This window comes from Oncorhynchus clarkii, unplaced genomic scaffold (genome assembly GCF_045791955.1).
Source record: "Oncorhynchus clarkii lewisi isolate Uvic-CL-2024 unplaced genomic scaffold, UVic_Ocla_1.0 unplaced_contig_11072_pilon_pilon, whole genome shotgun sequence".
NCBI lineage: Eukaryota > Metazoa > Chordata > Actinopteri > Salmoniformes > Salmonidae > Oncorhynchus > Oncorhynchus clarkii.
Window position 1 is genome coordinate 284,980 of NW_027257930.1, and position 72,089 is coordinate 357,068.

Sequence of the window (72,089 nt, forward strand, 5' to 3'; positions counted from 1 at the left end):
TTCGGTTTTCGTTAAGTTTATTGTTTTGTAGTGTTTGTATTTAGATTCGTGTTTCAGTTTAATAAACATGGATCGCAATCTACAAGCCGCATTTTGGTCCGACTCTCCTTCACACCTAGAAAACCATTACAGAATCACCCACCACAAAAGGACCAAGTGGCGTGTCAACAGGCAGGAGCAGCAGGAGAAGCAACAGCGGCAGCAGGAGATACGAAATAAGGAATTCTGGACTTGGGAGGAGATCCTTGATGGAAGAGGACCCTGGGCTCAGCCAGGAGAATATCGCCGCCCCAAAGAAGAACTGGAGGCGGTGAAAGCGGAGAGGCGCTGGTATGAGGAGGCAGCACGGCGACGCGGATGGAAGCCCGAGAGTCAGCCCCAAAAAATTATTGGGAGGGGGGGGGACTCACAGGGAGGATGGCTACGCCAGGTAGGAGACCTGCGCAAACTCCCTGTGCTTACCGGGGGGCTAGAGAGACCGGGCAGGCACCGTGTTATGCTGTGGAGTGCACGGTGTCCCCAGTGCGGGTGCATAGCCCGGTGCGGTACATTCCAGCTCCGCGTATCGGCCGGGCTAGAGTGAGCATCAAGCCAAGTGCCATGAAGCCGGCTCTACGCAGCTGGTCTCCAGTGCGTCTCCTTGGGCCGGCTTACATGGCACCAGCCTTGCGCTCGGTGTCCCCGGTTCGCCTGCATAGCCCAGTGCGGGCTATTCCACCTCGCCGCACTGGCAGGGCGACCTGGAGCATTCAACCAGGTAAGGTTGGGCAGGCTCGGTGCTCAAGAGCTCCAGTGCGCCTGCACGGTCCGGTCTACCCAGTACCACCTCCACGCACCAGCCCTCCGGTGGCAGCTCCCCGCACCAGGCTTCCTGTGCGTGTTCTCGGCCCAGTACCACCAGTGCCAGCACCACGCATCAGGCCTACAGTGCGCCTCGCCTGTCCAGCGCTGCCAGAGCCTTCCTCCTCTCCAGCGCTGCCGGAGTCTCCCGCCTGTCTAGCGCTGTCAGAGCCTTGCTCCTCTACAGCGCTGCCAGAGTCTCCCGCCTGTTCAGCGCAGTTGGAGCCTTCCGTCTCTACAGCGCTGCCGGAGTCTGCATAGAGCTGCCAGTCTGCATAGAGCTGCCAGTCTGCAAGGAGCTGCCAGTCTGCAAGGAGCTGCCAGTCTGCAGGATGCCGCCAGAGCCTCCAGTCTGCAAGGAGCCGCCAGAGCTGCCGGTCTGCATGGAGCAGCCAGGGACACCAGTCAGCATGGAGCAGCCAGGGACGCCAGTCAGCATGGAGCAGCCAGGGACGCCAGTCAGCATGGAGCAGCCAGGGACGCCAGTCAGCATGGAGCAGCCAGGGACGCCAGTCAGCATGGAGCAGCCAGGGACGCCAGTCAGCATGGAGCAGCCAGGGCCGCCAGTCAGCATGGAGCAGCCAGGGCCGCCAGTCAGCATGGAGCAGCCAGGGCCGCCAGTCAGCATGGAGCAGCCAGAGCCGCCAGTCAGTAAGGAGCCGCCAGTCAGTAAGGAGCCGCCAGTCAGCAAGGAGCAGCCAGTCAGCATGGAGCAGCCAGACTCTTCCAGATCTGCCAGTCAGCCAGACTCTTCCAGATCTGCCAGTCAGCCAGACTCTTCCAGACCTGCCAGTCAGCCAGACTCTTCCAGACCTGCCAGTCAGCCAGACTCTTCCAGACCTGCCAGTCAGCCAGACTCTTCCAGATCTGCCAGTCAACCAGACTCTTCCAGATCTGCCAGTCAACCAGACTCTTCCAGATCTGCCAGTCAACCAGACTCTTCCAGATCTGCCAGTCAACCAGACTCTTCCAGATCTGCCAGTCAACCAGACTCTTCCAGATCAGCCAGGATCTGCCAGAACCACCAGCCAGCCAGGATCTGCCGGATCCAACTACCTGCCTGAGCTTCCTCTCAGTGCTGGGCTTCCTCTCAGTCCCGAGCTGCCCCTCAGTCCCGAGCTGCCCCTCAGTCCCGAGCTGCCCCTCAGTCCCGAGCTGCCCCTCAGTCCAGTGGGATTCTGGGTGAGGACTACTAGGCCATGGTCGGCGGCGAGGGTGGACTATCCTAGGACGCGAGGAGGAGGGACTAAGACATTGATAGACTGGGGTCCACGTCCCGCGCCGGAGCCGCCACCATGGACAGACGCCCGGACCCTCCCTATTGTTTTGATGTGCGTCCGGGAGTCCGCACCTTAGGGGGGGGGGGGGGGGGGGTTCTGTCACGCCCTGGTCGAAGTATTTTGTGTTTATCTTTTATTCATTTATTTGGTCAGGCCAGGGTGTGGCATGGGTTTTTGTATGTGGTGTGTTGGTATTGAGATTGTAGCTTAGTGGGGTGTTCTTGTTAAGTCTATGGCTGTCTGAAGTGGTTCTCAATCAGAGGCATGTGTTTATCGTTGTCTCTGATTGAGAACCATATTTAGGCAGCCATATTCTTTGAGTGTTTCGTGGGTGATTGTCCTTAGTGTCCTGATGTCCTTGTTCTATGTTTATGTGCACCAGTATTAGGCTGTTTCGGTTTTCGTTGCGTTTATTGTTTTGTAGTGTTTGTATTTAGATTCGTGTTTCAGTTTAATAAACATGGATCGCAATCTACACGCCGCATTTTGGTCCGACTCTCCTTCACACCTAGAAAACCGTTACTGTGTGTGTGTGTGTGTATGGGTGTCTGTGTGTGCGTGTGTTCTGTGTGTCCAGTGTGTGTGTGTTTGTGTTATTTCATTATTTAATTATTTTTAAAAGATTTTTTTTTTACCTGACACAGGGACACTGAGGAGTCATAATCAATCCTAAACCCTGGATAGAGGGGCTCAGTGAATGTGGAGGTGAATGTGATCAGGTGGGTCAGTGTGTCAGAGGAGGCTCTATAGAAGGACAGCGTGCCGGCTGGCCAGTCCAGATACACTCCTACTCTGTGGAAGCTGGAGGGGGGGACGTCTATGGTAGTGGGATTATTATTGTGCCAGGCAGAGTAACTGTTGTCAGAGCAGAACAGACTCCAGGACTTGTCATTGTATCCAAGCCAACAGTCCCTACCCCCTCTGCTGTTTCCTTTATATGTCATTCCTATAACAGCCCCACTCCCACTCCACTCTACCTCCCAGTAACAGCGCCCAGTCAGACCCTCTCTACACAGCACCTGTCTACAGCCCTCAAATCTCTCTGGGTGATCAGGATACGGCTGCTTCTCTCTCCTCCATGTCACCTTTCTGTTCTCCTCAGACAGAGAGAGGTGTCTGTCTACTGTGTTTGGGTCCAGTGTGAGATCACAGACATCTGATGGATGAAACCAGACACAATATTAGAAATCATCATCATTCACATTAGAATGTTCACTCACTTTTCACTAATTCATTTAATGTAGATGTTTCTAGGTATCAAAAGGAGAAGTTAAGGTAACTTGAGACTTGTTGAATGATCATATGTTATACAGTATGGTAATATAAAACTTACTAGTTCACATTAATTACACACACACACACACACACATACACACAGTCAAAGATACTCTTTGTAAACTTTGTTGTCCCTGATTTTTGCTTCTGTAGAACTACAGCTGATATTTAATATGACCAAGTCAGTAATGATGGTGGTCTTTGACTTTGACTTAACTTGAATTAAGACTTATTCTTAGTCATATTCTTCACAGCAGTCAACACTCACATTTTCTAAGCCCAGGTTTCATTCTGTTCTCTCCACCATGTTCCACACTGTAGCGGTAAGCAGAAGAACAGACAGTCATTGAGGGATACACCTGAACTCACTCACACACACACACAGTCAGCATATAACTTTGTCAAAGTGGTGGTAAGAATGTTTGTCTTAACTTGCCCGATAAGTGAAACATGTCTAATATGAACATTGACATAAACCCTCTACATACTTGAGTTTCTCCAGTCTGCAGTGTGAATCCTCCAGTCCAGCAGAGAGCAGTCTGACTCCTGAGTCTCCTGGGTGATTGTAGCTCAGGTCCAGCTCTCTCAGGTGTGAGGGGTTTGACCTCAAAGCTGAGACCAGAGAAGCACTGCCTTCCTCTGTGACTAGACAGCCTGGCAGCCTGCAAAGAGTCAAATCATATTAAAATCACACTGATATTCTTTGGAGGTGAAAATAGTGGCAGTATATTGTTTTCAACATTATATAATGTCACTTTTTATTTGAGGATATTTTAATACATATGTTTGTATGTTTCACCATTTAGAAAAATAAATGCACTATGTATCTAGTCCCCCCATTTGAAGTCATAAATATTCTGACCAATTCACTTATATTGTATTAAAGTAGTCAAAAGTTTAGTATTTGGTCCCATATTCTTTGAACACAATGACTGTCATGATTGAGGAAGATCATGAATGAATCATTAATAATAATGAGTGAGAGAGTTACAGAGGCTACAACAAAACATGCTAACCTCTCACCATTACCAATAACAGAGGCTACAACAAAACATGCTAACCTCTCACCATTACCAATAACAGAGGCTACAACAAAACATACTAACCTCTCACCATTACCAATAACAGAGACTACAACAAAAACATACTAACCTCTCACCATTACCAATAACAGAGGATACAACAAAACTTGCTAACCTCGCACCATTACCAATAACAGAGGCTACAACAAAACATGCTAACCTCTCACCATTACCAATAACAGAGGCTACAACAAAACATACTAACCTCTCACCATTACCAATAACAGAGGCTACAACAAAACATACTAACCTCTCACCATTACCAATAACAGAGGATACAACAAAACATGCTAACCTCGCACCATTACCAATAACAGAGGCTACAACAAAACATGCTAACCTCTCACCATTACCAATAACAGAGGCTACAACAAAACATGCTAACCTCTCACCATTACCAATAACACAGGCTACAACAAAACATACTAACCTCTCACCATTACCAATAACAGAGGCTACAACAAAACATACTAACCTCTCACCATTACCAATAACAGAGGCTACAACAAAACATGCTAACCTCTCACCATTACCAATAACAGAGGCTACAACAAAACATACTAACCTCTCACCATTGAAGTATGTGTGTCTCGTAAACACATGTGGCTCTGTTGAACAGTTATCACTTGTTGACCAACTATAGGAATACTGACCTCAGAGTCTCCAGTTTACAGTGGGGATTCCCCAGTCCAGCAGAGAGCAGCTTCACTCCTGAATCCTTCAGGTCATTGTTACTCAGATCCAGCTCTCTCAGGTGTGAGGGGTTTGACTCCAGAGCTGAGACTAGAGAAGCACAGCCTTCCTCTGTGACTCCACAGCCTGACAGCCTGACAAAGAGATCATCATGACTTCACAAACACACTGTTAATTTAACACCAGTAGTGTAGAAGGACAATGGCAGATGCATTTGGTTTATTCTCTCAAACAACATATAGATTCATCTTCCGTTTCCTAGAACTGTATGGTCATATTGTTATACTAATGTGAAAATCAATGCATTAATTCAGTATGTTATTCAATGTAATGATCAATGAACCCTTTTGTCAGTATGATATGATAAGATATGTGATAATGAACATAGAATATCCAGTTCATTAACTGTAACAACCCAGCTTCCTGAGGTGAAACTGAGCAAGTTGTTGGGCAACAGCTTTTATCCTGTGTGTGTGTGTGTGTGTGTGTGTGTGTGTGTGTGTCCAGCGTGTGTGTGTGTGTGTGTGTTTGTATGTCTTGCGTGTGTGTGTGTGTTTGTATGTGTGTGTGTGTGTGTGTCCAGCGTGTGTGTGTGTGTGTTTGTATGTCTTGCGTGTGTGTGTGTGTTTGTATGTGTTTGTATGTCCAGCGTGTGTGTGTGTGTGTGTGGGTGTATGTGTGTGTGTGTGTGTGTGTGTGTGTGTGTGTGTGTGTGTGTGTGTGTGTGTGTGTGTGTGTGTGTGTTTGTATGTCCAATGTGTGTGTGTGTGTCTGTTGTGTGTGTCCAGTCTGTTTTTGAGAGGACATACACACATATACTGGACACACACACTGGACACACTGGACACACACACATTGGACACACTGGACACACACACAGTCATCATATCTTTGTCCAAGAGGTGGTAAGAATGTTTGTCTTAACTTGCCTGATAAGTCAAACATGTCTGATATGAACATTGACATAAACCCTCTACATACTTGAGTTTCTCCAGTCTGCAGTGTGAATCCTCCAGTCCAGCAGAGAGCAGTTTGACTCCTGAGTCTCCTGGGTGATTGTAGCTCAGATCCAGCTCTCTCAGGTGTGAGGGGTTTGACCTCAGAGCTGAGACCAGAGAAGCACAACCTTCCTCTGTGACTAGACAGCCTGACAGCCTGCAAAGAGTCAAATCATATTAAAATCACACTGCTATTCTTTGGTTGTGAAAATATTGGCAGTATATTTTTTAAACATATTCAGATACATCAGTGTCCTGAAACCTGCCATATCTATTCATAAATTAAATATTGTATCATTATTAGAAATGACAAATGATCAAAGTATTGACTGCAGTTAGAAAAATGTATAGTACAAATATTTGAGTAGACTGACCAGAGCAGTTTAAAAAGCAGTATCAGTCAGAAGACAGACAGTGAGGTATCAGATTTAGATTGTATTGAGTATACAGTCCACATCATATCTATTTAGACAGTGAGGTATCAGATTTAGATTGTATTGAGTATACAGTCCACACCATATCTATTTAGACAGTGAGGTATCAGATTTAGATTGTATTGAGTATACGTCCACACCATATCTATTTAGACAGTGAGGTATCAGATTTAGATTGTATTGAGTATACAGTCCACACTATATCTATTTTGACAGTGAGGTATCAGATTTAGATTGTATTGAGTATACAGTCCACAACATATCTATTTAGACAGTGAAGCTAACATTTTAAATGTGGCTCTATACTCCAACATTTTGGATTTCAGATCAAATGTTTCATATGAGGTGACAGTATATAATGTCACCATTAATTTGAGGGTATTTTAGAAATGAAAACACTTTATGTATCTATTCCCCCCATACTTTGATAATTTGATGAAGTCGTAAATATTCTGATCAATTTACTTATAGTCTATTAAAGTAGTCAAAAGTTTAGTATTTGGTCCCAAACTCATTGGCTGCATTTGCAGTTTGTTTTGGGTTGTGTTTAGTAACTGAACTGTGGATGATGACTGGAGTAATTTCCTGTCTAAGGGAGTAGATAACACGTTTCTAAACAATACTAAATTAATCCTGATTATGCCTTGATTAATACAAATCATAAATAAATAATGAATAATAACACTAAGAGTTGGTTTAAACAGATCTGAATCAGGAAACTAAGAGTTGGTTTGAACAGATCTGAATCAGGAAACTAAGAGTTGGTTTAAACAGATCTGAATCAGGAAACTAAGAGTTGGTTTGAACAGATCTGAATCAGGAAACTAAGAGTTGGTTTGAACAGATCTGAATCAGGACACTAAGAGTTGGTTTGAACAGATCTGAATCAGGACACTAAGAGTTGGTTTGAACAGATCTGAATCAGGAAACTAAGAGTTGGTTTAAACAGATCTGAATCAGGAAACTAAGAGTTGGTTTAAACAGATCTGAATCAGGAAACTAAGAGTTGGTTTAAACAGATCTGAATCAGGACACTAAGAGTTGGTTTGAACAGATCTGAATCAGGAAACTAAGAGTTGATTTAAACAGATCTGAATCAGGAAACTAAGAGTTGGTTTGAACAGATCTGAATCAGGAAACTAAGAGTTGGTTTAAACAGATCTGAATCAGGAAACTAAGAGTTGGTTTAAACAGATCTGAATCAGGAAACTAAGAGTTGGTTTAAACAGATCTGAATCATGAAACTAAGAGTTGGTTTGAACAGATCTGAATCAGGAAACTAAGAGTTGGTTTAAACAGGTCTGAATCAGGACACTAAGAGTTGGTTTAAACAGAACTGCCAAAGGGGGTGGAGTTGCAATCTACTGTCACCTAATCGTCCCCAGTTTACAATTGGTACATTCATCCCCCTCCTCTCCCCTGTAACTATTCCCCAGGTCGTTGCTGCAAATGAGAATGTGTTCTCAGTCAACTTACCTGGTAAAATAACGGATAAATAAATAAAAATAAAAAATAGCCTGCAGAGTTCTGTCCTTCTGTCCAGGTCTGTAACCAAACAATTAGAGCTTCTACTTTTAAAAATCCACCTTTCCAGAAACAAGTCTCTCACTGTCGCAGCTATAGACCACCCTCTGCCCCCAGCTGTGCCCTGAACACCATATGTGAACTGATTGCCCCCATCTATCTTCAGAGCTAGTGCTGCTAGGTGACCTAAACTGTGTCATGACGTTGCCCTCTTTGAGTACAGCGAGCACCATCCCCCGCTCTCTGCTTCTACAACCAGATTGCTGTGGTCAGAGGTCGTAAGTTCCTGAGAAGACCTCATGGACACACCGTTATAGAGAGTGGTTTTTCATGGAGACAAGAACTTGAGGTACAAACAAATTTCATGTTCCAGAGAAAGTGTAAAAGATCGGTGAAGAATCCAGCTACGAACTGGTACGTTTGTCACAACTTGGGAAGCTCAAGAGAGACGGTGTGGCCACATTACCATAACGCTGTTTATATAATAGCCTCAGATATGAGGTTTACATCTAATTGTTGTATAAGATGAATGAGTGAGTATGATACTGTTTGTATAATTGTGGAATATGATTGTGGACTGTTTAATGAAGAAAAATACAATTCCCTTTTGATTTGAACTAAATCAGAGGACTGCCCCTGAGCCCAGTTAGGGTCAGACATCCTGGGACAGCCCTTTTCTGCCATTCCGAATAAAACCCAACTTAGGGGAGGACAAAGGTTGTAGAATCTTTTAACCATACCACATTGTTAAACTCTTAGACTATTGATACTGACAGAATAAGAACAAGTCTTTGATACTAATTACTAGGAATTCGGTATCATTGAACGCGAAGAACAACAACTGCCGAAACATCCATTCTATAATGAATGTCACTTTGAACTATCCCTCTAACCAAGACAGAGAGAGAGAGGGACAATTCTACAAAATAAAGACTTTTCACCAGTGATCAAGATGACACACTGAGCGTAAATATATATATTGATTGCAATTGTTCCCGAATGAGTGAGTGTTCATGTGTAAAGGATTAGCATTTTAATTGTTATAATTAACTCTGTAGTGACTTCTTGGTAAAACCCCCCACTCCCCTCTTGTCTAACAAGCTGCCATGCCGGTTCAGCCCACTAGAGCTCATTCTATCACCACATGTCGGTTCAGCCCACTAGGGCTCATTCTATCACCACATGTCGGTTCAGCCCACTAGGGCTCATTCTATCACCGCATGTCGGTTCAGCCCACTAGGGCTCATTCTATCACCAGATGTCGGTTCAGCCCACTAGGGCTCATTCTATCACCACATGTCGGTTCAGCCCACTAGGGCTCATTCTATCACCACATGTCGGTTCAGCCCACTAGAGCTCATTCTATCACCACATGTCGGTTCAGCCCACTAGAGCTCATTCTATCACCACATGTCGGTTCAGCCCACTAGGGCTCATTCTATCACCACATGTCGGTTCAGCCCACTAGGGCTCATTCTATCACCACATGTCGGTTCAGCCCACTAGGGCTCATTCTATCACCACATGTCGGTTCAGCCCACTAGGGCTCATTCTATCACCACATGTAACCACATTTACTGTTTGTTTATGCATTTCTGTGAATTACTTAGTTAGTAATAAATAAATGATTTAAGACAATTGATGTATGGATGACTCATAGTGAAGACTGGGTTCGTGCAGATAACCATTTACGACGTTTGGAATGAGACTAACGTGAGGTAAAATAAATCATTAATCAGAAGACTATTGATCAGATATGAAAATATCTGAAAGGTTATATTGGGAAATTATAACTTTGTAATCTGAATTCTTTCCTTGGCGCCCCAACTTCCTAGTTAATTACAGTTACATGATTATTCAGTTTAATCGAGTAACTAATTACATAGAATCTTTGATAAAAACGAAGTCTTCAGTTTAATGATAGTAAAGACACAACATTTATGACGCCCCGCTGTGAGGAATCTAATATAGAATTACTTTGCTGTTGAATTCTATATATCAACTGTGCAAAAATAACTGTACAAACAGACTGCTTTGCTACATTCAAATTGGTTGTGTGTTCCCATTCGAAGAGGCTCCAGAGCGCCTCCAGTAGTGGTTTTTAGCGTCAGAGCAATGAGTGATAAATTCCAGATTTAGTCCGTTAGGCCAAACGGTTGTCACGTTCTGACCTTAGTTCCTTTGTTTTGTCTTTGTTTTACCATACTTAGGCAACCTGTTTTCACCCTTGATTTGTGGGTGATTATTTTCTGTTCTGTGTTTTGTGTATTCACCGTACAGGACTGTTTCGTTTCGTTCGTTGTCGCTTTATTGTTTTGCTTCAGTGTTCGATTGTTCTATTAAATCAATATGGACACTTACCACACTGCGCATTGGTCCTCCTCTTCTTCCACCAACAACGGCCGTTACAACAGTACTATTTCTGTCGGTCAATATTAACTTCTAGAGCCAGAAAGGTTGGAAATTAGAGGATAGATCTTCGGAGTTGGAGCCAAAGTATTTTTGTCCGCACTACAACAGTGTTGACTGACTACAGGCATATCTGTATTATGTACCGTGTTGCTCTGGTCAACATAATGCTAGCAAAGTATGCCGAAAAGTTTAATGTGAGACGTCACTAGTAAACCCACCCTGATAACTATTATTAAGTGACTTTGCCAGAGGTAAGATCAACAAGGCTTCGGTTTGCGGCAGCTGTTTTTTAAAATGTTTTTTAAAATGATTATAGTATTTTAGCGGATGGCGAAAGGGACCCTATTTTGTGCTTAGAACGTGATATAGCTGGCACGAGAGGCTAAGCTAACAGGGGGAAAAATTTTCACTTCCTGTGTTCCATTTAAATTCCTCCACCTTGCGCGACGGAAGCCCCGCCCTTTGTACTTCCGTTTGATTTCAGCATTCAGCATCATGGTCGTGAAGAATCGCAAGTGTTGGAAATCCAAACGTGGATCACGTTAAAATAATCCAGCAATCTCGATTGCTTGGGTATTTTTGCACTCATTCAATTTATTTATTTAAATTGTCGGACATACCTTTCTAGGTTCTTCCAATTAAATGAGACACCTTAAACTTTGCAATAGTAACCTAGATGAAACAACTTCCCAGGTAAATGTAAAGTTTAATTCTCAGATAGCCTATACAGGTTTGATTATTCATTAAATTTGATCAATCAATAAAATCTGCTTCTGCAAAGCACAATCAATCAGTCCCGCCTCCAGCGGGAATCCCATATGGCTTTGGCCTGAGGGGAAAGTGTAACATAGTGGTAAATGTACCTAACATTACCTTTATGATAATCCAGCAATCTCAATTGCTTGGGTATTATTGGGTCTCATTCAATTTATTTTATTTAAATTGTCGAAGATACCTTTCTAGGTTCTTCCAGTTAAATGAGACACTTTAAACTTTGCAATAGTAACCTAGACGAACCAACTTCTCAGGTTAGTTTATAGTTTAATTCCCAGATAACCTATCAAGGTATGATTAATCATTATCATTGATTAATTCAATTTGCTTTTGCAAATTCATTCACGTCCAACTTCCACAGTACTGTCCAGTACTGATGGTTCATTAACGTCAATAAATATATTAAAATTGTCTTTGCAGCTCCCAATATATTCCAAAACCAAACTTTGGAAAATTAGGAAGAAAAATGTTCCGTTCATAATGTTCTAATGGCTGAAGCAGGAGATGGTAGACATAAAGGGACAGAGGGATGACAAATGCAGAAAAGAGAACAATTCTGCTAGCTATGGAACTGCGCTTGAAAACTGAACAATTAAATGTAATTGCAAAAACGTATGATGATGAACAAGCACAAGCTCTTCAACAATATTGTCTTCTACAGGAACAAAATCATATGCTACAGGAACAACTCGATTTAGCCAAAATTAAATACGATGATGTCCACGCCAAACTAGATAAATCTGAAGCGTTATCTACAAACAGGAGCGCTCAACTTGATAACATGCATGCAGTTTTGTTGAACGTTACTCAAAGTAACACGGTTCTACTCAAAACGCTGCAGACCAAAGACGAGGAACACAATGACAAAGTTAGAAGACAAATCAGCAGAACTCATTGAAGTCGCTGACCAAATGAATGATGAGAGAACTCAGGTGATGAATCTCCAATCAATGGAGATTGTATGGATTATCGTCTCATTGTAAGGGCGTTCGTCTGTAGGAGGAAGAGAAGCGGACCAAAGCGCAGCGTGGTGGTTATTCATGTTTTAATAAATCGCTACACATGAACAAACTAACAAAAACAAGAAATGTGAAAACGCAAAACAGTCCTATCCTGTGACACCACACACAGTGACAGGAACAATCACCCACCAACACACAGTGAAACCCAGGCTACCTAAGTATGATTCTCAATCAGAGACAACTAATGACACCTGCCTCTGATTGAGAACCATACTAGGCCGAAAACATAGAAATGCCCCAAAACATAGAAAAACAAACATAGACTGCCCACCCAACTCACGCCCTGACCATACTAAATAAATACAAAACAACAGAAATAGAGGTCAGAACGTGACAGTACCCCCCCCCAAAGGTGCGGACTCCGGCCGCAAAACCTTGACCTATAGGGGAGGGTCTGGGTGGGCGTCTGTCCGCGGTGGCGGCTCTGGCGCGGGACGCGGACCCCACTTCACCATTGTCTTAGTCCGCCTTATTGTCCGCCTCCCTGGCTTACTCACCATGACCACCCCTCTCAATGACCCCACTGGACAGAGGGGCTGCTCGGGACAGAGGGGCAGCTCGGGACAGAGGTGAAGCAGCTGCTCGGGACAGAGGGACAGCTGCTCGGGACAGAGGGGCGATAGCAGCTCGGGACAGAGGGGCGATAGCAGCTCGGGACAGAGGGGCGATAGCAGCTCGGGACAGAGGGGCGGCAGCTGCTCGGGACAGAGGGGCGGCAGCTGCTCGGGACAGAGGGGCGGCAGCAGCTCGGGACAGAGGGGCGACAGCTGCTCTGGACAGAGGGGCAGCTGCTCGGGCGGCCCCTGGCTGACTGACGGCACTGGCGGCCCCTGGCTTACTTGCGGCCCCTGGCTGACTGGCGGCACTGGCGGCCCCTGGCTTACTGGCGGCCCCTGGCTTACTGGCGGCTCTGGCGGCCCCTGGCTGACTGGCGGCACTGGCGGCCCCTGGCTGACTGGCGGCACTGGCGGCCCCTGGCTGACTGGCGGCACTGGCGGCCCCTGGCTGACTGGCGGCACTGGCGGTCCCTGGCTGACTGGCGGCACTGGCGGCCCCTGGCTGACTGGCGGCACTGGCGGCCCCTGGCTGACGGGCGGCACTGGCGGCCCCTGGCTGACGGGCGGCACTGGCGGCCCCTGGCTGACGGGCGGCACTGGCAGCCCCTGGCTGACGGGCGGCACTGGCGGCTCCTGGCAGACGGGCGGCACTGGCAGCTCCGGGCAGACGGACGGCGCTGGCGGCGCTGGGCAGACGGGCGGCGCTGGCGGCGCTGGGCAGACGGGCGGCGCTGGCGGCGCTGGGCAGACGGGAAGCTCAGCTGGCGCTGGGCAGACGGGAAGCTCAGCTGGCGCTGGGCAGACGGGAAGCTCAGCTGGCGCTGGGCAGACGGGAAGCTCCGGCAACGCTGGAGAAAAGGAAGGCCCTGGTAGCGCCGGAGAGGCGGGAGACTCCGGCAGCGGCGCCGGACAGGCGGGAGGCTCCGGCAGCGGCGCCGGACAGGCGGGAGGCTCCGGCAGCGGCGCCGGACAGGCGGGAGGCTCCGGCAGAGGCGCCGGACAGGCGGGAGGCTCCGGCAGCGGCGCCGGACAGGCGGGAGGCTCCGGCAGCGGCGCCGGACAGGCGGGAGGCTCCGGCAGAGGCGCCGGACAGGCGGGAGGCTCCGGCAGAGGCGCCGGACAGGCGGGAGGCTCCGGCAGCGGCGCCGGACAGGCGGGAGGCTCCGGCAGAGGCGCCGGACAGGCGGGAGGCTCCGGTCGCGCCGGACAGGCTGGAGGCTCTGTCAGCGGCGCCGGACAGGCGAGAGGTTCCGGCAGAGGCGCCGGACAGGTGGGAGGCTCCGGCAGCGCTGGAGAGGAGGAAGCCCCTGTAAGGATGGGCCGGAGAGACAGCCTGGTACGGGGGGCTGCCACCGGAGGGCTGGTGCGTGGAGGTGGTGACGGATAGACCGGACCGTGAAGGCGTACTGGAGATCTTGAGGGCAGGGCTGGCACCAACCGCCCTGGCTGGATCTTCACCCTAGCCCGGCAGATGTGGGGAGCTGGGATGTAGCGCACTGGGCTAAGCACGCGTACTGGGGACACCGTGCGCACAACTGCATAACACGGTGCCTGACCAGCACCACGCCCGCCACAGTTAGCACTGCTAGGAGCACTGTAGTGCTGAGATGGCACAGGACGTGCAAGGCTAGGGAGATGCACAGGAGGCCTGGTGCGTGAGGCTGGCACAGTCTTCACCAGACCCCTCGCACGCACCTCAGGATGAGTATGGAGAGCTGACCCCGTTGCCATTAAATCCCTGACACGCTCCGTCGGGCGAATGTCGTGCCTCATGCACCAAACCAGCAAGTCCCTCATATCACTCTCCTCCAATTTCCCCATTAACTCCTTCACAGTCTCTGCTTCGCTCACCTCCAACACCAGCTCTGGTTCTGAGCTCCTCCTTGGCTCCTCACGATAAACGGGGGGAGTTGGCTCAGGTCTGACTCCTGACTCTGCCACACTCCCCCTGTGCCCCCCCCCAAGAAATTTTTGGGGGTGACTCTCGGGCTTCCATCCGCTCTGCCGTGCTAGTTCCTCATAATGCCGCCTCTCTGCTTTTGCTGCCTCCAGCTCGGCCTTGGGGCGGCAATATTCTCCTGGCTCTGCCCAGGGTCCTTTCCCGTCTAGAATCTCCTCCCAAGTCCATCTCTCCAAGTAGTGCAGCCTCTCCCACTGCTGCTTCTGCTGCTGCTGCTGTTGCTCCTCCTGCTGCTGCCTTTGCTGCTGCTGCTGTTGCTCCTGCTGCACCAGTTTACCACGCCGCTTGGTCCTTGGGGGGTGGGTGATTCTGTAAGGGCGTTCGTCTGTAGGAGGAAGAGAAGCGGACCAAAGCGCAGCGTGGTGGTTATTCATGTTTTAATAAATCGCTACACATGAACAAACTAACAAAAACAAGAAATGTGAAAACGCAAAACAGTCCTATCCTGTGACACCACACACAGTGACAGGAACAATCACCCACCAACACACAGTGAAACCCAGGCTACCTAAGTATGATTCTCAATCAGAGACAACTAATGACACCTGCCTCTGATTGAGAACCATACTAGGCCGAAAACATAGAAATGCCCCAAAACATAGAAAAACAAACATAGACTGCCCACCCAACTCACGCCCTGACCATACTAAATAAATACAAAACAACAGAAATAGAGGTCAGAACGTGACACTCATTCAATTCAATAAGTTAATTTCTTGAACATAACTTAATGTTCTTCCAATCAAATGAGACACTTTTAAACTTCTCATATTAACCTAGATGAAGCAACTTCTCAGGTTAATTAAAGTTTAATACTCAGATAGCCTACCCGGGTAGGATTAATCATTGGCATTTATTAATTAATTACATTTGCTTTTGCAAATTCATTCACGTCCAACTTCCACATTACTGGTACAGTACTGATAGTTCGTCAACATCTATAAATAGATTCAACTTGTCTTTGCAGCTTCCAATGAATTCCAAACCCAAACTTGAAAAACATTAGGAACATCTTTTCTCTACATTTTTCTAATAATGTGAAAAGGAGGTGGTCGCCACTCCTCCGCTAATTAGTGAACCTGAACCCATAAAAGGATTGATCTCTGACCTCAGCAGCGATACCAACCCTAATTATGCCATTAGTGAAAAAACAGCCGAAATTACAAACGCTCTCCAAAATCAACCATCAAACGCTTTGTGACGGTTCTCCCCACTTTTGCACTGATGTATCACCATAAAAATGTGGCATCGGTGATGAGAGAACTCAGGTGATGTAGATGGAGATATTGATTTCTAAGCAAGCGGAGGAAATCTCATCACTGAATCTCTCGCTCCGTACTCAAGACCTCTATCTGCAAACCATGACAGATCATCGCTACAACTCCCGTACGGGCTCGGGAGAGACGAAGGTTGAAAGTCATGCGTCCTCCGATACACAACCCAACCAAGCCGCACTGCTTCTTAACACAGCGCACATCCAACCCGGAAGCCAGCCGCACCAATGCGCCGGAGGAAACACCGTGCACCTGGCCACCTTGGTTAGCGTACACTGCGCCCAGCCCGCCACAGGAGTCGCTGGTGCGCGATGAGACAAGGACACCCCTACCGACCAAGCCCTCCCTAACCCGGGCGACGCTAGGCCAATTGTGCGTCGCCCCACGGACGCGGCCGGTTACGACAGAGGGATTCGGGACTCTGATGGCACAGCTGGCGCTGCAGTACAGCGCCCTTAACCACTGCGCCACCCGGGAGGCCCCGTCTCAAACATTGTTTGATGATCTCAAAAGGGCTTTGAAGCCAACTAAACGTTGGTTAAATGTGGAACGATGCGACACTACACTTCGAGGGGTCACTCAGACTACCTCGTCTCTCACATTGAGAGTCATGCTGAAACTACACTTCAAGGACGTATCGCTCATTCACCCTGTGTATGTTACCAGCCTCAACACTGTAACCCTGCTACTTGGAGCAGACTTAATTAATCGGTTACTCCCATTGATGGATTGGAAAACCAACCAGGTATGGTCACAGGCCACAGTGCCTTCTCCACTGACCACACTGTCTCCCCCTAACGCTAGCTGCAACGCAGTCATTCACGAGGGGTATCTGTCAAAAGCACCCCTTGGGAAAGAGACGTTTAGAAACCTCTTGGGGCAGAATCCGATCCAAGGAGATATTACGATATCTCGACACATTCCATCAGCCAATCTGATTGACCATTTCTGTCAGGATTTCAAGCCAGCTGTCTCTGTGAATGAGCAACTTCCCTCCTTGCAGTTGTGTAATATGGTAATTGAGATGAACTCCTCTTGCCCTTCGGACACTTCTGCAAGCACTGCGGGCCGTCTCAGCAAGAAAAACATTGATGCGCAGAGCATACTCTGATTCCGATGATACACCTTCCACTTTGTTGGGGACTGTCAACCCTTACATTGTCACTTATGGCGTCAGTCCAGCAACTGACCCGATGACTCCCACTGGTGAAACACTTTGCGATATCACAGACCGATATCCTAGTCTCAGTTTGCAGGTACTGAAGAGGTTGCCACACGAGGATGCGGTGGTGACTGACATGCCTCTACAGCCACTGAGCGTTTTGAAGCACAAACCACAGGAGATTTGGTTGAAAGGTTACAGCCATTCTCATAACAACGTGTCCGCTGACAACTCGTACATAGGGTCCGAACTTTTCGTTTGCGCCTCAGACACCAACACCACCCGCTGGTAGGGGGGTCCCGAGACACAAAGGGGGGGAATAGTAGCCCAGACCCATGATGAGCCTCATCGAGGCCGGTGGGGGGATCGAGACTACGGACAACACTGTACGATGCCGCTAGAGCATAATCAAATTTAGTTGTAAACTCCCCTTTAAGAACAGTGAGGAGCAGACAGGCACCTAGACAGGGATAATCTTAGAACACATCTAAGATAGTACTGAGGTGTACCACACTGGTCGTAAAGGAAGTCCAGTGGACTTGTCCACCTCCAAAACAAATGGCAACAATAATCATTCCTTGCCATGTGTAGGTTCAACTACAATACAACTAGTAAAATGCTCCAATCAAGTGTTCCGGTAGTATAATATTTCAGAAAAAAAATCAGTAGGATAACTGGTCCCTTTGAGCACCAGTACCAATACCAGCGACAGTCAGTCTATCTACAATCAGTAAGAAGGTTAGAGACCTAACCAATCAAATTACCCTTGACAACAGCGACAGAGGAGTCACTCAGAGTGCAGCACGGGGAAGGGAATCTCCCATCTTCCATTGGTTAACACACGTCACTAATAAATAGAACCCTCCATTCAGGATGAAGATTATTAGAATCATTAACCACGATCACACCACGTACGACTGGTCCAATACTTAAAGAGTACTTCCGTCTTGAGGTTAGCTCCTCCGTTGATAACATAGCTATGAAAGAGACTTCATACCTATCGCCACACAATAGTGGAAGACATAGTGACTCATAGTAAGAACTACTACAGACTCCCTCGATACCAATTCTGACTGGCCTCCAGGCATTGACCTGAAAATTACTCATTCTGAACAAGTTGTAATCTGCCTGGATACTTGGTTTCCTTCCCTACGCACACGCTGTCATGTATGGTCATGTTGTGTCTTGTTTCTGTCCTTTCCTTTCACCCTGTCTCCCTCTGCTGGTCGTACTAGGTTACCGTTTCTGTCCCTCTTTCCCCCAGCTGTTCCTTGTCTTCTCTGACTACCTTATTCACCCCTTTTCCCACCTGTTCCCTTTTTCCCTCTGATTAGGTCCCTATATCTCTCTCTGTTTTTGTTCCTGTCCTTGTCGGATTCTTGTTTGTGTGTCTCATGCCTGAACCAGACTATCATCGTGTTTGCTGCAACCTTGTCCTGTCCTGTCGGAATCTACCTGTCCATCTGAGCCCACGTGTGTTCATCATTAAAGAAACTCTGTTTGTTAATTCGCTTTTGGGTCCTCATTCACGCACCTGACAGAAGAATCCGACCAAGAATGGACCCAGCGACTTCGGATCCTCTCCACTCAGCCGTCGAGATCCAGGGGGCGATGCTAGGCAGACACGAGCAGGAATTGTCTGCTGCTCGACATGCCGTTGAGACCCTGGCCACCCAAGTCTCCAACCTCACAGAACAGGTTCACCATCTCCGCCTCGATCCACCGGCCACTTCCAGGGCTTTCGAATCTCCGGAGCCCAGAATCAATAACCCGCCGTGTTACTCTGGGGAGCCCACTGAATGCCGCTCGTTCCTCACCCAGTGTGATATTGTGTTTTCTCTCCAGCCCAACACTTACGCCAGGAGCACTGCTCGTGTCGCCTACGTCATATCTCTCCTTACTGGACGGGCTCGTGAGTGGGGCACGGCAATCTGGGAGGCAAGGGCTGAGTGTACTAACCAGTATCAGGACTTTAAGGAGGAGATGATACGGGTTTTTGATCGATCTGTTTTTGGGGAGGAGGCTTCCAGGGCCCTGTCTTCCCTATGTCAAGGTAATCGATCCATAACAGACTACTCTATTGAGTTTCGCACTCTTGCTGCCTCCAGTGGCTGGAACGAGCCGGCTTTGCTCGCTCGTTTTCTGGAGGGTCTCCGCGCAGAGGTAAAGGATCAGATTCTCTCCCGGGAGGTTCCTTCCAGCGTGGATTCCTTGATTGAACTCGCTATTCGCATTGAGCGACGGGTTGATCTTCGTCACCGAGCTCGTGGAAAGGAGCTCGCGTTCTCCGTTGCCCCCCTCTCCGCATCACTACCATCTTCCTCTGCCGGCTCGGGAGCTGAGCCAATGCAGCTGGGAGGTATCCGCATCTCGACTAAGGAGAGGGAACGGAGAATCACCAACCGCCTCTGTCTCTATTGCGGTTCTGCTGGTCATTTTGTCACTTCATGTCCAGTAAAAGCCAGAGCTCATCAGTAAGCGGAGGGCTACTGGTGAGCGCTACTACTCCTGTCTCTCCTTCAAGATCCTGCACTACCTTGTCGGTCCATCTACGCTGGACTGGTTCGTCAGCTTCCTGCAGTGCCTTAATAGACTCTGGGGCGGAGGGCTGTTTTATGGACGAGACCTGGGCTCGGGAACATGACATTCCTCTCAGACAGTTAAGGGAGTCCACGGCCTTGTTCGCCCTGGATGGTAGTCCTCTCCCCAGGATTCAGCGTGAGACGCTACCTTTAACCCTCACTGTTTCTGGTAATCATAGCGAAACCATTTCTTTTTTAATTTTTCGTTCACCTTTTACACCTGTTGTTTTGGGCCATCCCTGGCTAGTTTGTCATAATCCTTCCATTAATTGGTCTAGTAATTCTATCCTCTCCTGGAACGTCTCTTGTCATGTGAAATGTTTAATGTCTGCTATCCCTCCTGTTTCCTCTGTCTCTTCTTCACAGGAGGAGCCTGGTGATTTGACAGGGGTGCCGGAGGAATATCACGATCTGCGCACGGTGTTCAGTCGGTCCAGGGCCACCTCTCTTCCTCCACACCGGTCGTATGATTGTAGTATTGATCTCCTTCCGGGAACCACTCCCCCCCGGGGTAGACTATACTCTCTGTCGGCTCCCGAACGTAAGGCTCTCGAAGATTATTTGTCTGTAGCTCTTGCCGCCGGTACCATAGTCCCCTCCTCCTCTCCCGCCGGAGCGGGGTTCTTTTTTGTTAAGAAGAAGGACGGGTCCCTGCGCCCCTGCATAGATTATCGAGGGCTGAATGACATAACAGTGAAGAATCGTTATCCGCTTCCTCTTATGTCTTCAGCCTTCGAGATCCTGCAGGGAGCCAGGTTTTTCACTAAGTTGGACCTTCGTAACGCTTACCATCTCGTGCGCATCAGGGAGGGGGACGAGTGGAAGACGGCGTTTAACACTCCGTTAGGGCACTTTGAATACCGGGTTCTTCCTTTCGGCCTCGCTAACGCTCCAGCTGTCTTTCAGGCATTAGTCAATGATGTCCTGAGAGACATGCTGAACATCTTTGTTTTCGTTTACCTTGACGACATCCTGATTTTTTCACCGTCACTCCAGATTCATGTTCAGCACGTTCGACGTGTCCTCCAGCGCCTTTTAGAGAATTGTCTTTTTGTGAAGGCTGAGAAGTGCTCTTTTCATGCCTCCTCCGTCACATTTCTCGGTTCTGTTATTTCCGCTGAAGGCATTAAGATGGATCCCGCTAAGGTCGAAGCTGTCATTGATTGGCCCGCCCCTAAGTCACGCGTCGAGCTGCAGCGCTTTCTCGGCTTCGCGAACTTCTATCGTCGTTTCATCCGTAATTTCGGTCAGGTGGCAGCTCCTCTCACAGCCCTTACTTCTGTCAAGACGTGCTTTAAGTGGTCCGTTTCCGCCCAGGGAGCTTTTGATCTCCTCAAGAATCGTTTTACATCCGCTCCTATCCTTGTTACACCTGACGTCTCTAGACAGTTCGTTGTCGAGGTTGACGCGTCAGAGGTGGGCGTGGGAGCCATTCTTTCTCAGCGCTCCCTCTCTGACGACAAGGTCCACCCATGCGCGTATTTTTCTCATCGCCTGTCGCCGTCGGAACGTAACTATGATGTGGGAAACCGCGAACTGCTGGCCATCCGGTTAGCCCTAGGCGAATGGCGACAGTGGTTGGAGGGGGCGACCGTTCCTTTTGTCGTTTGGACTGACCATAGGAACCTTGAGTACATCCGTTCTGCCAAACGACTTAATGCGCGTCAGGCGCGTTGGGCGCTGTTTTTCGCTCGTTTCGAGTTTGTGATTTCTTATCGTCCGGGTTCTAAGAACACCAAGCCTGATGCTTTATCTCGTCTCTTCAGTTCTTCAGTAGCCTCCACTGACCCCGAGGGGATTCTCCCTGAGGGGCGTGTTGTCGGGTTGACTGTCTGGGGAATTGAGAGGCAGGTAAAGCAAGCGCTCACTCACACTCCGTCGCCGCGCGCTTGTCCTAGGAACCTTCTTTTCGTTCCCGTTCCTACTCGTCTGGCCGTTCTTCAGTGGGCTCACTCTGCCAAGTTAGCCGGCCACCCTGGCGTTCGGGGTACGCTTGCTTCCATTCGCCAGCGTTTTTGGTGGCCCACCCGGGAGCATGACACGCGTCGTTTCGTGGCTGCTTGTTCGGTCTGCGCGCAGACTAAGTCCGGTAACTCCCCTCCTGCCGGCCGTCTCAGGCCGCTTCCCATTCCCTCTCGACCGTGGTCTCACATCGCCTTAGATTTTGTCACCGGACTGCCTTCGTCAGCGGGGAAGACTGTTATTCTTACGGTTGTCGATAGGTTCTCTAAGGCGGCTCATTTCATTCCCCTTGCTAAGCTTCCTTCTGCTAAAGAGACGGCACAAATCATCATCGAGAATGTTTTCAGAATTCATGGCCTTCCGTCAGACGTCGTTTCGGACAGAGGTCCGCAATTCACGTCTCAATTTTGGAGGGAGTTTTGCCGTTTGATTGGGGCTTCCGTCAGTCTCTCTTCCGGCTTTCACCCCCAGTCTAACGGTCAAGCAGAACGGGCCAATCAGACTATTGGTCGCATCTTACGCGGTCTTTCTTTTCGCAACCCTGCGTCTTGGTCAGAACAGCTCCCCTGGGCAGAGTACGCCCACAACTCGCTTCCTTCGTCTGCGACCGGGCTATCTCCTTTTCAGAGTAGCCTCGGGTACCAGCCTCCGCTGTTCTCATCTCAGTTCGCCGAGTCCAGCGTCCCCTCCGCTCAGGCTTTTGTCCAACGTTGCGAGCGCACCTGGAAGAGGGTCAGGTCTGCACTTTGCCGTTATAGGACGCAGACTGTGAGGGCTGCTAATAAGCGTAGAACTAAGAGTCCTAGATATTGTCGCGGTCAGAGAGTTTGGCTCTCCACTCAGAACCTTCCCCTTAAGACGGCTTCTCGCAAGTTGACCCCGCGGTTCATTGGTCCGTTCCGTATTTCTCGGGTCATTAATCCTGTCGCAGTTCGACTTCTTCTTCCGCGATACCTTCGTCGCGTCCACCCGGTCTTCCATGTCTCCTGTATCAAGCCCGTTCTTCGCGCCCCCGCTCGTCTTCCCCCCCCCCCCCTTCCATCCTTGTCGAGGGCGCACCCATCTACAGGGTCCGTAGGATTTTGGACATGCGTCCTCGGGGCCGTGGTCACCAGTACCTCGTAGATTGGGAGGGGTACGGTCCTGAGGAGAGGAGTTGGGTTGTTGGCTGGACCGTGCGCTGATCGAGGATTTCCTCCGTTGCCGCCAGGTTTCCTCCTCGAGTGCGCCAGGAGGCGCTCGGTGAGTGGGGGGGTACTGTCATGTATGGTCATGTTGTGTCTTGTTTCTGTCCTTTCCTTTCACCCTGTCTCCCTCTGCTGGTCGTACTAGGTTACCGTTTCTGTCCCTCTTTCCCCCAGCTGTTCCTTGTCTTCTCTGACTACCTTATTCACCCCTTTTCCCACCTGTTCCCTTTTTCCCTCTGATTAGGTCCCTATATCTCTCTCTGTTTTTGTTCCTGTCCTTGTCGGATTCTTGTTTGTGTGTCTCATGCCTGAACCAGACTATCATCGTGTTTGCTGCAACCTTGTCCTGTCCTGTCGGAATCTACCTGTCCATCTGAGCCCACGTGTGTTCATCATTAAAGAAACTCTGTTTGTTAATTCGCTTTTGGGTCCTCATTCACGCACCTGACACACGCACAACGGAACATCCAATTAGGATTTATGCTCGGATCACTTAAGGGTCCAAGCAAAATACCAGCCTTAGTGAAGTTGAACATTTACTTCTAGGCCTTTGACTCTACAGCACTCACCAGTTTTCTTCCCAGAAGTCCATAGGTCATCCCTGTAGACTGCCCAAAACTAGTGCCTTACAGCTGTAAACTTATCATATAGTTTTCAACTTAGGATAGTGCCTAAGCAAACACACCGAGTAGGAAAACCCTAGATATGGCATTAGAGACAATGCCATGATAGTCATTTTGCCAGAACATTGTACGTATATAGAATACAGTTCAATTAGATGATTTTTGTGTGAGAACTATGTTTTGTATATATTTTGTTTATACTTTCATTCCTTTTCGGTTCAGTTCCTTTGACACTTAGGAAGTGATAGAGCCAGATATAGCCCTTGGTTCTCTTCAGACCTGACTGCCCTTGACCAGCACAAAAACATCCTGTGGCATTGCATTAGCATTGAATAGCCCCCGTGATATGCAACTTTTCAAGGAAGTCAGGAAAAAAATATATACACAGATCACTGCACATGTCCACAGCCCATCTGTAAATAGCCCATCTATCTACCTCATCCCCATACTGTATTTATTTATTTATTTATCTTGCTCCTTTGCACCCCAGTATCTCTACTTGCACATTCATATTCTGTACATCTACCATTCCAGTGTTTAATTGCTATAATGTAATTACTTCGCCACCATGGCCTATATATTGCCTTAACTCCCCTACCTCATTTGCACTCACTGTATATAGACTTTTTGTTTTCTTTTGTTCTACTGACTCTGTTTTGTTTATTCCATGTGTAACTCTGTGTTGTTGTATGTGTCGAATTGCTATTCTTTATCTTGGCCAGGTCGCAGTTGCAAATGAGAACTTGTTCTCAACTAGCCTACCTGGTTAAATAAAGGTGAAATAAAAAAATAAAAAAATACAATGATTGAGAAAGTTAGAGGCTACAACAAAACATGCTAACCTCTCACCATTACCAATAACAGAGGCTACAACAAAACATGCTAACCTCTCACAATTACCAATAACAGAGGCTACAACAAAACATGCTAACCTCTCACCATTACCAATAACAGAGGCTACAACAAAACATGCAAACCTCTCACCATTACCATTAACAGAGGCTACAACAAAACATACTAACCTCTCACCATTACCAATATCAGAGGATACAACAAAATATACTAACCTCTCACCATTACCAATAACAGAGACTACAACAAAACATGCTAACCTCTCACCATTACCAATAACAGAGGCTACAACAAAACATGCTAACCTCTCATCATTACCAATAACAGAGGCTACAACAAAACATACTAACCTCTCATCATTACCAATATCAGAGGATACAACAAAACATACTAACCTCTCACCATTACCAATAACAGAGGATACAACAAAACATACTAACCTCTCACCATTACCAATAACAGAGGATACAACAAAACATGCTAACCTCTCACCATTACCAATAACAGAGGATACAACAAAACATGCTAACCTCTCACCATTACCAATAACAGAGGATACAATAAAACATGCTAACCTCTCACCATTACCAATAACAGAGGATACAACAAAACATGCTAACCTCTCACCATTACCAATAACAGAGGATACAATAAAACATGCTAACCTCTCACCATTACTAATAACAGAGGCTACAACAAAACATGCTAACCTCTCACCATTACCAATAACAGAGACTACAGCAAAACATGCTAACCTCTCACCATTACCAATAACAGAGGCTACAACAAAACATGCTAACCTCTCACCATTACCAATAACAGAGGCTACAACAAAACATGATAACCTCTCACCATTACCAATAACAGAGGATACAACAAAACATGCTAACCTCTCACCATTAGCAATAACAGAGGCTACAACAAAACATACTAACCTCTCACCATTACCAATAACAGAGGCTACAACAAAACATGCTAACCTCTCACCATTACCAATAACAGAGGGGGTCTGATCTTTGTGTTTGTTTCGTTTGTTCGCCAAAAGGCATGTGGGAGACTCCCAAAGCATATGGAAGAAAGTACTCTGGTCAGATGAAACTAAAATTGAGCTTTATGGCCATCAAGGAAAACGCTATGTCTGGCGCAAACCCAACACCTCTCATCACCCCAAGAATATCATCCCCACAGTGAAGCATTTTCATCGGCAAGGACTGGGAAACTGGTTAGAAATGAAGGAATGATGGATGGCGCTACATACAGGGAAATTCTTCAGGGAAACCTGTTTCAGTCTTCCAGAGATTTTGAGACTGCTAAAGCAACACCCGAGTGAATTAAGGGGAAAAATGTAAATGTCTTGGAATGGTCAACCTCAATCCAATTCAGAATCTGTGGAATGACTTACAGATTGTGGTACACCAGCGGAGCTCATCCAACTTGAAGGAGCTGGAGCATTTCTGCCTTGAAAAATGGTCAAACATCCCTGTGGCTAAATGTGCCAAGCTTATAGAGACATACCCCAAGAGACATGCAGCTGTAATTGCTGCAAAAGGTGGATCTACAAAGTATTGACTTTGGGGGGTGAATAGTTATGCAACAGGTGGATCTACAAAGTATTGACTTTGGGGGGTGAATAGTTATGCACACTCAAGTTTTCTTTTCCTTTTTTATTTATTGGTTGTTTAACAATTAAAATATTTGACATCTTCAAAGAGGTAGTTGTAACTCAACTGATACTAACCCCCAAAATATCTATTTTAATTATAGGTTTTTAGGAAACAAAATAGGAAAAATGCCAAGGGGGGTGAAAACTTTTACAAGACACTGTACATACATAAATATGTATGTGAGAGGTGACATTCTGTACTGTCATCTAATACGAAACATTCTATCTCAAATCCAAAATGCTGGAGCATAGCACCAAATGTAAAACTGTAAGCTTCACTGTCCAAACACATATGGTGGGGACTATGTGTGTCTGGTAAACACATGTGGATCTGGTGAACAGTTATCACTGGTGACCAACTACAGGAATACTGACCTCAGAGTCTCCAGTTTACAGTGGGGATTCCCCAGTCCAGCAGAAAGCAGCTTCACTCCTGAATCATTCAGGTCATTGTTACTCAGATCCAGCTCTCTCAGGTGTGAGGGGTTTGACTCCAGAGCTGAGACCAGAGAAGCACAGCCTTTCTCTGTGACTCCACAGCCTGACAGCCTGACAAAGAGATCATCATGACTTCAAAAACATACTGTTAATTTAACACCAGTAGTGTAGAAGGACAATGGCAGATGCATTTAGTTAATTCTCCCAAACAACATATAGATTCATCTTACTTCTCCAATAACTGTATCATTTTGTTATACTAATGTAAACATCAATGCATTTACTCAATATGTTTTTCAACATAAAATTATATATGGATTATGTACATCATTTTCTCTAAACTGGATAATGCTTCCTGATGATTAGTTCTTATATGTCATTTTATTTACTCACAGAGCAGCTCTGGAGGCTTTGACCACTGGCAGCAGCCTCAGAAGACCTTCCTCTGATCTGGAGTATTTCTTCAGGTCAAACACATCCAGCTCCTTTTCTGAAGTCAGCAACACAAAGACCAGAGCTGACCACTGTGCAGGTGACAGTTTGGGACTTGAGAGACTTCCTGATCTCAGATATCTTTGGATCTCCTCCACTAGAGAATGGTCATTCAGCTCATTCAGACAGTGGAACAGATTGATGCTCCTCTCTGGAGAGGGATTTTCCCCGATCTTCTCCTTGATATATTTCACTGTTTCTTCATGGCTCTGTGAGCTGCTTCTTGTCTTTGTCAGTAGACGTCGTAAGTGCTTCTGATTGGACTCCATTGAGAGGCCCAGAAGGAAGCGGAGGAAAAGGTCCAGGTTTCCCGTCTCACTTTCTAAGGCTTTATCCACAGCACTCTTGTAGACAGTAACTTCAGGATTTTCTTGTGTATGCAGTTTGTCCATTAGATTCTCATTGTTGTTGATGAATGAGAGGAACACATATACAGCAGCCAGAAACTCCTGAATGCTCAGATGAACAAAGCAGTACACCTTGTCCTGGTACAGCCCACATTCCTCTTTAAAGATCTGTGTGCACAATCCTGAGTACACTGAGGCTTCATTGACATCAATGCCTGCCTCTTTCAGGTCCTCTTCATAGAAAATCAGATTGCCATTCACAAGCTGTTGAAAAGCCAGTTTTCCAAGTGACAGAATGCTCTCTTTATTCCAGTGTGGACCTGTCTCTTCTTTCCCAAGATACTTTTCATTCTTCTGTTTGGTATGAAACACCACAAGGTGTGTGTACATCTCAGTCAGAGTCTTGGGCATCTCTTCTCTCTTATGTTTCAGCATGTGTTCAAGGACTGTTGCAGAAATCCAACAGAAGACCGGAATGTGGCACATGATGTGGAGGCTCCTTGATGTCTTTATGTGTGAGATGATTCTGCTGGCAAGGTCCTCTTCCCTGAATCTCTTCCTGAAGTACTCCTCCTTCTGTGGGTCATTGAACCCTCGTACCTCTGTCACCTGGTCAACACACCCTGAAGGGATCTTATTGGCTGCTGCAGGTCGGGTAGTTATCCAGATGAGAGCAGAGGGAAGCAGATTTCCCTTGAAGAGATTTGTCAGCAGAACATCCACTGAGGTTGACTCTGTGACGTCACAACAGATCTTGTTCTTCTGGAAGTCTAGGGGCAGTCGGCACTCATCCAGACCATCAAAGATGAACAGAACTTTGTACTTGTCGTAGTTGGAGATTCTTGATTCTTTGGTTTCCATTGAGAAGTGATTGAGAAGTTCAATGAAAGTGTTTTCCCCTTTCATCAAATTTAGCTCCCGAAAAGGGAATGAAAATACAAATTGGACATCCTGATTTGCTTTTCCTTCAGCCCAGTCCAGAATGAACTTCTGCACAGAGACTGTTTTTCCAATGCCAGCGACTCCCTTTGTCAGCACAGTTCTGATAGGTTTGTCTTCTCCAGTTAAGGGTTTGAAGATGTCGTTACATTTGATTGCAGTCTCTGGTCTTGCTTGTTTCCTGGTTTTTGTCTCAATCTGTCTCAGTTCATGTTCATTATTGACCTCTCCTGTTCCACCTTCTGTGATGTAGAGCTCTGTGTAGATCTTATTGAGAAGTGTTGGGTTTCCTTGTTTAGCGATCCCCTCAAATACGCATTGAAACTTCTTCTTTAGATTAGATTTGAGTTTATGTTGGCAAATCACAGCAAGCTCATCTGAATGAAGAAATAACACAGAGGATATTAATATTATGTCTGTTTTAATGACTACAGTATTGAAGGAATGCTATAAAGCTTTAAATTAAAATAATTTATTCTCTTAACTGACTAACTAAATCTGTAAATGTTTTCATAATGCATTACAGACTGGTGTGACTGATAATTATTATTGGTATTATTGATGGTGTTATTAATATTGTCTCCCTCTCCATCTAAATGAATCAACACATCCCTGCTGGTACTTGATGAGGTGTTTTGTTAAGGCTGCTACAATATCATTGAGTTACACAGCTACTTTAGCTGTACTTTAGCTACAGCTTTTAAATGTTATAAAACATCATTCAACATGAGGCAGACAGATCTTACATTTCTCCAGTGTGTCAGCAAGCTCCTTCTGGTTCATTTTCCTCAGAATGTGCAGTGTGATCTTCAGAGCCCCCTCTCTGGCACTGCTCTCCTGCTTCTCATCTTCAGGGTCCACCACTTCCTTATCCTGCTTCTGACTCTCAAAGCCTTCTGGGAGTTCTGGACTAAGATTCCTCTTGAACATCTTCAGCTCGTTCTTCACAAATGTCATAATATTCTCTTCAAGCAACTGAAATAAATAAAGTAAATAAGTTAAGCAGGAGAATAAATGCTTTCTCATTAACACATTAATGAATGATTGACAGATCAATTTTACTTGAGGTAAACAAAAACAAATATACAGTGCCTTGCGAAAGTATTCGGCCCCCTTGAACTTTGCGACCTTTTGCCACATTTCAGGCTTCAAACATAAAGATATAAAACTGTATTTTTTTGTGAAGAATCAACAACAAGTGGGACACAATCATGAAGTGGAACGACATTTATTGGATATTTCAAACTTTTTTAACAAATCAAAAACTGAAGAATTGGGCGTGCAAAATTATTCATAACAGGACCACATACACTGAATATGGAGGCCAGGTCTGTTTGATGACTCTGGAAAGACTGACCACTGAGAATCTCTGACTCTGATCTCTCCTGTTGGTTTCTGTGGACAAAACATCAAGGAGAACACTCACACACGCACACGCAAAAACACACACACACACACACACACACACACACACACACACACACACACACACACACACACACACACACACACACACACACACACACACACACACACACACACACACACACACGGAGGGAATGTTGTGTTTGTTTAATATTATTTTAGGACTATGAAAATGGACAAAAGGATGAGAACATGTTGAAAATGAATGAAAACAACATCAATAAATGGGAAAATGGGAGAGGAGAAATGACTAGAGACAGTGTTGTTTAACTCACTGACCAGGACCCATGAGTTCTTCTTACCTTTGTTCAGTAGAAAAGTCTCCCTCTCTAAATAATATAGGAGGTTCCATAGACTGGTCACTCTTCATGGACACACAGCTGGGAACAGGGGAGGCTGGTCTCTCCTGCTTGATTGGACTTCAACACAACAGAGACAAACATTACATGTCTCATCTACTCTGAGGTCAGATGGGGAAACATAGAAAGAGTTTAATTCCAAAACGCTATATATCACTTTCAGAAATGTAGTAAATTATCTTTTATTGTTTAAAGAAATTATGAGAGAGATTGGTGTGGTTTTTCAACTATCTAATCATGGAATGGGGTTGTTCAGTGACAGACATGTTTTTGTTTCAAATCTATCACTTGATGTTTTCATTTCAGAGAGACAAATAATCATGTTTTTTTGCAAAATGCTATATATCTACCTCACTCTCAGAGAAATCAGTAGTACTGCTAGGTTTTACACAGTAATAATATATATCTGTCTCACTCTCAGAGAAATCAGTAGTACTGCTAGGTTTTATACAGTAATAATATATATCTGTCTCACTCTCAGAGAAATCAGTAGTACTGCTAGGTTTTACACAGTAATGATATATATCTGCCTCACTCTCAGAGAAATCAGTAGTACTGCTAGGTTTTACACAGTAATGATATATATCTGTCTCACTCTCAGAGAAATCAGTAGTACTGCTAGGTTTTACACAGTAATAATATATATCTGTCTCACTCTCAGAGAAATCAGTAGTACTGCTAGGTTTTACACAGTAATAATATATATCTGTCTCACTCTCAGAGAAATCAGTAGTACTGCTAGGTTTTACACAGTAATAATATATATCTGCCTCACTCTCAGAGAAATCAGTAGTACTGCTAGGTTTTATACAGTAATAATATATATCTGCCTCACTCTCAGAGAAATCAGTAGTACTGCTAGGTTTTACACAGTAATAATATATATCTGTCTCACTCTCAGAGAAATCAGTAGTACTGCTAGGTTTTACACAGTAATAATATATATCTGTCTCACTCTCAGAGAAATCAGTAGTACTGCTAGGTTTTACACAGTAATAATATATATCTGCCTCACTCTCAGAGAAATCAGTAGTACTGCTAGGTTTTACACAGTAATAATATATATCTGTCTCACTCTCAGAGAAATCAGTAGTACTGCTAGGTTTTATACAGTAATAATATATATCTGTCTCACTCTCAGAGAAATCAGTAGTACTGCTAGGTTTTACACAGTAATAATATATATCTGTCTCACTCTCAGAGAAATCAGTAGTACTGCTAGGTTTTATACAGTCAAATGTGACTGACTGGCTCAATTCGGTCTCCTGTGGCAACATTTGAAATTGTGTTTTTTACATTGGATAAAATTAGAGACTCAGAGCTAGAAAATTGTTTTTTATTTATTTTATTTCACCTTTATTTACAAAAGGAATAGCCTGTGGATTATGAAAACAAGAACAATACATGGGAAAATGGGTAAGGAGAAATGACTAGAGACAGTGTTGTTTAACTCACTGACCAGGACCCATGAGTTCTTCTTACCTTTGTTCAGTAGAAAAGTCTCCCTTTCTAAAGTCTAGAGGAGGATCCATAGACCAGTCACTCTTCATGGACACACAGCTGGGAACAGGGGAGGCTGGTCTCTCCTGCTTGATTGGACTTCAACACAACAGAGACAAACATTACATCAGTGTTGTTTAACTTCACATTGGGAATTTTGGATGAAATTAACGATATTCCTATAATTAGTAGATTTGGATAGAAACTCTAAAGTTTCTAAACCTGTTAAAATAATGTCTGTGTATAACAGAACTGACTGAAAAACTATTATTTTGATATACATACAGACACAGTTCACTATCTGTGTCTTCTCCTACATGTGGCCAGTCTTTAGGCATTGTTTCAGGCTTTTACTGTGCAAAATGAGGGAGATACAGCACTTTCAATGAGTGGACAGTGGAGATTTCCAGACATGAGCCCAGCGTGTGGATCGGGAGCCTTTCTTGTTTCTCCTTTTCTATTGACGAAGCTTCTGTCCGGTTGAAATATTATTGATTATTAATGACGAAAACAACCTGAGGATTTTAAACATCGTTTGACATGTTTCTACGGACTTTTATTGTACTTTTTTGGACCTTTCGTCTGCATGTTGAGAGCGCGTATTGTGCCTTTGGATTACTGAACTAAACGCACCAACAAAAGGTTTTTGGACATAAAGAGGGACATTATCGAACAAAACAAACATTTATTGTCTAACATGGAGACCTGGGAGTGCCACCAGATGAAGATCATCAAAGGTAAGTGATTCATTTTAACTCTATTTCTGACTTTTGTGACACCTCTCCTTAGTTGGAAAATGGCTGTATGATTTTCAGTGGCTAGGCGCTGACCTAACAATCAAGTGGTGTGCTTTCTCTGTAAAGCCTTTTTGAAAATCTGACACAGCGGCTGGAATAACAAGACGTTTATCTTTAATCCTATTTATAAAACTTGTATTTTTCATCAATGTCGTGATGAGTATTTCTGTAATTTGATGTGGCTCTCTGAAATTTCACCGGATGTTTGTTTGAGACAATGATCACTGTACATAGCGTGCCAATTTCAACTGAGATTATTGGACATAAAAATGTACTTTATCGAACAAAACACACATTTATTTTTGTAACATGAAGTCCTGTGAGTGCCATCTGATTAAGATCATCAAAGGTTACTGATTAATTGAATCGCTATTTCTGACTTTTGTGAGCCCTTACCTTGGCTGGAAAATGGCTGTATGGTTTTCTGTGACTAACGTAACATAAAGTAAAGCCTTTTTTTGTGTTGTTTTGAATTTGGCGCCCTGCAATATCACTTGCTGTTGTCGAGGGGGAAGCTACCGTCCCACTTACACCAGAGAGGTTAACTCACTGACCATGACCCGTGAGTTCTTCCTACCTTTGTTCAGTAGAAAAGTCTTCCTTTCTAAAGGATATAGGTAGATTCATAGATTGGTCACTCTTCATGGACACACAGCTGGGTACAGTGGAGGCTGGTCTCTTCTGCTTGATTGGGCTTCAACACAACAGAGACAAACATTACATAGATAATGTCAACCATCTAAATGAATATTTATATAATTAACTAAATGTTGTGGTGTTTTTGGTTTATGTCTGATACATTGCTTGTTTTGCAATAAATTGTTATTATATGTTTGTAGGTGGAAAAATGAACTAGAAAATTAGGCTATAAGGAGTACCAGTACTGAGTCAATGTGCAGGGTACCAGGTAGTTGAGGTAATAATGAGGCTATAAGGAGTACCAGTACTGAGTCAATGTGCAGGGTACCAGGTAGTTGAGGTAATAATGAGACTATAAGGAGAACCAGTACTGAGTCAATTTGCAGGGATACCAGGTTGTTGAGGTAATAATGAGACTATAAGGAGTACCAGTACTGAGTCAATGTGTAGGGGTACCAGGTAGTTGAGGTAATATGTACATGTAGGTAGAGGTAAAAGTGACTAGGCAATCAGGATAGAGATTACCACTCCTCAGCCAGGGAGTGCACACACACACACACACACACACACACACACACACACACACACACACACAGGGAGGGAATGTTGTGTTTGTTTAATATTGTTTTAGGACTATGAAAATGGACAAAAGGATGAGCCTATGGATTATGAAAACAACAACAATAAATGGGAAAATGGGAGAGGAGAAATGACTAGAGACAGTGTTGTTTAACTCACTGACCCATGAGTTCTTCTTACCTTTGTTCAGTAGAAAAGTCTCCCTCTCTAAAGTGTATAGGAGTGTCCATAGACCAGTCACTCTTCATGGACACACAGCTGGGAACAGGGGAGGCTGGTCTCTCCTGCTTGATTGTACTTCAACACAACAGAGACAAACATTACATCTCTCATCTACTCTGAGCTCAGATGGGGAAACATAAGAGTTTCATTCCAAAATGATATATATCACTTTTCAGAAAAGTTGGTCAATTAGATTATATTGCTTAAAGAAATTATCCCCTAATTGTTTTTTTTTCACTATCTAATCATGACTTGGGGTTGTTCAATGACCGACATGTGTTTCTTTATAATCTATCACTATAATCTATCACTATAATCTATCACTATAATCTATCACTATAATCTATCACTATAATCTATCACTATAATCTATCACTATAATCTATTACTATAATCTATCACTATAATCTATCACTATAATCTATTACTATAAACTATCACTATAATCTATCACTATAATCTATCACTATAATCTATCACTATAATCTATCACTATAATCTATCACTATAATCTATCACTATAATCTATCACTATAATCTATCACTATAATATATCACTATAATCTATCACTATAATCTATCACTATAATCTATCACTATAATCTATCACTTGATGGTTTCATTTCAGACAAATGTTTTTTTTCTTCTTTTTTCTTGTTTTACCTTTCTATGGCTCGACAACATTCCGCTGAAAAGGCAACGTGCGAAATTCTAAAATATTTTTTATAAATACGTAACTTTCACACATTAACAAGTCCAATACAGCACATGAAAGATAAACATCTAGTTAATCTACCCATCATGTCCGATTTAAAAAATGCTTTACAGCTAAAGCACAACATATGATTATGTTAGGTCAGAGTCAAGTCACAAAAACACACACAGCCGTTTTCCAACAAAAGATAGGAGTCACAAAAAAATCCTTAACCTTTGATGATCTTCATCAGATGACACTCATAGGACATCATGTTACACAATACATGTATGTTTTGTTCGATAATGTGCATATATATATCAAAATCTCAGTTTACATTGGCTCATTACGTGCAGTAATGTTTTGATTCCAAAACATCCGGTGATTTTGCAAAAATATTCATAATAAGAATTGATAAAAGATTGATAAAATTCACAGAATTAATAATAGGCTTCTCCTCTATTCAACCGCTGTGTCACATTTAAAAAAAACTGAAAAAGCATAATCTGAGAACGGAGCTCAGATCCCAAAACAGCCAGAGGAATATCCATCATTTTGGTGTCAACAGAAGCTAGAAAAAACACTATAAATATTCACTTACCTTTGATGATCTTCATCTGAAGGCACTCCCAGGAATCCCAGTTCGACAATAAATTACTGATTTGTTCCATAAAGTTCCTTGAAGCCATTTCATTTAGCCACTTGTTGTTAGCGTGTTCAGCCCAGTAATCCATCTTCATGAGGCGCAAGCACTTCCTCCAGACAAAAACTCGAAAAGTTCCATTACAGTCCGTAGAAACAAGTCAAATGATCTATGCAATCAATCTTTAGGATGTTTTTAACATAAATCATCAATAAGGTTCCAACCGGAGAATTTCATTGTCTGAAGAAAAGCATTGGAACGAGAGCAAACTCTGTCGGGAGCACGCGTCATGAGACCAAGGCTCTCTGCCAGACCACTCACTCAAAGAGCTATTATGAGCCCCTCCTTTATAGTAGAATCCTCAAACCAGGTTCTAAAGACGGTGACATCTAGTGGAAGCCCTAGGAAGTGCATCCTCATTCATATCTCACTGGGATTTCAATAGGCACTGTTTTGAAAATCGATTTCTCACTTCCTGTTTGGATTTCTTCTCAGGTTTTTGCCTGCCATATAAGTTCAGTTATACTCACATACATCATTCAACAGTTTTAGAAACTTCAGAGTGTTTTCTATCCAATACTAATAATAATTAGCATATATTAGCATCTGTGACAGAGTAGGAGGCAGTTCAGATCTGGGCACGCTATTCATCCAAAAGTGAAAATGCTGCCCCCCACTGACCATGACCCATGAGCTCTTCTTACCTTTGTTCAGTAGAAAAGTCTCCCTCTTTAAAGTGTATAGATATACCCATAGACCGGTCACTCTTCATGGACACACAGCTGGGTACTGGGGAGGCTGGTCTCTCCTGCTTGATTGGACTTCAACACAACAGAGACAAACATTATATCTCTCATCTACTCTGAGCTCAGATTAGGAAATATAAGAAAAGTTTACCTCCAAAACGCTGTATATCCATTTTCAGAAATGTTCATATATTAGCTTTTATTGTTTTGTGAAATTATGAAAGAAATTGGTGTGTTTTTTCACTAGCTAATCATGGCATGGCATTGTTCAATGACAGATAAGCATTTGTTTAAAATCTATCACTTGATGGTTTCATTTTACAGAGAGACAAATAATGTTTTTTTTGCAAATTGCTATATTTCTGCCTTACTCTAAAATGTGACCGACCGGCTCATTTCAGTTTTATGTAGCAAAATTTGAAATCTGTGATTTTACATTGGATAAAAGTAGAGACTGGGGCTAGATTAAAAAAAATATATATAATTAACTAAACTACGTCGGATCCACAAATTAACTAAATGTATGAAGCCTTTGGTTTAAGTCAGTTTAATTGTTATGCTCTAAATGTTATTTATGGTTGGAAGTGGTAAAATTAACTAGAACATTTTATATTTTGCAAATCTGAGCTGTTAATACTTTAGTCCATAGTCCATCGGTAAATAGCCCACCCAATTTACCTACCTCATCCCCATACTGTTTTTATTTATTTACTTTTCTGCTCTTTTGCACACCAGTATCTCTACCTGCACATGACCATCTTATCAAAATGGTAATTATTTGGCTACCTCCTCATGACTTTTGCACACAATGTATATAGACTCTTTTTAAAACTTTTTTTCTACTGTGTTATTGACTTGTTCACACTGCTATGCTTTATCTTGGCCAGGTCGCAATTGTAAATGAGAACTTGTTCTCAACTAGCCTACCTGGTTAAATAAAGGTGAAATTAAATAAAATAAAAATAGTAAGGAATTACACATTATTCAGTACTACTGCAGTTGCTATATAATTCCAATAGATGGCAGCATAAGACCACAAATGACATTTCAGAAGATTAGTTTAGTTTTTTCTTCCTGGAAACACCATCACTCCCCTTACTTTAGTAGAGAGAAATGCATTTTCCCATTTTCCAATGTCAAATTCATCAACCTGCATCGACCCACTGCACAAGTAGCCAACTCAGCCCGGCCAAAAAGCTTGTGCCGTCACTCTGCCTTCTCTCACCAACAAGGGGCATGTTGGCGTACATTTGCTATCTGTTAGGGTTGAATGATGTCATTTATAGGCGGTTTGAAAGAGGCAATATTGTCTTTTCTATTCCGAGTCTGTTTTTTCCATATATGAGGAATTAAGAGGTTGAGGTTCTGACCAGTGATTATTTACCCGGGGTTCAATACCTGCTATAGTCACAATTGTTTTGCTCTCCCTAATGCAACACAGCCCTAATACGAGACATAATGCTAACTAAAGTAATGACCAGAAGCAACACAGCCCTAGTACGAGACATAATGCTAACTAAAGTAATGACCAGAAGCAACACAGCCCTAATACAGGACATAATGCTAACTAAAGTAATGACCAGAAGCAACACAGCCCTAGTACAAGACATAATGCTAAATAAAGTAATGAGACCATTTTAGAAAATCAAGGGACATAAAGTCTTCGTTTGCTGCTATTTTATGTCCATCATATTGCTGCTTGTAGCCTATAACTGATGCTTCATGGTCCATCATATTGCTGCTTGTAGCCTATAACTGATGCTTCATGGTCCATCATATTGCTGCTTGTAGACTATAACTGATGCTTCATGGTTCTTCATCTTGCTGCTTGTAGCCTATAACTGATGCTTCATTGTCTTATGCTGCCATCTATTGGAAATATTTAGCAATTAAAAGCAGGTTGTTCAAGTTCCTTGAAGTCCACATCACCAACAAACTAACATGGTCCAAGCACACCAAGACAGTCGTGATGAGGGCACGACAAAACCCATCCAGGACCTCTATACCAGGCGGTGTCAGAGGAAGTCCCTAAAAATTGTCAAAGACCCCAGCCACCCTAGTCATAGACTGGTCTCTCTGCTACCGCACAGCAAGCGGTACCGGAGCGCCAACTCTAGGTCCAAGAGGCTTCTAAACAGCTTCTACCCCCAAGCCATAAGACTCCTGAACATCTAATCAAATCACTACCCACTACCCAAATCACTAACTCTACCTGCATGTACATATTACCTCAAATACCTAGACACCAGTGCCCCCACAAAGGACTTGCCTAGTTAAATAAAGGTAAAAAAAAAAAAAAACATTTAAAAAAAAATTGCCTACTGTATGATAGCTAGCAAATTAATTAGCTAACTAACGTTAGCCTGCCTACTGTATGATAGCTAGCAAATTAATTAGCTAACTAACGTTAGCCTGCCTACTGTATGATTGCTAGCAAATTAATTAGCTAACTAACGTTAGCCTGCCTACTGTATGAAAGCTAGCAAATTAATTAGCTGACTAACGTTAGCCTGCCTACTGTATGATTGCTGGCAAATTAATTAGCTAACTAACGTTAGCCTGCCTACTGTACGATAGTAGGCAAATTAATTAGCTAACTAACGTTAGCCTGCCTACTGTGCGATAGCAGGCAAATTAATTAGCTAACTAACGTTAGCCTGCCTACTGTACGATAGTAGGCAAATTAATTAGCTAACTAACGTTAGCCTGTCTAGCTGGAACTTCTTAAGGAAAATGTTTTATTTCTACACTTTCCAAAAGCTAAACAAACAAAAACATCATCACTTTTAAGAGACGTGTTTGTGCTGTCGTGCATTAGTAGCACAATTTCTAACTCATTTACATTCGTTTTTACTTCTCCATATTGACTTTGGGGTATTCAGTTTTGGCAGACTTTTGTTAGTGGATATACAATCATCACAAATTGAATTATGGGGAGTTTCCCGAAGTGAACATAATTGTACACTTGCAAGCTCAATCAAAAACGAGACCCGAGGGGCTTAGGTTGGGATCTTCCCTTGCTTGAATAATCGTTTGAACCGATGACCAAGATGGCCGCAGCGATTCCCCAAGGGCATAAGGCCACTAGGCTACCTGGTGCCTGACGTAAGGAGATTCCCCAAGGGCATAAGGCCACTAGGCTACCTGGTGCCTGACATAAGGAGATTCCCCAAGGGCATAAGGCCACTAGGCTACCTGGTGCCTGACATAAGGAGATTCCCCAAGGGCTTAAGGCCACTAGGCTACCTGGTGCCTGACATAAGGAGATTCCCCAAGGGCTTAAGGCCACTAGGCTACCTGGTGCCTGACATAAGGAGATTCCCCAAGGGCATAAGGCCACTAGGCTACCTGGTGCCTGACATAAGGAGATTCCCCAAGGGCATAAGGCCACTAGGCTACCTGGTGCCTGACATAAGGAGATTCCCCAAGGGCATAAGGCCACTAGGCTACCTGGTGCCTGACATAAGGAGATTCCCCAAGGGCATAAGGCCACTAGGCTACCTGGTGCCTGACATAAGGAGATTCCCCAAGGGCATAAGGCCACTAGGCTACCTGGTGCCTGACATAAGGAGATTCCCCAAGGGCATAAGTTAAATTAAGTGGACACTTCTGATGACGTAACATGATGCCTAAGTTGACACTTGCAGGACAAAGTGCGAGGGAAGAATGAGTGAATTTTAAATGTACCGCCCATGCCCGGAAATGTGTCACTCATTCGTACCCAACAGTTGTGTTTTCAGTCAGTGTGTGGGAAATGCATGTTACATCTTCAGCTGTTGTAGGAAAGATACTCTTAAAACACGTGTAACCCTAAATTCCATCGCTATGGAGGAAACCAGGCACCAGAGTGACGTACAATACAGTTGCCATATTGTTGTGTATTTTAGCTTTTAAAAGACTTCTTAAAAAATGTCAAACTTGATTTTCCCTAACAATTTTATTTGAATGATTATTATAATGCACTTAATAATTCACACTTCCTGTTGCTGCAGGATAATTTTTCTCCTGTGAGAAACTGGGTCAAATTAAGATATGGCATCTGTAAGTGCATTCATCTTAAGGTAGCTAAGTGAGACAATATGAACATCCCATTCCAGCTAAACATTGAATAAAAAGCGTTTTGCAAAAAAACACTAATCTATTTATAAAAAATCTGAGGTCAGTAATATTGAACAATATTTTCTGATTAAAAAACAAATGTGAAAAATTGTGGATATAGAATTTTGGAAATAAACGTAATAACATAACAAATATGTAATCTTACCTCTTAGCTTTGTTGTCATATTCCCCAGAGAGTCTCGTTTTAGAGGCAGGGCCTCCCTCCTCTTTCTCCCCAAAGAGACTTGTTTTAGAGGCAGGGCCTCCCTCTTTCTCCCCATAGAGACTCATTTTAGAGCACAAACTCCTAAACAGAGATACAACATGCTGGTTGTTATTGAATGTCAATGTCAACTAATTATTGAATGTCAATGTCAACTAATTATTGAATGTCAATGTCAACTAATTATTGAATGTCAATTGTTCTCATTTATTCATTATTTCTTTGAAACAGTCAGGTGATTTAATGCAATCACATGAACATGTAGCTGTGACATTTCATCTCCATGGTAACTGTCTGTAATAATAATAAGTAATAATAATAATAAGTCACTGTTTGTTAAGGTAGTTATAGACAGTACAGCAACAATAATAATAATAATAATAATAATAATAATAATAAGTCATTGTTTGTTAAGGTAGTTATAGACAGTACAGCAACAATAATAATAATAATAATAAGAATAAGTCACTGTTTGTTAAGGTAGTTCTAGACAGTACAGCAACAATAATAATAATAATAATAATAATAAGTCACTGTTTGTTAAGGTAGTTCTAGACAGTACAACAACAACAATAATAACAATAACAATAATAATAATAAGTCACTGTTTGTTAAGGTAGTTATAGACAGTACAGCAACACAATGTCTCACACTTATTTGCATTCACTAACAGTAGGATATTTATTGTCTTTCAATCTGTTATTTTCTAAACGTATCTGAGAATGTAGACAGAAGGGCTAAAACGGACATGATTGATCTGAGGGGGAAATCTTTGATCCATTCAGAAAGGTTTGCATGTAGCCTAGGCCTGATATTTTCCCAACATTTCCTACGGAGAGCACCAGGTCAGTCAGCATGATAAAGGATCATATCTCATTTCCTACGGAGAGCACCAGGTCGGTCAGCATGATAAAGGTTCATTTCTCAAGCTTTGTCTGACCACAAACTAACTGTATAATTGTTCTATGTAGCCTATAGTAGACTTACCAGTCTGGTCGTCTTCCCTTCAAATCAACACATTTATCCCACTTCTAGTTGTGCAGACAAATATGTATATTCTAATGTTGCTGACAAATGTTTGCCACAGTTTCAACAGCCATTTTGAAACTGCGTAGACTTCAAACACGCTTTTAATTTCCTAAGAGGAAATCACATAACTTCTGACAGTCACGTGATGCGGATGACCGGTTGTCTTGCAGAGGAAGTAGCATCTATTACAAACTCCAAAAGCCTTTTTAAATGTCAAACACAATACAAGTTTGAAAATAACTCCATTGCATCAACGTTGTCCTGCAACAGGATCATCAAATTAAGATCCTACATCTGTACATATATTGTCTTTATATAAACCAAGGCAGTTTGAGTTATTAGTAAGGAAGTTGCAACTGTCAGCTGCTTATAAACCTCTGTGATTGGATGTTATAGACGCCCATCTGAACAGTTTCTTTCCCCGTCTGGACCATAGAGACTAAAGGACCATGCTGTGTTCCATAGAGACTAAAGGACTATGCTGTGTTCCATAGAGACTAAAGGACCATGCTGTGTTCCATAGAGACTAGAGGACTATGCTGTGTTCCATAGAGACTAAAGGACTATGCTGAGACTAAAGGACTATGCTGTGTTCCATAGAGACTAAAGGACTATGCTGTGTTACATAGAGACTAAAGGACTATGCTGTGTTACATAGAGACTAAAGGACCATGCTGTGTTCCATAGAGACTAAAGGACCATGCTGTGTTCCATAGAGACTAAAGGACCATGCTGTGTTCCATAGAGACTAAAGGACTATGCTGTGTTCCATAGAGACTAAAGGACAATGCTGTGTTCCATAGAGACTAAAGGACAATGCTGTGTTCCATAGAGACTAAAGGACTATGCTGTGTTCCATAGAGACTAAAGGACTATGCTGTGGCCCTCACCAACTGGCCGTCTGGCCCATAGAGACTAAAGGACTATGCTGTGGCCCTCACCAACTGTCCGTCTGGCCCATAGAGACTAAAGGACTATGCTGTGTTCCATAGAGACTAAAGGACTATGCTGTGGCCCTCACCAACTGGTCCATAGAGACTAAAGGACCATGCTGTGGCCCTCCCCAACTGGCCATCTGGCTCATAGAGACTAAAGGACTATGCTGTGTTCCATAGAGACTAAAGGACCATGCTGTGGCCCTCACCAACTGTCCGTCTGGCCCATAGAGACTAAAGGACTATGCTGCGGCCCTCACGAACTGTCTGGCCCATAGAGACTAAAGGACTATGCTGTGGCCCTCACCAACTGGCCATCTGGCACATAGAGACTAAAGGACTATGCTGTGGCCCTCACCAACTGGTCCATAGAGACTAAAGGACCATGCTGTGGCCCTCACCAACTGGCCATCTGGCACATAGAGACTAAAGGACTATGCTGTGGCCCTCACCAACTGGACCATAGAGACTAAAGGACCATGCTGTGGCCCTCACCAACTGGACCATAGAGACTAAAGGACCATGCTGTGGCCCTCAACAACTGGCCATCTGGCCCATAGACTAAAGGACTATGCTGTGGCCCTCACCAACTGGCCATCTGGCCCATAGAGACTAAAGGACTATGCTGTGGCCCTCACCAACTGGCCATCTGGCCCATAGAGACTAAAGGACTATGCTGTGGCCCTCACCAACTGGCCATCTGGTCCATAGAGACTAAAGGACTATGCTGTGGCCCTCACCAACTGGCCATCTGGCCCATAGAGACAAAAGGACTATGCTGTGGCCCCTCACCAACTGGCCATCTGGCCCATAGAGACTAAAGGACTATGCTGTGGCCCTCACCATCTGGCCCATAGAGACTAAAGGACTATGCTGTGGCCCTCACCATCTGGCCCATAGAGACTAAAGGACTATGCTGTGGCCCTCACCAACTGGCCATCTGCCCCATAGAGACTAAAGGACTATGCTGCGGCCCTCACGAACTGTCTGGCCCATAGAGACTAAAGGACTATGCTGTGGCCCTCACCAACTGGCCATCTGGCACATAGAGACTAAAGGACTATGCTGTGGCCCTCACCAACTGGTCCATAGAGACTAAAGGACCATGCTGTGGCCCTCACCAACTGGCCATCTGGCACATAGAGACTAAAGGACTATGCTGTGGCCCTCACCAACTGGACCATAGAGACTAAAGGACCATGCTGTGGCCCTCACCAACTGGACCATAGAGACTAAAGGACCATGCTGTGGCCCTCACCAACTGGCCATCTGGCCCATAGAGACTAAAGGACTATGCTGTGGCCCTCACCAACTGGCCATCTGGCCCATAGAGACTAAAGGACTATGCTGTGGCCCTCACCAACTGGCCATCTGGCCCATAGAGACTAAAGGACTATGCTGTGGCCCTCACCAACTGGCCATCTGGTCCATAGAGACTAAAGGACTATGCTGTGGCCCTCACCAACTGGCCATCTGGCCCATAGAGACTAAAGGACTATGCTGTGGCCCTCACCATCTGGCCCATAGAGACTAAAGGACTATGCTGTGGCCCTCACCATCTGGCCCATAGAGACTAAAGGACTATGCTGTGGCCCTCACCAACTGGCCACCTGCCCCATAGAGACTAAAGGACTATGCACTCTACGCTGCACACTGCATCAAGCATCTCTGTGGGTGAAGGTATTGGGAAGGTAGACAGATAACAGTGAATATGAGACATGGAGGAAGGTAGACAGATAACAGTGAATATGAGACATGGAGGAAGGCAGACAGATAACAGTGAATATGAGACATGAAATTATATTCCTCCCTTTTTTAATCAAGTTGTTTTCCCGCTCCGACATCCGTCTTGAGTCCTTTTCTGCCATCCATGATGATATTAACTCTCTTTCCTAGCTAGCTCCATTATGCACTTGCCTCTGCTAGCAATACACTGTGCTAACAGTAGCCTAGACTGAACCACCAAAAATACTATTTTCAAACAGTTGATAAACCGACTTCTTCCAGACAGAATAGTTCCTGTAGATTCAGACTTACTCATCGGCAATCTTTTGTTATGTTTTGTTGGTTTCATAACCACGTCTGTATAACAATTCAATAATAATGAGACTGGAGACAGGAATAAGTTCAACAATTTATCTGGAAAGTGATCATCTCAACACATACAAATCCCAATGATGCTCTGCAGCACAACCCCAATATACAACAAATGCATCAATAAATAAGTAAATGGACACTAAGCAAAACTCAGAGGACTTTAAATGTTCAGTTATAGAAAGTAGGGCCATGGGACAGGGTCAGAAAGGTCAGTATGTTTGATACCTGGTTACAGAGGTGACATAACAAGCACAAGGTCCATTATAACACAGTGAAGTAGGACCATGGGACAGGGTCAGAAAGGTCAGTATGTTTGATGCTCTGCTGCACAACCCCATTATTGTCACGTCCTGACCTTTATTTCCTTTGTTTTGTCATTATTTAGTATGGTCAGGGCGTGAGTTGGGGTGGGCAGTCTATGTTTGTTTTTCTATGATTTGGGTATTTCTATGTTTCGGCCTAGTATGGTTCTCAATCAGAGGCAGGTGTCATTAGTTGTCTGATTGAGAATCATACTTAGGTGGCCTGGGTTTCACTGTGTGTTGGTGGGTGATTGTTCCTGTCTCTGTGTTTGCACCAGATAGGGCTGTTTAGGTTTTCGCACGTTTATTGTTTTGTCAGTTTAGTTCATGTATAGGTACTTTATCATTTAAAACATGAATAACCACCACGCTGCATTTTGGTCCGCCTCTCCTTCACCGCAAGAGAACCATTACAGAATCACCCACCAAAACAGGACCAAGCGGCGTGGTAAGAGGCAGCAGCAGCAGGAGCAGCAGCAGCAGCAGTGGGAGACGCTGCACTATTTGGAGAAATGGACTTGGGAGGAGATCCTAGACGGGAAAGGACCCTGGGCAGAGCCAGGGGAATATCACCGCCCCAAAGCCGAGCTGGAGGCAGCAAAAGCAGAGAGGCGGCATTATGAGGAGCTAGCACGGCAGAGCGGATGGAAGCCCGAGAGTCAGACCCAAAGATTTCTTGGGGGGAGGCACACAGAAAGTGTGGCGAAGCCAGGTAGGAGACCTGCGCCAACTTCCTGTGCTTACCGGGGGGCGAGAGAGACCGGGCAGGCACCGTGTTATGCTGTGGAGCGCACAGTGTCCCCAGTGCGGGTGAATAGCCCGGTGCGGTACAATCCAGCTCCGCGTATCGGCCGGGCTAGAGTGGGCATCGAGCCAAGTGCCATGAAGCCGGCTCTACGCATCTGGTCTCCAGTGCGTCTCCTTGGGCCGGCTTACATGGCACCAGCCTTGCGCACGGTGTCCCCGGTTGGCCTGCATAGCCCAGTGCGGGCTATTCCACCTCGCCGCACTGGCAGGGCGACCGGGACCATTCAACCGGGTAAGGTTGGGCAGGCTCGGTGCTCAAGAGCTCCAGTGCGCCTGCACGGTCCGGTCTATCCGTCACCACCTCCACATACCAGCCCTCCGGTGGCAGCCCCCTGCACCAGGCTGTCTCTCCGGCTCATCCTTACAGGTGCTCCCGCCTGTCCAGCGCTGCCGGAGCCTTCCTCCTCTCCAGCGCTGCCGGAATCTCCCGCCTCTCCAGCGCTGCTAGAGCCTTCCTCCTCTCCGGCGCTGCTGCCGGAGTCTCCCGCCTGTTCGGCGCTGCCAGAGCTCCCGCCCCTCAGTCCAGAGGCGCTAGAGCCCCTCATTCCAGAGGCGCCAGAGCTACTCAGTCCAGCGCTGCCAGAGCCTTCCTCTCCAGCGTTGCCGGAGCTTCCCGTCTGCCCAGCGCCATCAGAGTCGCCAGTCTGCCCAGCGCCATCTGAGCTACCCGTCTGTCCAGTGGGGTCATTGAGAGGGGTGGCCATGGTTAGAAAGCCACGGAGGCGGACAATAAGGCGGACCAAGACGATGGGGAAGTGGGGTCCGCGTCCCGCGCCAGAGCCGCCACCGTGGACAGACGCCCAACCAGACCCTCCCCTATAGGTTAAGGTTTTGCAGCCGGAGTCCGCACCTTTGGGGGGGGGGGTACTGTCACGTTCTGACCTTTATTTCCTTTGTTTTGTCATTATTTAGTATGGTCAGGGCGTGAGTTGGGGTGGGCAGTCTATGTTTGTTTTTCTCTGATTTGGGTATTTCTATGTTTCAGCCTAGTATGGTTCTCAATCAGAGGCAGGTGTCATTAGTTGTCTCTGATTGAGAATCATACTTAGGTAGCCTGGGTTTCACTGTGTGTTGGTGGGTGATTGTTCCTGTCTCTGTGTTCGCACCAGATAGGGCTGTTTAGGTTTTCACACGTTTATTGTTTTGTCAGTTTAGTTCATGTATTGGTACTTTATAATTTAAAACATGAATAACCACCACGCTGCATTTTGGTCCGCCTCTCCTTCACCGCAAGAGAACCATTACAATTATACAACAAATACATCAATAATTAAGTAAATGGAGACTAAGCAAAACTCAGAGGACTTTAAATGTTCAGTTATAGAAAGTAGGGCCATGGGACAGGGTCATAAAGGTCAGTATGATTGATAACTGTTTACAGAGGTGACATAACAAGCATAAGGTCCATTATAACACAGTGAATTAGAGTTGGGGGCTAAAAGCAGACATGGACAGTGAGACGGTGTGAGCCTGAAGGTATGTTAGGTTCAGCAGTGGCCTGAAGGTATGTTAGGTTCAGCAGTGGCCTGAAGGTATGTTAGGTTCAGGAGTGGGTTGCTGAGGTTCAGCAGTGGCCTGAAGGTATGGGCCTAAGTCTAGAAACCTCATGGGCGGTGTGTCTGTATGGGATAGTACTGTAGTCAGAAGGTTTTCAGGGTGGGCCCCTATGGACCCCCTCCCAGCAGTGTCTGTATGGGATATGACTGTAGTCAGAGGGGTTTCAGGGTGGGCCCCTATGGACCCCCTCCCAGCAGTGTGTATGGGATAGGGCTGTAGTCAGAGGGTTCTCAGGGTGGGCCCCTATGGACCCCCTCCCAGCAGTGTGTATGGGATAGGACTGTAGTCAGAGGGTTTTCAGGGTGGGCCCCTATGGACCCCCTCCCAGCAGTGTCTTCTCTCTTCAACTGCTGACCTCATCATGAGTTGAGTTCCACATCCCTCATTGTCCAGGTTCCACAGCAACTGTCCTGCCTCATCAGGAACTGAAACCAGATGCAACCCATTTCCTCTTCTTTAGAAATATGACTTTTCCTCAATAACATGTTTGAACAGAATATTAACTTTCTGCTCTTCCCCTTGTCTCACTCAGTAACTTTCCATCCCCAGAGTTCCTCTTCATCCTTCACTGAGCCCTGACATCTCCATGTATTATACAGTACTGACATCTGTTATACAGTACTGACATCTCCATGTGTTATACAGTACTGACATCTCCATGTGTTATACAGTACTGACATCTCCATGTGTTATACAGTACTGACATCTCCATGTGTTATACAGTACTGACATCTCCATCTGTTATACAGTACTGACATCTCCATGTGTTATACAGTACTGACATCTCCATGTGTTATACAGTACTGACATCTCCATGTGTTATACAGTACTGACATCTCCATGTGTTATACAGTACTGACATCTCCATGTGTTATACAGTACTGACATCTCCATGTGTTATACAGTACTGACATCTCCATGTGTTATACAGTACTGACATCTCCATGTGTTATACAGTACTGACATCTGTTATACAGTACTGACATCTCCATGTGTTATACAGTACTGACATCTCCATGTGTTATACAGTACTGACATCTGTTATACAGTACTGACATCTCCATGTGTTATACAGTACTGACATCTCCATGTGTTATACAGTACTGACATCTCCATGTGTTATACAGTACTGACATCTCCATGTGTTATACAGTACTGACATCTGTTATACAGTACTGACATCTCCATGTATTATACAGTACTGACATCTCCATCTGTTATACAGTACTGACATCTCCATCTGTTATACAGTACTGACATCTCCATGTATTATACAGTACTGACATCTCCATCTGTTATACAGTACTGACATCTCCATGTGTTATACAGTACTGACATCTCCATGTGATATACAGTACTGACATCTCCATGTGTTATACAGTACTGACATCTCCATCTGTTATACAGTACTGACATCTGTTATACAGTACTGACATCTCCATGTGTTATACAGTACTGACATCTCCATGTGTTATACAGTACTGACATCTCCATGTGTTATACAGTACTGACATCTCCATGTATTATACAGTACTGACATCTCCATGTGTTATACAGTACTGACATCTCCATCTGTTATACAGTACTGACATCTGTTATACAGTACTGACATCTCCATGTGTTATACAGTACTGACATCTCCATGTGTTATACAGTACTGACATCTCCATGTGTTATACAGTACTGACATCTCCATGTGTTATACAGTACTGACATCTCCATGTGTTATACAGTACTGACATCTCCATGTGTTATACAGTACTGACATCTCCATGTGTTATACAGTACTGACATCTCCATGTATTATACAGTACTGACATCTGTTATACAGTACTGACATCTCCATGTGTTATACAGTACTGACATCTGTTATACAGTACTGACATCTCCATGTGTTATACAGTACTGACATCTGTTATACAGTACTGACATCTCCATGTATTATACAGTACTGACATCTGTTATACAGTACTGACATCTGTTATACAGTACTGACATCTGTTATACAGTACTGACATCTCCATGTATTATACAGTACTGACATCTCCATGTGTTATACAGTACTGACATCTGTTATACAGTACTGACATCTCCATGTATTATACAGTACTGACATCTCCATGTGTTATACAGTACTGACATCTGTTATACAGTACTGACATCTCCATGTATTATACAGTACTGACATCTCCATGTGTTATACAGTACTGACATCTCCATGTGTTATACAGTACTGACATCTCCATGTGTTATACAGTACTGACATCTCCATCTGTTATACAGTACTGACATCTCCATCTGTTATACAGTACTGACATCTCCATGTGTTATACAGTACTGACATCTCCATCTGTTATACAGTACTGACATCTCCATATGTTATACAGTACTGACATCTCCATGTGTTATACAGTACTGACATCTCCATCTGTTATACAGTACTGACATCTCCATGTGTTATACAGTACTGACATCTCCATGTGTTATACAGTACTGACATCTCCATGTGTTATACAGTACTGACATCTGTTATACAGTACTGACATCTCCATGTGTTATACAGTACTGACATCTCCATGTATTATACAGTACTGACATCTCCATGTGTTATACAGTACTGACATCTCGATCTGTTATACAGTACTGACATCTCCATGTGTTATACAGTACTGACATCTCCATGTGTTATACAGTACTGACATCTCCATGTGTTATACAGTACTGACATCTCCATCTGTTATACAGTACTGACATCTCCATGTGTTATACAGTACTGACATCTCCATGTGTTATACAGTACTGACATCTCCATCTGTTATACAGTACTGACATCTCCATGTGATATACAGTACTGACATCTCCATGTGTTATACAGTACTGACATCTCCATCTGTTATACAGTACTGACATCTCCATCTGTTATACAGTACTGACATCTCCATGTTTTATACAGTACTGACATCTCCATCTGTTATACAGTACTGACATCTCCATGTGATATACAGTACTGACATCTCCATCTGTTATACAGTACTGACATCTCCATGTGTTATACAGTACTGACATCTGTTATACAGTACTGACATCTCCATCTGTTATACAGTACTGACATCTCCATGTGTTATACAGTACTGACATCTCCATGTGTTATACAGTACTGACATCTCCATGTGTTATACAGTACTGACATCTCCATGTGTTATACAGTACTGACATCTCCATCTGTTATACAGTACTGACATCTCCATGTGTTATACAGTACTGACATCTCCATCTGTTATACAGTACTGACATCTCCATGTGTTATACAGTACTGACATCTGTTATACAGTACTGACATCTCCATCTGTTATACAGTACTGACATCTCCATCTGTTATACAGTACTGACATCTGTTATACAGTACTGACATCTCCATCTGTTATACAGTACTGACATCTGTTATACAGTACTGACATCTGTTATACAGTACTGACATCTCCATCTGTTATACAGTACTGACATCTCCATGTGTTATACAGTACTGACATCTCCATGTGTTATACAGTACTGACATCTCCATCTGTTATACAGTACTGACATCTCCATGTGTTATACAGTACTGACATCTCCATGTGTTATACAGTACTGACATCTCCATGTGTTATACAGTACTGACATCTCCATGTGTTATACAGTACTGACATCTCCATGTGTTATACAGTACTGACATCTCCATGTGTTATACAGTACTGACATCTCCATCTGTTATACAGTACTGACATCTCCATGTGTTATACAGTACTGACATCTCCATCTGTTATACAGTACTGACATCTCCATGTGATATACAGTACTGACATCTCCATGTGTTATACAGTACTGACATCTCCATGTGTTATACAGTACTGACATCTCCATGTGTTATACAGTACTGACATCTCCATCTGTTATACAGTACTGACATCTCCATGTGTTATACAGTACTGACATCTCCATGTGTTATACAGTACTGACATCTGTTATACAGTACTGACATCTCCATCTGTTATACAGTACTGACATCTCCATGTGTTATACAGTACTGACATCTCCATCTGTTATACAGTACTGACATCTCCATGTATTATACAGTACTGACATCTCCATGTGTTATACAGTACTGACATCTCCATCTGTTATACAGTACTGACATCTCCATGTGTTATACAGTACTGACATCTCCATGTGTTATACAGTACTGACATCTCCATCTGTTATACAGTACTGACATCTGTTATACAGTACTGACATCTCCATGTGTTATACAGTACTGACATCTCCATCTGTTATACAGTACTGACATCTGTTATACAGTACTGACATCTCCATGTGGTATACAGTACTGACATCTCCATGTGTTATACAGTACTGACATCTCCATCTGTTATACAGTACTGACATCTCCATGTGTTATACAGTACTGACATCTCCATGTATTATACAGTACTGACATCTCCATCTGTTATACAGTACTGACATCTCCATCTGTTATACAGTACTGACATCTCCATGTGGTATACAGTACTGACATCTCCATGTGTTATACAGTACTGACATCTCCATCTGTTATACAGTACTGACATCTCCATGTGTTATACAGTACTGACATCTCCATGTATTATACAGTACTGACATCTCCATGTGTTATACAGTACTGACATCTCCATCTGTTATACAGTACTGACATCTGTTATACAGTACTGACATCTCCATGTGGTATACAGTACTGACATCTCCATGTATTATACAGTACTGACATCTCCATCTGTTATACAGTACTGACATCTCCATGTGTTATACAGTACTGACATCTCCATGTATTATACAGTACTGACATCTCCATGTGTTATACAGTACTGACATCTGTTATACAGTACTGACATCTCCATGTGTTATACAGTACTGACATCTCCATGTGTTATACAGTACTGACATCTGTTATACAGTACTGACATCTCCATCTGTTATACAGTACTGACATCTCCATGTGTTATACAGTACTGACATCTCCATGTGTTATACAGTACTGACATCTCCATGTGTTATACAGTACTGACATCTCCATCTGTTATACAGTACTGACATCTCCATGTGTTATACAGTACTGACATCTCCATGTGTTATACAGTACTGACATCTCCATGTGTTATACAGTACTGACATCTCCATGTGTTATACAGTACTGACATCTCCATGTGTTATACAGTACTGACATCTGTTATACAGTACTGACATCTCCATGTGTTATACAGTACTGACATCTCCATCTGTTATACAGTACTGACATCTCCATGTATTATACAGTACTGACATCTCCATCTGTTATACAGTACTGACATCTCCATGTGTTATACAGTACTGACATCTGTTATACAGTACTGACATCTGTTATACAGTACTGACATCTGTTATACAGTACTGACATCTGTTATACAGTACTGACATCTCCATGTGTTATACAGTACTGACATCTCCATGTATTATACAGTACTGACATCTCCATGTGTTATACAGTACTGACATCTCCATGTATTATACAGTACTGACATCTCCATCTGTTATACAGTACTGACATCTCCATGTGTTATACAGTACTGACATCTCCATGTGTTATACAGTACTGACATCTCCATCTGTTATACAGTACTGACATCTCCATCTGTTATACAGTACTGACATCTGTTATACAGTACTGACATCTGTTATACAGTACTGACATCTGTTATACAGTACTGACATCTCCATCTGTTATACAGTACTGACATCTCCATCTGTTATACAGTACTGACATCTCCATCTGTTATACAGTACTGACATCTCCATGTGTTATACAGTACTGACATCTCCATGTGTTATACAGTACTGACATCTCCATGTATTATACAGTACTGACATCTCCATGTGTTATACAGTACTGACATCTCCATCTGTTATACAGTACTGACATCTCCATGTATTATACAGTACTGACATCTCCATGTGTTATACAGTACTGACATCTCCATGTGTTATACAGTACTGACATCTCCATCTGTTATACAGTACTGACATCTCCATCTGTTATACAGTACTGACATCTCCATGTATTATACAGTACTGACATCTCCATGTGATATACAGTACTGACATCTCCATGTGTTATACAGTACTGACATCTCCATCTGTTATACAGTACTGACATCTCCATGTGTTATACAGTACTGACATCTCCATGTGTTATACAGTACTGACATCTCCATGTGTTATACAGTACTGACATCTGTTATACAGTACTGACATCTCCATGTGTTATACAGTACTGACATCTCCATGTGTTATACAGTACTGACATCTCCATGTGTTATACAGTACTGACATCTCCATGTGTTATACAGTACTGACATCTCCATCTATTATACAGTACTGACATCTCCATGTGTTATACAGTACTGACATCTCCATGTGTTATACAGTAGGTGATTCAGATTTGTGTGTAATTGTAAGTTGCAAAAGAGTCCTTGTTCTCAATGGAACTGCTACAATAGATAGATAAAGGTCTTAATAAATCAATGCATTCAGCACTAACAGCTCTGAGTGTCTTTCAATCCCTTACCGAGTATGAATGAATCATGTTGATGTAATACATATGTGTTGGTTCAGCATGCTGAGTGTCTTTCAGTCCCTTACCGAGTATGAATGAATCATGTTGATGTAATAGATATGTGTTGGTTCAGCATGCTGAGTGTCTTTCAGTCCCTTACCGAGTATGAATGAATCATGTTGATGTAATAGATATGTGTTGGTTCAGCATGCTGAGTGTCTTTCAATCCCTTACCGAGTATGAATGAATCATGTTGATGTAATAGATATGTGTTGGTTCAGCACTAACAGCTCTGAGTGTCTTTCAATCCCTTACCGAGTATGAATGAATCATGTTGATGTAATACATATGTGTTGGTTCAGCACTAACAGCTCTGAGTGTCTTTCAATCCCTTACCGAGTATGAATGAATCATGTTGATGTAATAGATATGTGTTGGTTCAGCATGCTGAGTGTCTTTCAATCCCTTACCGAGTATGAATGAATCATGTTGATGTAATAGATATGTGTTGGTTCAGCACTAACAGCTCTGAGTGTCTATCAGTCCCTTACCGAGTATGAATGAATCATGTTGATGTAATACATATGTGTTGGTTCAGCAGACTGCAAGCCATTGCTGCTCCTTGCAACATTGTAAGTACAACATCATCTTTCTAAAATGTACTGTTCACCAACCCATATATTTCAGCAGGGAATTGTACCTCACACCATCATTTCAAATGGTAGGACATGTGTCCTGTTGAGGATAACTGGCTGATGGTAGGACATGTGTCCTGTTGAGGATAACTGGCTGATGGTAGGACATGTGTCCTGTTGAGGATAACTGGCTGATGGTAGGACATGTGTCCTGTTGAGGATAACTGGCTGATGGTAGGAAATGTGTTCTGTTGAAGCTAACTGGCTGATGGTAGGACATGTGTCCTGTTGAGGATAACTGGCTGATGGTAGGACATGTGTCTGGCTGATGGTAGGACATGTGTCCTGTTGAAGATAACTGGCTGATGGCAGGACATGTGTCCTGTTGAAGATAACTGGCTGATGGTAGGGCATGTGTCTTGTTGAAGATAACTGGCTGATGAAGGACATGTGTCCTGTTGAAGCTAAATGGCTGATGGTAGGACATGTGTCCTGTTGAAGCTAACTGGCTGACGGTAGGACATGTGTCCTGTTGAAGATAACTGGCTGATGGTAGGACATGTGTCCTGTTGAAGCTAACTGGCTGATGGGAGGACATGTGTCCTGTTCAAGATAACTGGCTGATGGTAGGGCATGTGTCCTGATGAAGATAACTGGCTGATGGTAGGGCATGTGTCTGGCTGATGGTAGGACATGTGTCCCATTGAAGATAACTGTCTGATGGTAAGACATGTGTCTGGCTGATGGTAGGACATGTGTCCCATTGAAGATAACTGTCTGATGGTAGGACATGTGTCCTGTTGAAGATAACTGGCTGATGGTAGGACATATGTCCTGCTGAAGATAACTGGCTGATGGTAGGGCATGTGTCTGGCTGATGATAGGACATGTGTCCTATTGAAGATAACTGACTGATGGTAGGGCATGTGTCTGGCTGATGGTAGGACATGTGTCCCATTGAAGATAACTGTCTGATGGTAAGACATGTGTCTGGCTGATGGTAGGACATGTGTCCCATTGAAGATAACTGTCTGATGGTAGGACATGTGTCCTGTTGAAGATAACTGGCTGATGGTAGGACATATGTCCTGCTGAAGATAACTGGCTGATGGTAGGACATGTGTCCTGTTGAAGCTAACTGGCTGATGGTAGGAATTGTGTCCTGTTGAAGCTAACTGGCTGATGGTAGGACATGTGTTCTGTTGAAGATAACTGGCTGATGGTAGGGCATGTGTCTGGCTGATGGTAGGACATGTGTCCCATTGAAGATAACTGTCTGATGGTAGGACATGTGTCCTGTTGAAGATAACTGGCTGATGTTAGGACATGTGTCCCATTGAAGATAACTGTCTGATGGTAGGACATGTGTCCTGTTGAAGATAACTGGCTGATGGTAGGACATATGTCCTGCTGAAGATAACTGGCTGATGGTAGGACATGTGTCCTGTTGAAGCTAACTGGCTGATGGTAGGAATTGTGTCCTGTTGAAGCTAACTGGCTGATGGTAGGACATGTGTTCTGTTGAAGATAACTGGCTGATGGTAGGACATGTGTCCTGTTGAAGCTAACTGGCTGATGGTAGGACATGTGTCCTGTTGAAGATAACTGGCTGATGGTAGGACATGTGTTCTGTTGAAGCTAACTGGCTGATGGTAGGACATGTGTCCTGTTCAAGATAACTGGCTGATGGTAGGGCATGTGTCTGGCTGATGGTAGGACATGTGTCCCATTGAAGATAACTGTCTGATGGTAAGACATGTGTCTGGCTGATGGTAGGACATGTGTCCCATTGAAGATAACTTTCTGATGGTAGGACATGTGTCCTGTTGAAGATAACTGGCTGATGGTAGGACATATGTCCAGCTGAAGATAACTGGCTGATGGTAGGACATGTGTCCCATTGAAGATAACTGTCTGATGGTAGGACATGTGTCCCATTGAAGATAACTGGCTGATGGTAGGACATGTGTCCTGTTGAAGATAACTGTCTGATGGTAGGACATGTGTCCTGTTGAAGGTTACTGTCTGATGGTAGGACATGTGTCCTGTTTAAGGTTACTGTCTGATGGTAGGACATGTGTCCCATTGAAGATAACTGTCTGATGGTAAGACATGTGTCTGGCTGATGGTAGGACATATGTCCTGCTGAAGATAACTGGCTGATGGTAGTACATGTGTCCTGTTGAAGATAACTGTCTGATGGTAGGACATGTGTCCTGTTGAAGATAACTGTCTGATGGTAGGACACGTGTCCTGTTGAAGGTTACTGTCTGATGGTAGGACATGTGTTTTGTTGAAGATAACTGTCTGATGGTAGGACATGTGTTCTGTTGAAGATAACTGGCTGATGGTAGGACATGTGTCCTGTTGAAGCTAACTGGCTGATGGTAGGACATGTGTCCTGTTGAAGATAACTGGCTGATGGTAGGACATTTATCCTGTTGAAGCTAACTGGCTGATGGTAGGACATGTGTTCTGTTGAAGCTAACTGGCTGATGGTAGGACATGTGTTCTGTTGAAGCTAACTGGCTGATGGTAGGACATGTGTCCTGTTCAAGATAACTGGCTGATGGTAGGGCATGTGTCTGGCTGATGGTAGGACATGTGTCCCATTGAAGATAACTGTCTGATGGTAAGACATGTGTCTGGCTGATGGTAGGACATGTGTCCCATTGAAGATAACTGTCTGATGGTAGGACATGTGTCCTGTTGAAAATAACTGGCTGATGGTAGGACATATGTCCAGCTGAAGATAACTGGCTGATGGTAGGACATGTGTCCCATTGAAGATAACTGTCTGATGGTAGGACATGTGTCCCATTGAAGATAACTGGCTGATGGTAGGACATGTGTCCTGTTGAAGATAACTGTCTGATGGTAGGACATGTGTCCTGTTGAAGGTTACTGTCTGATGGTAGGACATGTGTCCTGTTTAAGGTTACTGTCTGATGGTAGGACATGTGTCCCATTGAAGATAACTGTCTGATGGTAAGACATGTGTCTGGCTGATGGTAGGACATATGTCCTGCTGAAGATAACTGGCTGATGGTAGTACATGTGTCCTGTTGAAGATAACTGTCTGATGGTAGGACATGTGTCCTGTTGAAGATAACTGTCTGATGGTAGGACACGTGTCCTGTTGAAGGTTACTGTCTGATGGTAGGACATGTGTTTTGTTGAAGATAACTGTCTGATGGTAGGACATGTGTCCTGTTGAAGGTTACTGTCTGATGGTAGGACATGTGTCCTGTTGAAGATAACTGGCTGATGGTAGGACATGTGTCCTGTTGAAGGTTACTGTCTGATGGTAGGACATATGTCCTGCTGAAGATAACTGGCTGATGGTAGGACATGTGTCCTGTTGAAGATAACTGTCTGATGGTAGGACATGTGTCCTGTTGAAGATAACTGGCTGATGGGAGGACATGTGTCCTGTTGAAGCTAACTGGCTGATGGTAGGACATGTGTCCTGCTGAAGATAACTGGCTGATGGTAGGACATGTGTCCTGTTGAAGCTAACTGGCTGATGGTAGGACATGTGTTCTGTTGAAGATAACTGGCTGATGGGAGGACATGTGTCCTGTTGAAGCTAACTGGCTGATGGGAGGACATGTGTCCTGTTGAAGAACACTGGCTGATGGGAGGACAATAACCTAGTACGCCTATTTACAGCAGCATATTATTTAATAGTTGTTTTGCCAAAATTAGTTGATGTCAATTGAATAAAAAAGTATATAATTTTACATGACAAAGTTCCCAGACTATAACCTACTAAGATAGGCACCTGGCACAATGAAGGCATCATGATTCATGAGTAATGAGAAAACAATCAGCAAAAGCAATTATTTAGATTGAATATGTAGGCAAATTCTGACATCAGTGGACCTGCTTGATGTCATGAAGAATGAGGTCGTTTAGAAGGTGCTGATACAGTGTTAACGCTATGTAGGGTGTTATGGAGGGGCTGAAACAGTGTTACCACTATTTAGGGTGTTTTGAAGGTGCTGATACAGTGTTAACGCTATTTAGGGTGTTTAGAAGGTGGTGAAACAGTGTTACCACTATTTAGGGTGTTTTGAAGGTGCTGATACAGTGTTAACGCTATTTAGGGTGTTTAGAAGGTGCTGATACAGTGTTACCACTATTTAGGGTGTTTTGAAGGTGCTGATACAGTGTTAACGCTATTTAGGGTGTTTAGAAGGTGCTGAAACAGTGTTACCACTATTTAGGGTGTTTTGAAGGTGCTGATACAGTGTTAACGCTATTTAGGGTGTTTAGAAGGTGCTGAAACAGTGTTACCACTATTTAGGGTGTTTTGAAGGTGCTGATACAGTGTTAACGCTATTTAGGGTGTTTAGAAGGTGCTGATACAGTGTTACCACTATTTAGGGTGTTTTGAAGGTGCTGATACAGTGTTAACGCTATTTAGGGTGTTTAGAAGGTGCTGAAACAGTGTTACCACTATTTAGGGTGTTTTGAAGGTGCTGATACAGTGTTAACGCTATTTAGGGTGTTTAGAAGGTGCTGAAACAGTGTTACCACTATTTAGGGTGTTTTGAAGGTGCTGATACAGTGTTAACGCTATTTAGGGTGTTTAGAAGGTGCTGATACAGTGTTACCACTATTTAGGGTGTTTTGAAGGTGCTGATACAGTGTTAACGCTATTTAGGGTGTTTAGAAGGTGCTGAAACAGTGTTACCACTATTTAGGGAGTTTTGAAGGTGCTGATACAGTGTTAACGCTATTTAGGGTGTTTAGAAGGTGCTGAAACAGTGTTACCACTATTTTAGGGTGTTTTGAAGGTGCTGATACAGTGTTAACGCTATTTAGGGTGTTTAGAAGGTGCTGATACAGTGTTACCACTATTTAGGGTGTTTTGAAGGTGCTGATACAGTGTTACCACTGTTTAGGGTGTTTTGAAGGGGCTGATACAGTGTTACCACTATGTAGGGTGTTATGAAGGGGCTGATACAGTGTTACCACTGTTTAGGGTGTTATGAAGGGGCTGATACAGTGTTACCACTGTTTAGGGTGTTTTGAAGGGGCTGATACAGTGTTACCACTATTTAGGGTGTTATGAAGGGGCTGATACAGTGTTACCACTGTTTAGGGTGTTTTGAAGGGGCTGATACAGTGTTACCACTATGTAGGGTGTTATGAAGGGGCTGATACAGTGTTACCACTGTTTAGGGTGTTTTGAAGGGGCTGATACAGTGTTACCACTATGTAGGGTGTTATGAAGGGGCTGATACAGTGTTACCACTGTTTAGGGTGTTTTGAAGGGGCTGATACAGTGTTACCACTATGTAGGGTGTTATGAAGGGGCTGATACAGTGTTACCACTGTTTAGGGTGTTTTGAAGGGGCTGATACAGTGTTACCACTATTTAGGGTGTTTTGAAGGGGCTGATACAGTGTCACCACTATGTAGGGTGTTTTGAAGGGGCTGATACAGTGTTACCACTGTTTAGGGTGTTTTGAAGGGGCTGATACAGTGTTAACACTATTTAGGGTGTTATGAAGGGGCTGATACAGTGTTACCACTATTTAGGGTGTTTTGAAGGGGCTGATACAGTGTTACCACTGTTTTGGGTGTTTTGAAGGGGCTGATACAGTGTTACCACTATTTAGGGTGTTATGAAGGTGCTGATACAGTGTTACCACTGTTTAGGGTGTTTTGAAGGGGCTGATACAGTGTTACCACTATGTAGGGTGTTATGAAGGGGCTGATACAGTGTTACCACTATTTAGGGTGTTATGAAGGGGCTGATACAGTGTTACCACTATTTAGGGTGTTATGAAGGGGCTGATACAGTGTTACCACTATTTAGGGTGTTTTGAAGGGGCTGATACAGTGTTACCACTATTTAGGCCGCACAGTGCACGGTTCTGTGGGCTACTTAACAGAGGGATGTTTGTGACAGGTGTGTTTATCTGGTTCTGTGGGCTACTTAACAGAGAGATGTATTGTCTGAAGGTAAAAGCCAAATCATGGCCCCGCTGCTCTATTTGGATCGGCAGTGAGACTTCAGTACATAACTGTCTTGATATCAGAAATATGCTGTGCTGATAACCATGGTAATAGAGGTGTGGTTATGGACATTATGAGGATAATGGGTGTAGTGGTTGAATGAGGTGAGGTTATGGACATTATGAGGATAATGGGTGTAGTGGTTGAATGAGGTGAGGTTATGGACATTATGAGGATAATGGGTGTAGTGGTTGAATGAGGTGAGGTTATGGATATTATGAGGATAATGGGTGTAGTGGTTGAATGAGGTGAGGTTATGGACATTATGAGGATAATGGGTATAGGGGTTGAATGAGGTGAGGTTATGGACATTATGAGGATAATGGGTATAGGGGTTGAATGAGGTGAGGTTATGGACATTATGAGGATAATGGGTATAGGGGTTGAATGAGGTGAGGTTATGGACATTATGAGGATAATGGGTATAGGGGTTGAATGAGGTGAGGTTATGGACATTATGAGGATAATGGGTGTAGTGGTTGAATGAGGTGTGGTTATGGACATTATGAGGATAATGGGTGTAGTGGTTGAATGAGGTGAGGTTATGGACATTATGAGGATAATGGGTATAGGGGTTGAATGAGGTGAGGTTATGGACATTATGAGGATAATGGGTATAGGGGTTGAATGAGGTGAGGTTATGGACATTATGAGGATAATGGGTGTAGTGGTTGAATGAGGTGAGGTTATGGACATTATGAGGATAATGGGTATAGGGGTTGAATGAGGTGAGGTTATGGACATTATGAGGATAATGGGTATAGGGGTTGAATGAGGTGAGGTTATGGACATTATGAGGATAATGGGTGTAGTGGTTGAATGAGGTGAGGTTATGGACATTATGAGGATATTGGGTATAGGGGTTGAATGAGGTGAGGTTATGGACATTATGAGGATAATGGGTATAGGGGTTGAATGAGGTGAGGTTATGGACATTATGAGGATAATGGGTATAGGGGTTGAATGAGGTGAGGTTATGGACATTATGAGGATAATGGGTATAGGGGTTGAATGAGGTGAGGTTATGGACATTATGAGGATAATGGGTATAGGGGTTGAATGAGGTGAGGTTATGGACATTATGAGGATAATGGGTGTAGTGGTTGAATGAGGTGTGGTTATGGACATTATGAGGATAATGGGTGTAGTGGTTGAATGAGGTGAGGTTATGGACATTATGAGGATAATGGGTGTAGTGGTTGAATGAGGTGAGGTTATGGACATTATGAGGATAATGGGTATAGGGGTTGAATGAGGTGAGGTTATGGACATTATGAGGATAATGGGTGTAGTGGTTGAATGAGGTGAGGTTATGGACATTATGAGGATAATGGGTATAGGGGTTGAATGAGGTGAGGTTATGGACATTATGAGGATAATGGGTATAGGGGTTGAATGAGGTGAGGTTATGGACATTATGAGGATAATGGGTACAGGGGTTGAATGGCCATATAAAGGGTAATAACGACTAAAAATGCATTTGAGTTGCAAAGTAAAAGAAATACTGACCTTTCACAAACTTCCCTGCACAAGTTTTCATGCAGCCGACAGCGCCCCCGTGTGGCTGAAAAATGCAACAGGCGTGACAGAGATGTTCACAGAGCAGAGGACTGCCGTTTTAAAGTCGAAATTTGTCACAATTTCAGTAGAAGGGGGCACATTCAAAGAGCATGCAAAGCAAAATTCAGTCACAACAGGAAAACTGAAAAAATGAAAGGGTCTGTGAATGCACTAGCAGAGAACAGTGGCAGTGATTCAGATGAACGATTAATTGGTACAAAGGAGTTAAACACAGTGACTTCTCCCAGCAGTAGCATAATATGGGTGACACCAGATATCGAAGGCAAACCCCTCAAAATGGAGCTGGACACAGGATCTGCAGTGTCTATAATTTCCACTACTGTCTACAATGAGCACTTCAAGGCTATCAAGCTGAAGAACACAAATGTGTTGCTGAAGACCTACTCAGGAGAGAGATTGAGCCCAATGGGGGCATTGCAGGTCAGAGTGCGGTATGGGGGGCAAACACAGCAGTTACAGCTGAATGTGCTGCCTGGAACTGGCCCCCCATTATTTGGCAGGGAATGGCTTTCAAAAATAAAGCTGAATTGGTGTGACTTGAAAATGCTCCACAAGTTCCAGTCCAAAGAGAAAGGTACAGACCAAACACTGGAGCACTTGTGGAAGAAATACAACACAGTTTTCAGTGATCAGATGGGAACAGTAAAAGGCTTCACAGCAAAACTTGTACTAAGAGATGACGCAACCCCGAAATTCTGCAAAGCCAGATCTGTTCCATACTCCCAGAGACCAAAGGTGGAAGCGGAAATCGATCGCTTGCAGGATACAGGGATCCTGACGAAAGTGGACAGAAGCGAATGGGCCACACCCATAGTTCCTATTGTGAAGAAAGACGGGTCTGTTAGAATGTGTGGGGACTTCAAGGTAACTGTGAATTCAATATTGCGTGTGGACCATTACCCCCTGCCACGTCTGGATGACATCTTTGCTGCTCTAACTGGTGGGAAACACTTCAGTCAAATCTGAAACAGGTTTACCTACAGCTACCGGTTGAGGAGAGCTCCAAACAGTACCTGACAAAAAACACACACAAAGGTCTACACAGGTATAACCGCCTGGTTTTTGGCATTGCATCGGCCCCACCACGACCACAAAATATCACAGAAGTGATCTTTCACGGGACTGAACAATTACTACAGAAGATTCCTCCCAAACCTTTCAGCAGTACTCCAGCCTCTAAATCAGCTCCTGCAAATGAATAGGACATGGAGGTGGACAGAACAGTGTGAAAATGCATTTCTGGAGGCAAAACGGCTCATAACATCTGAACAGGTCCTGATGCACTACGACCCTGAAATGCCAGTGAAGTTGGCTTGTGATGCGTTCCCTTATGGCTTAGGGGCCGTCCTTTCACACACACTGAAAGATGGGTCAGAGAGGCCAGTTGCATTTGCGTCACGAACGTTGAATGATGCAGAGAAAAACTACTCACAAATCGACAAAGAAGCACTGGCGCTAGTGTGGGGTGTAAAGAAATTCCACGCGTACCGATATGGCAAGTGTTTCACACTGGTTACGGATCACCAGCCGTTGCTTTCCACTTTCTGTTACGGTGCGTGAATGAGGACCCAAAAGCGAATTAACGTAAACAGAGCTTCTTTAATAACAAAACATACGTAGGCTCAGATGGACCGGCAGATTCCGACAGGACAGGACAAGGTTGCAGCAAACATGACGATAGTCTGGTTCAGGCATGAATAACACAAACAAGAATCCGACAAAGACAGAAACAAAAACAGAGAGAGATATAGAGGACTAATCAGAGGGAAAAAGGGAACAGGTGGGAAAAGGGGTGACGAGGTAGTTAGGAGGAGACAAGGAACAGCTGGGGGAAAGAGGGGGAGAAAAGGTAACCTAATAACGACCAGCAGAGGGAGACAGGGTGAAGGGAAAGGACAGAAACAAGACACAACATGACAATACATGACAGTACCCCCCCACTCACCGAGCGCCTCCTGGCGCACTCGAGGAGGAAACCTGGCGGCAACGGAGGAAATCATCGATCAGCGCACGGTCCAGCACGTCCCGAGAGGGAACCCAACTCCTCTCCTCAGGACCGTACCCCTCCCAATCTACTAGGTACTGATGACCACGGCCCCGAGGACGCATGTCCAAAATCCTACGGACCCTGTAGATGGGTGCGCCCTCGACAAGGATGGGGGAGGGGGGGGGAAGACGAGCGGGGGCGCGAAGAACGGGCTTGACACAGGAGACATGGAAGACCGGGTGGACGCGACGAAGATATCGCGGAAGAAGAAGTCGAAACGCGACAGGATTAATGATCTGGGAAATATGGAACGGACCAATGAACCGCGGGGTCAACTTGCGAGAAGCGGTCTTAAGGGGAAGGTTCTGAGTGGAGAGCCAAACTCTCTGACCGCGACAATATCTAGGACTCTTAGTTCTACGCTTATTAGCAGCCCTCACAGTCTGCGCCCTATAACGGCAAAGTGCAGACCTGACCCTCTTCCAGGTGCGCTCGCAACGTTGGACAAAAGCCTGAGCGGAGGGGACGCTGGACTCGGCGAACTGAGATGAGAACAGCGGAGGCTGGTACCCGAGGCTACTCTGAAAAGGAGATAGCCCGGTCGCAGACGAAGGAAGCGAGTTGTGGGCGTATTCTGCCCAGGGGAGCTGTTCTGACCAAGACGCAGGGTTGCGAAAAGAAAGACTGCGTAAGATGCGACCAATAGTCTGATTGGCCCGTTCTGCTTGACCGTTAGACTGGGGGTGAAAGCCGGAAGAGAGACTGACGGAAGCCCCAATCAAACGGCAAAACTCCCTCCAAAATTGAGACGTGAATTGCGGACCTCTGTCCGAAACGACGTCTGACGGAAGGCCATGAATTCTGAAAACATTCTCGATGATGATTTGTGCCGTCTCTTTAGCAGAAGGAAGCTTAGCAAGGGGAATAAAATGAGCCGCCTTAGAGAACCTGTCGACAACCGTAAGAATAACAGTCTTCCCCGCTGACGAAGGCAGTCCGGTGACAAAATCTAAGGCGATGTGAGACCACGGTCGAGAGGGAATGGGAAGCGGCCTGAGACGGCCGGCAGGAGGGGAGTTACCGGACTTAGTCTGCGCGCAGACCGAACAAGCAGCCACGAAGCGACGCGTGTCATGCTCCCGGGTGGGCCACCAAAAACGCTGGCGAATGGAAGCAAGCGTACCCCGAACGCCAGGGTGGCCGGCTAACTTGGCAGAGTGAGCCCACTGAAGAACGGCCAGACGAGTAGGAACGGGAACGAAAAGAAGGTTCCTGGGACAAGCGCGCGGCGACGGAGTTTGAGTGAGTGCTTGCTTTACCTGCCTCTCAATTCCCCAGACAGTCAACCCGACAACACGCCCCTCAGGGAGAATCCCCTCGGGGTCAGTGGAGGCTACTGAAGAACTGAAGAGACGAGATAAAGCATCAGGCTTGGTGTTCTTAGAGCCCGGACGATAAGAAATCACGAACTCGAAACGAGCGAAAAACAGCGCCCAGCGCGCCTGACGCGCATTAAGTCGTTTGGCAGAACGGATGTACTCAAGGTTCCTATGGTCAGTCCAAACGACAAAAGGAACGGTCGCCCCCTCCAACCACTGTCGCCATTCGCCTAGGGCTAAGCGGATGGCGAGCAGTTCGCGGTTTCCCACATCATAGTTACGTTCCGACGGCGACAGGCGATGAGAAAAATACGCGCAAGGGTGGACCTTGTCGTCAGAGAGGGAGCGCTGAGAAAGAATGGCTCCCACGCCCACCTCTGACGCGTCAACCTCGATCACGAACTGTCTAGAGACGTCAGGTGTAACAAGGATAGGAGCGGATGTAAAACGATTCTTGAGGAGATCAAAAGCTCCCTGGGCGGAAACGGACCACTTAAAGCACGTCTTGACAGAAGTAAGGGCTGTGAGAGGAGCTGCCACCTGACCGAAATTACGGATGAAACGACGATAGAAGTTTGCGAAGCCGAGAAAGCGCTGCAGCTCGACGCGTGACTTAGGGACGGGCCAATCAATGACAGCCTGGACCTTAGCGGGATCCATCTTAATGCCTTCAGCGGAAATAACAGAACCGAGAAATGTGACGGAGGAGGCATGAAAAGTGCACTTCTCAGCCTTCACAAAAAGACAATTCTCTAAAAGGCGCTGGAGGACACGTCGAACGTGCTGAACATGAATCTGGAGTGACGGTGAAAAAATCAGGATATCGTCAAGGTAAACGAAAACAAAGATGTTCAGCATGTCTCTCAGGACATCATTGACTAATGCCTGAAAGACAGCTGGAGCGTTAGCGAGGCCGAAAGGAAGAACCCGGTATTCAAAGTGCCCTAACGGAGTGTTAAACGCTGTCTTCCACTCGTCCCCCTCCCTGATGCGCACGAGATGGTAAGCGTTACGAAGGTCCAACTTAGTGAAAAACCTGGCTCCCTGCAGGATCTCGAAGGCTGAAGACATAAGAGGAAGCGGATAACGATTCTTCACTGTTATGTCATTCAGCCCTCGATAATCTATGCAGGGGCGCAGGGACCCGTCCTTCTTCTTAACAAAAAAAAACCCCGCTCCGGCGGGAGAGGAGGAGGGGACTATGGTACCGGCGGCAAGAGCTACAGACAAATAATCTTCGAGAGCCTTACGTTCGGGAGCCGACAGAGAGTATAGTCTACCCCGGGGGGGAGTGGTTCCCGGAAGGAGATCAATACTACAATCATACGACCGGTGTGGAGGAAGAGAGGTGGCCCTGGACCGACTGAACACCGTGCGCAGATTGTGATATTCCTCCGGCACCCCTGTCAAATCACCAGGCTCCTCCTGTGAAGAAGAGACAGAGGAAACAGGAGGGATAGCAGACATTAAACATTTCACATGACAAGAGACGTTCCAGGAGAGGATAGAATTACTAGACCAATTAATAGAAGGATTATGACAAACTAGCCAGGGATGGCCCAAAACAACAGGTGTAAAAGGTGAACGAAAAATTAAAAAAGAAATGGTTTCGCTATGATTACCAGAGACAGTGAGGGTTAAAGGTAGCGTCTCACGCTGAATCCTGGGGAGAGGACTACCATCCAAGGCGAACAAGGCCGTGGGCTCCCTTAACTGTCTGAGAGGAATGTCATGTTCCCGAGCCCAGGTCTCGTCCATAAAACAGCCCTCCGCCCCAGAGTCTATTAAGGCACTGCAGGAAGCTGACGAACCGGTCCAGCGTAGATGGACCGACAAGGTAGTGCAGGATCTTGAAGGAGAGACAGGAGTAGTAGCGCTCACCAGTAGCCCTCCGCTTACTGATGAGCTCTGGCTTTTACTGGACATGAAGTGACAAAATGACCAGCGGAACCGCAATAGAGACAGAGGCGGTTGGTGATTCTCCGTTCCCTCTCTTTAGTCGAGATGCGGATACCTCCCAGCTGCATAGGCTCAGCACCCGAGCCGGCAGAGGAAGATGGTAGTGATGCGGAGAGGGGGGCAACGGAGAACGCGAGCTCCTTTCCACGAGCTCGGTGACGAAGATCAACCCGTCGCTCAATGCGAATAGCGAGTTCAATCAAGGAATCCACGCTGGAAGGAACCTCCCGGGAGAGAATCTCATCCTTTACCTCTGCGCGGAGACCCTCCAGAAAACGAGCGAGCAAAGCCGGCTCGTTCCAGCCACTGGAGGCAGCAAGAGTGCGAAACTCAATAGAGTAGTCTGTTATGGATCGATTACCTTGACATAGGGAAGACAGGGCCCTGGAAGCCTCCTCCCCAAAAACAGATCGATCAAAAACCCATATCATCTCCTCCTTAAAGTCCTGATACTGGTTAGTACACTCAGCCCTTGCCTCCCAGATTGCCGTGCCCCACTCACGAGCCCGTCCAGTAAGGAGAGATATGACGTAGGCGATACGAGCAGTGCTCCTGGAGTAAGTGTTGGGCTGGAGAGAAAACACAATATCACACTGGGTGAGGAACGAGCGGCATTCAGTGGGCTCCCCAGAGTAACACGGCGGGTTATTGATTCTGGGCTCCGGAGATTCGAAAGCCCTGGAAGTGGCCGGTGGATCGAGGCGGAGATGGTGAACCTGTTCTGTGAGGTTGGAGACTTGGGTGGCCAGGGTCTCAACGGCATGTCGAGCAGCAGACAATTCCTGCTCGTGTCTGCCTAGCATCGCTCCCTGGATCTCGACGGCTGAGTGGAGAGGATCCGAAGTCGCTGGGTCCATTCTTGGTCGGATTCTTCTGTTACGGTGCGTGAATGAGGACCCAAAAGCGAATTAACGTAAACAGAGCTTCTTTAATAACAAAACATACGTAGGCTCAGATGGACCGGCAGATTCCGACAGGACAGGACAAGGTTGCAGCAAACATGACGATAGTCTGGTTCAGGCATGAATAACACAAACAAGAATCCGACAAAGACAGAAACAAAAACAGAGAGAGATATAGAGGACTAATCAGAGGGAAAAAGGGAACAGGTGGGAAAAGGGGTGACGAGGTAGTTAGGAGGAGACAAGGAACAGCTGGGGGAAAGAGGGGGAGAAAAGGTAACCTAATAACGACCAGCAGAGGGAGACAGGGTGAAGGGAAAGGACAGAAACAAGACACAACATGACAATACATGACACTTTCAGTCCAAAGAAAGGCATTCCGGCAATGACAGCAGCCAGGTTACAGTGATACGCCCTGTTCCTTGCCAGTCAATGACAGCGGCCAGGTTACAGCGATATGCCCTGTTCCTTGCCAGTCAATGACAGCAGCCAGGTTACAGCGATACGCCCTGTTCCTTGCCAGTCAATGACAGCAGCCAGGTTACAGCGATACGCCCTGTTCCTTGCCAGTCATATGTGTGACATTGCGTTTAAGCCGTCGTCCCTCCACACAAATGCAGATGGATTATCCAGACTGCCGTGTACAAGAGAAAGACAAAGGAGGGTGGATGCAGTGGACATGTTCCATACCGCTCAGCTCGAGGCCCTACCGGTCACAAGCACAGTTATCAAACAGGAGACAAGGAAAGATGTGACCTTGTCAAAAGTGTACACCTACACCATGTTAGGATGGCCAGCTACTGGAAGAAAGGAGCTGACTCCGTATTTCCAGCGGAGAAACGAAATTACAACTTACCAAGGATGTTTGATGTGGGGAATGAGAGTCATGATACCCCAGAAATGCCAACGTCAGGTTTTGCAGCAACTACATGAAGGTCATGTTGGAATTGTCAAAATGAAGCTGCTCGCAAGGAGCCACTTCTGGTGGCCAGGTCTGGATCAACAGATAGAAAATATGGCGAAGATGTTTGGAAACCCTCCACATGCCTGCTCCTGTCCCAGTCCACCCATGGGAATGGCCCGCAGAGCCATGGCAGAGAATTAATGTGGACTACGCTGGTCCCTTTGAAAAGCACATGTTTCTGGTTATAGTTGATGTCCATTCCAAATGGCCAGAGGGGTTTTGCACTGACTCCTCCACCTCAGCTCAGACGATAGAGTGTCACAGAACAACATTTACACGCTTTGGTTTGCCACTGCAGCTGGTAAGTGACAACGCTCAAGCTTTTGTAAGTGACGAGTTTACAAGATTCATGTCAGTAAATGGAATCAAACACTCAACCTCAGCTCCGTACCACCCTGCCACCAATGGGCTGGCAGAACGCTTTGTGCAAACCCTAAAGCAAGGACTCCGTGCAGCAAAACGAGACGAAGGGACTTTGCAAACAAAACTGGCCAAGTTCCTGGCCTCCTACCAAAACACCCCACATGCCACGACAAATGAAAGCCCAGCCGCACTGACGTTTGGGAGGCCTCTCCGCACACAGCTGGACATCATGAAGCCAAACAGGCGTAATGAAGTGCTGAACAAACAAGCCAAGATGCACTCCGGTGGCCGGGAGCGCCATCTCCAAACAGGACAGGAAGTGATGGTGCCAGACTACAGAAGAGGAGGGAAATGGACAAGAGGGGCCGTACACACACAAACGGGACCCAGAACTTACCAGGTTCAAGTGAGCCCAGACATAATGTGGCGGCGTCACATTAACCAAATGCATTAACCAAAACACATTAACCAAAACCAAACAGCACAACAATCGAGAGAGAACAGGCACAGAGAGCTCCTGAGAGTGACACACAGGGAACTGTAGAGGACGGTGGGTCAGTAGAGAGACCCCAGGCTGAAAGAAGTGAACGTGTTGATGAAGGTGCTGCTATAGCAGACGCTATGATGGAACAAGCACACACTGAGGATGTTCAGGAGCCTCCAGACAATCCGAGGCGCTGCCCAGAACGAACGTCCACCAGACACACACTGAGGATGTTCAGGAGCCTCCAGACAATCCGAGGCGCTACCCAGAACGAACGTCCACCAGACACACACTGAGGATGTTCAGGAGCCTCCAGACAATCCGAGGCGCTGCCCAGAACGAACGTCCACCAGACACACACAGATGAAACCAAAATTGAACTTTTGGCAACAATGCAAAACGTTATGTTTGCACTCCACACTACCCTTTCCCACCTGGACAAAAGGAACACCTATGTGAGAATCCTATTCATTGACTACAGCTCAGCGTTCAACACCATAGTACCCTCTAAGCTCATCACTAAGCTAAGGAACCTGGGACTAAACACCTCCCTCTGCAGCTGGATCCTGGACTTCCTGACAGGCCACCCCCAGGTGGTGAGGGTAGGTAGCAACACATCTGCCACGCTGATCCTCAAAACTGGAGCTCCCCAGGGGTGCGTGCTCAGTCCCCCTCTGTACTCCCTGTTCACCCTCGACTGCATGGCCAGGCACGACTCCAACACCATCATTAAGTTTGCTGATGACACAACAGTGGTAGGCCTGTTGATCACCGACAATGACGAGACAGCCTATAGGGAGGAGGTCAGAGACCTGGCCAGGTGGTGCCAGAATAACAACCTATCCCTCAACGTAACCAAGACTAAGGAGATGATTGTGGACTACAGGAAAAGGAGCACCGAGCACATCACAATTCTCTTCAACTGGACTGTAGTGGAGCAGGTTGAGAGCTTCAAATTCCTTGGTGTCCACATCAACAACAAACTAGATTGGTCCAAACACACCAAGACAGTCGTGAAGAGGGCACGACAAATCTATTCCCCCTCAGGAAACTAAAAGGATTTGGCATGGGTCCTGAGATCCTCAAAAGGTTCTACAGCTGCACCATCGAGAACATCGGTTGCATCACTGCCTGGTACGGCAATTGCTCGGCCTCCGACCGCAAGGTGCTTCAGAGGGTAGTGCATACGGCCCAGTACATCACTGGGGCAAAGCTGCCTAACATCCAGGACCTCTACACCAGGTGGTGTCAGAGGAAGACCCTGAAAATTGTCAAAGACCCCAGCCACAGACTGTTCTCTCTACTACCGCATGGCAAGAGGTACCGGAGTGCCAAGTCTAGGACAAAAAAAAGGCCTCTCAACAGTTTTTACCCCAAAGCCATAAGACTATTTGCATTGTGTCCCCCAACCCCTCTTTTACGCTTGTCGTGGAAATGTCCTGTATTACCAAATCATGAGAGAGCTTCACCTGTTTGACTCTCAGATCAATTCAGTGTCTATAAATGAAGTGTGCTTACATATTGGCAACTGAAATCCTTTATAGCAAAGACACACATAGCCAGACAGCATTGGCTATAAATTATCGTTCAGTTTGGTCTCCTAAACTAAGTTCGTATCTCGTTCTTGGTACCACTTAGAACCAAAAACATTACCTCATCCAATGGCATACATCAAATACACCCCTTCCTAGACAAGATCACAGAGAGACGTGACTGGCACACAGACATTGTGGAGCCACCTAACTGGTTCCCCATTAATCACACCATCCCTTCACATGGTTTAGGAATAGTTTACAGACACATTCACAGATAAGACTAACCTGACCTCTCCCCTCTCTTGGCCCAAGTAACTTTTCCCACATAAACATGCTTATGAAAATGAATAAAACATCTTATTTATAAATGTTACCTAAAGGATTCTGATTCGGCCACGACACGCTGCTACTCTCTGTTAATCTTACATTAATCTTATCTGCATAGTCACTTCAACTATACATTCATGTACATACTACCTCAATTGGCCCGACCAACCAGTTCTCCCGCACATTGGCTAACTGGGCTATCTGCATTGTGTCCCACCACCCACCGAGCCCTCTTTTACACTACTGCTACTCTCTGTTCATCATAAATGCATAGTCACTTTAACCATACCCACATGTGCATACTACCTCAATAAGCCT

General features: G+C 44.9%; 1 protein-coding gene and 1 long non-coding RNA gene across 2 annotated transcripts; both read right to left on the bottom strand.

The window, feature by feature from the left end:
* Positions 1-2,725: 2,725 nt before the first annotated feature.
* Positions 2,726-30,086, bottom strand: LOC139393691 (NLR family CARD domain-containing protein 3-like). The gene is made up of 9 exons (XM_071142035.1): positions 30,077-30,086; positions 29,730-29,767; positions 29,119-29,347; positions 26,988-28,749; positions 26,532-26,705; positions 5,131-5,304; positions 3,884-4,057; positions 3,664-3,710; positions 2,726-3,276 (listed from the first exon to the last, which is right to left on the bottom strand). The coding sequence occupies exons 1-9, from the start codon at positions 30,084-30,086 to the stop codon at positions 2,726-2,728; spliced, it is 3,159 nt and encodes a 1,052-aa protein (XP_070998136.1).
* A 5,838-nt stretch (positions 30,087-35,924) lies between these two features.
* LOC139393693 (uncharacterized) lies at positions 35,925-41,366 on the bottom strand. The gene is made up of 3 exons (XR_011629792.1): positions 41,285-41,366; positions 40,241-40,381; positions 35,925-36,051 (listed from the first exon to the last, which is right to left on the bottom strand). It is a non-coding gene; the product is annotated as an uncharacterized lncRNA (long non-coding RNA).
* Positions 41,367-72,089: the final 30,723 nt, after the last annotated feature.

Bases quoted from the DNA above. Each gene is read 5' to 3' on its own strand.
- LOC139393691 (XM_071142035.1), bottom strand. The intron at 4,058-5,130 runs GTCAGTATTCCT...GACTCTTTGCAG, and splicing joins TGTAAACTGGAGACTCTGAG to GCTGCCAGGCTGTCTAGTCA. The intron at 3,277-3,663 runs GTGAGTGTTGAC...TTCATCCATCAG, and splicing joins GAAACCTGGGCTTAGAAAAT to ATGTCTGTGATCTCACACTG.